This window comes from Ixodes scapularis, unplaced genomic scaffold (assembly GCF_016920785.2).
Source record: "Ixodes scapularis isolate PalLabHiFi unplaced genomic scaffold, ASM1692078v2 PGA_scaffold3__209_contigs__length_174095766, whole genome shotgun sequence".
NCBI classification, from domain to species: Eukaryota; Metazoa; Arthropoda; class Arachnida; order Ixodida; family Ixodidae; genus Ixodes; species Ixodes scapularis.
Window position 1 is genome coordinate 32,010,279 of NW_024609868.1, and position 71,813 is coordinate 32,082,091.

Below are 71,813 nucleotides of genomic sequence, written 5' to 3' on the forward strand. Positions count from 1 at the left end.
TAATAATTTACGAATACATGAAGCCGGGCCGAAAGAATACTACCTGTGACACGTGGTTAGGAATATGAGTTTTGCCTCGCACTTTCACTCTGCGGGCGCCCTGCTGTGAGGGCGCATTCCAAAACATATATGTTGCACCTGCAGGTACGCTTAGCTCATGTTCACTTTATTAAAAAACGAAAAATAGGTGATTTAATGAAAATTCGTGTACTGATATACTTTTAAGTAAATAGGAAAAAACGTTTGCGCTAAGGCATCAATAGTATAAATTTTCCTTCGTTGTATGCTACTTAAAATGTTTATTTCATAAAAAAAAAAGAACAGAGCGTGTATTTTTTTTTGACACGACATAATGCGACTTTTTTTAAAGAAGCTTTCTCTAGAATTTGATTTGACAAGATCCTGTGTGCTCGCGCAGCAATAACAACACAAACACACACGCCAACACACACACACACACACAGGAACAAGCGCGCACACGCGCATGCACGCATACGCAAGAAAAACGTATGAAAGAAAATAAACAACAACGCGCAGACACGCTACTACAACAAGCTATTACTCACATGCTGTGGCGTGCTTGTTGGCTTTTTTCTCTTGTATGACAGACTTGAAGCAGCCCAAGATAAACCAAAAGGGCACGGCGTCCCACGGCCCCGGTAGGGGCCTCAGAGCCTTCCACACTCGGAACCACTGAACGATCGGAACAAAAAATCCGGCGCACAAAAGTAGTCCTAAAATCCATGTCACGTTTCCGACGAACAGCGAGACGAAGTATGAAGATGTCGGCAGCACGTGTACACCCATCCTGTGGCCGCCGAATCGGGCAGTCCGGCTTCGTACCTCAAGCAGTTCCGTCCAGAAGGCAAAACACACCGAGTGCCTCCAACGATTGCACCTTCTTTAACCTAACTACACGCAGTTTTAAATAAGCGGTGACACGAGTGCGTGCGAAATAGAGTCTGAAGTAAAAGGCTTTTCCCGGACACGCTTAGCGGTTCTTCGACCGAGAACAAAAGGTTCATTGCCGCTTCTGTTCAACGCATTCCGCGAATTACCTCGCGCCGTTGGAAATTACCGGGTCGAATTATGAAAATTCCCCGTCGGATTGCGAGCGACGTCACGTTGTGTTGCTTTCCTCCGTCTCACACTCGTTTGAATACCTACACTATTTGTCAGGCAACCATACATTAATTCAGGCACGTAGCCAGGATTTTGTTTCGGGGGGGGGGGGGGGGGGGGGGGGGGGGGCCCGCCCATGACAAAATGCTGTATGAGGGGGAGGGGGAGAGGAGGTCCCAGCAAAATCGAAGATTTCGGGGGGGGGGGGGGGGCGGACCCCATGGGCCGCCCCCCTGGCTACGTGTCTGCATTAATTACTACCTGCGTGCGCAGCAGGTCAAGTAAGCGCCCCCGTGGCCGAATGGTTATCGTGTTTGGCTCCCACTCAAAGATCCGAAGTTCCATGACTAGTCGCGGAGGCACCTTTTTGTTATTTTTCTGATTGTCGCGTTCTGGTGAATTCGAGAACTTTGTTGCTTGTTCGAAGTCAGAACGTTCTACGCGCCGAATCGTCTACGCCGATTGTTCCAGAAGCCCACGCGTGCACAAAAGGGGCTCCGCGTGGCGATCCGGGTTCAGTCTCGCCCCAGGGTCATTACATGCCAAAGGAGACGGCAATTTTCGTCAAATTTTTAATATGCTTGAAAAAAATAATATGAATGACGGCAATTTTCGTCATATTTTGGATATGCTTGAAAAAAATAATATGAATAAAGACACATTTCAAAGTAAGGATGGCTAATTTTGACGGCTGAATTATGTTTATTTTTGCTGACGTCATGCTCCAAAGTGCAGAGAGTTTGAGAAAACCTCCTGTACTTCAAAATATTTCTGAAAAAAAAGCTATTCTTACCACATAATTTTACGTTTGCATGCAATCGAGCATAAATATATTCTATCTTACCCTGAAAAGAAAACACCTTACGCCGCCATTTTGTGTCCAGACAGGCACTCCAAACCGAGGCAAATTTTTAGTATTTCTTGACTTTTTTTTTGGTGAACTTGAAATTAAAATTTGACTAAGGAACTTCTTTACTTATTTTTATAAACCATATACTCGACTACGTTGCATTACAATAGTAACAAAATTATTCGGACAGTGTTTAATAAAATGGTGAATATGACACTTCCTTCAAAAACGTCTTTATAGAGGGTAAAAAAAAGAAAGCCATTTGGGCAACGGTGCTCGCATTTTCTGAAATAGCCGAAAGTTTAACCGACCCCATCTGTTCAACATATAAAAGAAAATAAAAAAGTACTTTTTGTTATTTTGAAGAAATTATTTTTTTTTAAATATGGGGCAGAACGGCATCACTTCCAGGCGTCCACCTCGTCGGCAACGCACGCCGTCGTCTGCTACGGTCGAGTTAAGCACTGCACGGGGAACTTAATTTCGTTAATTATATTTGTATAGCTAAAGCTGAGGATCTTGACATTATGGCATGCCTATTTATAGTGACTAGAGAGTGCATATTTTTCCCCCATAATTATATGTCCGGGTGCGCTTGCAAGTTGAATAGCGACAACTCGAAGTATTGTTTGGGATAGTTTTTATCAAAGCCGAAACAAAGCACATTTGCAGCTCACCGACGTTTTTGTTTCTTCTTATGTAGATAAATATAAAATATAGTCAAGAAACACTTTATCACATTTAGAATATCAGTTTTTTGTTAGCTTTCAGTTCATGTGATAGGCTAGAACACTGCTCACGTCTGTAACGTCCCCGGTGTAATCCGTCTACTGCGATGTCTTAAATTCGCATGGAAAACTCTTCCTGCACGATGGACGTGGGTGTTATTTTAGCTACCACGCAATAGCACTATTTTGGCACGCTAATTTGAGGCCATAAATTTCACTTTACATGTGCTCAGGTGACGGGAGGCAAAGTCGTCGTCAGCTAACGGAGTTTGTGAATGCAGACGGTTCGTCAGAATTGGTTAGCAGACGGCGCGTCTTCACTGTTTGGTCATACTGCGTTTGCTTGTAAAAGATGAAATAGTGAACGCGGGAGATCGTCAACGATGCCGAGCGATAACGGTGATTTTCTTCCTCTTCAACGAAAAAGTATTGGGGTGCTAATACATAGTACAACTGAAAAACAGAGAGTGAAACATTAAAAGAAGCAGAACACTAAAAGTGGATATTCAGACCAACGGGGGCATTCGAAGGTTATGACACAACAGAAACATGTTGAGTGTTTACCGCTTGCAAAATATATGTCTACCCCATATTAAAGGGATTGTCCGGTCGAAACCGGAAGTACTTAAGTTCTTGCGCTCGTTACGTCGAGGGAGCCTTCATATAGACAAACGTCATTTTTATTTTGATATATGATCTCCCGTTATTAATTAAACCTTTCATGATCCTACGTACGAAACTGCACCCCGAATTTTGCCAGCGTCAATGGCTGACATCCGTAGGTGCTGCGTGACGTCACAAAACGCAAAGGTTTGTCGGATGGTCGGGATAACAAGCATTGGTCGATGAATGTCTTGTATTTTGTTTCGAATTATATAGTCTCCTAGGTGGTACCCTACTGAAATACGGTTCTTTTAATGCAGTTCCCAAGCAGGTGCAAAAAAAATGCACGCCTTTTAGCAGGATATTACTCGCAGACAGCCATAAGCTTCGAGCAAACGTATGCCGTTTCCCGCAAACACAACTGCGACGGACGCTGATTGAACTAGGGGCGCTTGCAAAGCAAAGGATGCAAATTTTGCCTCTGAAGCGGCACTTAGGTACACGAAGCGGCATCTGGGTACACATTTCGGCGGATCCACTGGATCGGTGATGAGGCTGTGGGTCATTCCCTCAGAGGCGACGTCCGCGGGTCGAAGGCAAACGGCGAACCGTTCAAACGCATGTCGTCACTTGACTTGGACGAGTTTGGTGAATCGTAGCTACGCTCCATTTTCACACGCGAGTCAAACAGATATCGGGCTGCACGCGTGCTGAATACAACTTCTGGTATCATTTCGAGATGGCCAAGCTGTTGGTTTCGGTTTGCTGCATAATCAAGGTCTGTTCGATTCGGCCAGGAAGTTCTGAACTATAGTCGGTTAGAAGTCAAGAAGGTAGCGGCAAATGCCCCTCAAAGGGAATCTTTGCATTTCGAAGATAAGTTCGCGGCATCAGGATCATTTCGCGTCGGGGGAGTCACTGGCGGCAGCGCGCGGTCGGTATACCGGTCACCTCGACGATAGCGTCTTGGCCAAGACAATTATGGACCGTAACTTTGGCGTCAAGTTGAAGCGAGAATCGGCAAAAAAAAAAATGCCGATTCTCGGTGTTTTTCCCAGGCCCGTTAGTGGGCGTCCACAGATACCAGCGGACAAGGCATGCAGTATTATGCTCAGCTACGGCGACATGCAAGTGTCAACGCACTAAATCCCAGACCTCTGCAATGTATCGGAGTCGTCAATATGCATCCAAGAGCAACTGAAGGCGGAGACCATCAAGAAGGCAATACCTTTCCCGTGTCTGTAAGTAAGAATATCAACACTGTGGATCCCCGCATAGCATCAAAATGAAACAATTTACGTGAGCGAATATTTCAACACACACAGGGAGCCAAATCTACGCGAGCAGGTGCCTAAAACGCTTTTAGAATATCATAATCAAGCAAATTCCTACCCTCGCTTATGATCTCAATTCCGCGTACGCCGTGGGTACGTTATTATCATAAATGAAAGGAAATGCAACCTCCGTATCGGCGTTCTTGTTAAACATCGCAGACATTTGAGCAATCGCTCCGAAAAATGGCACCGCGAGCAGAGACGGACGAGGAGTTCTGCTATCGCCGTCTTCTCTTGTCGTCTGCTTCTGCACGGACGCCGAACCGAGTCCGGAGCCGGTGCAAGATTTTGAGGAACTGGGTCTGAACTCGTTCAGAACTGGGATGAATCGAACGCGCCAGTGCAGCGGTCGTGCAACTTCCGGTTGAATCGAACGCACCAGTTCCTGCACTGCCGAACTAGTTCAGCCAGTTCAGGCGAATCGAACAGACCTAAATTGGTTGATCCGATTTGGGCGAGGAGTGGGTGGACGTAGTTTAATATCGTTGGCACAGCATCACACCTCAGCTTACAAGCCTTCTGTCCGCTGAGAGCTCAGCTCGTAGCTTTCTTCTGTGAGATGATTGCTGCATAAGCAGGATCTCGATCTGGACGGGAACCCAGTCCCTACGCACGACGGCGATCCACTTTGCTCGTCACTGCACGTCTCGCGGAAAAGTGTGGAACGTCAGGTCTTAGCTCGCATGTGCTGCCCGGTGGTTGTGGCACCCAACCGCGCAACAAAAATCTCACCCAACCACGAAACAAGTCGCGCACAACAACAAAAACGAAGCACGCTCCGGCGTTCACTCGCAGGCAAACAACGAGACAAAAATGCTCGCTTTGTGTTTTGTGACGTCAGAGCTTCAATGTTGCCTACGAAAGCAGCGTTTACGCTAGAATGCGATTGGAGCAGTATAAATTCAATTACTCACGCAGAGGGGCATATAAAATTCGGATATTGCACGTACGATGCTTCTCGAGGCAATAACAATGATATTCAATTGTTTTCTCGAATACAAAATTTGACCGGACAATCCCTTTAAAGAAAGTTCTGTGTTGTGCTCCTATCGAAAACCCCTAAATATGAGTATTCGCTTGCCCTTTCTGGTATATTGATATCTTATCTGAGTGACATGTGTATATAGTATTTCTGGACTATATATTACATTCATGTACATAAGAAAAAAACAAATGTCGATGAACTACAATTGTGCTTTGTTTCGGCTTTGATAAAAAGTATCCCAACAGTATTTCGAGTTGTCGCCATTCAACTTGCAAGCGCACCCAAACATACTGTTTAAAGAAAAAAAAATAAAAAGATTATTTCCTTTTTAGCCACTATAAACAGACATGTCATAATGTCAAGATTCTTAGCGTTAGCTATACAGATATAATTAACGAAATTAAGTTCCCCATGCAGTGTTTCACTCGCCCGTACCAGACGACGGCGTGCGTTGCCGACGAGGTGGACACCTGGAGGCGATGCTGTTCTGCCTCATATTTAAAAAAAATAATTTCTCCAAAATATCAAAAATTACTTTTCTAATTTTTTGATATGTTGAACAGAGGGGGTTGGTTTGCCTTTCGGCTATTTCAGAAAATGCGAGCACCTTTGCCCACATGACTTTTTCTTACCCTTTATATGGCCGTTTTTGAAGAAAGTGACATATTTACTATTTATTTAAAAACTGTGCGAATATTTTTTATAATTGTAATGCAACCTAGTCGAGCATAAGGTTCAGAAAAATAAGTGAAAAAAAGTTTCTTACTCAAACTTTAATTTCAAGCTAACTAAAAAACTCAAGAAATCTGAAACAGTTGCTTCGGTTTGGAGTGCCTGTCTGGACTTAAGATGGCGGCAAAAGGTGTTTTACTTTCAAGGTAAGATAGAATATATTAGTGATCGATTGCATGCAAACTTAAAATTACCTGGTAAGAATAGCTTTTTTTCAGCAATTTTTCGAAATACAGGAGGTTTTCTCCGATTCCCCGCACTTTGGAGCATGACGTGAGCAAAAATAAACGTAATTAAGCTCTCAAACTTAACCACCCTTACTGTCAAACGTGCCTTTATTCATATTAGTTTTTTCAAGCATATCCAAAATATGACGAAAATTGCCGTCTCCTTTGGCATGGAATGACCCCCCAGCGTTCGATCCTGCTGCTACGCCGCCATCGACGCCTGCGACGCTAACCTTCTTTTATTTCGGTTTAGGCACAAGTTCGACCCATCAAATGTTTAGTTTGTTCAGTTATTCGTGCCTCATCATTTGTCATTTGTAGCATTTTAATGGAGTTGCGGGGTACAACCCATGCAGCTTACCCCTCCGAGGGCCTCCAGTGCTAGTCTCTGCTAGACCGCTCCCCAGCGAAAGAAGACTTTTTGATGAGGAAGCCCACGCACGATCTAGCCGTCGCATCAGAGGTCAGCTCACGAATTCGGTCTCTTAGCCGAGAACCGAATAAAGAAGATCCCGACGATGACCACACCGGCCGTCGTCGTCCTGCCGTCGCCTTACGAACACCTAGTCCCTTTCTCGGCGAAACCTACGTAGATGTCAAAGACTGGACGAACCAGTACGATCGCGTGGCCCGCCACAACAGATGGAGTGACGAGCAGAGCCTCCAGAACCTCTATTTCTCATCTGAAGGAACTGCGAGGCGCTCGTTTGAAAACCACGAAGCATCCTTGACTTCGTGGGACCTTTACAAGAACGAGCTGACGAGTACGTTCGTCAGTCAACAGCGAAGAGAGAAGGCCGAAGATCTGCTTCAATCGAGGATCCAGGGCCCCGATAAGACCGTCTCGAGCTTCGTGGAAGACGTCCTGTGCCTGAGGTCCCGCGCCGACCCTCAGGCCACCGAGAAAAATAAGCTGCGTATTCTGATACATGGCGTGAAGGACGACATCTTCGGTGGACTCGTACTCAACCCACCGACGACCATTCAAGGATTCGTCACCGAGGCGACAAACATGGAGCGTGCCATCCTTGCAAGGGCAGTCCCAGCGGCCCTCTAGTGTAGCTGCACCCTCGACATCGGGATTGGACCACGGCTCCATGCCTGACTGGAATTCGGGTGATTACTCGCGACATTGTACGGGAAGAGCGAAAGAAGCTGCAGCTCACTGCTGGACGCCCCGCCTCGCTCTCCATCGCCGAGGTGGTTTGGGAAGAAGTACAGCGAGCCTTCGAACTAAAGGCTTCAGACAATGTGGCAACCACTGAGGAGCCAACGTTGTCGTACGCCGCAATGGCCCGACGGCCACAGTCACCGCCTCACCCATATGCCGCTCTGCCTCAACATCAGTCTTCAGCGCGGCAGTATGCCCGACGCCACGACGACCAAGTCTTATACGCCCGCGGGGGCCCCGTGCGCCCCAGAAGACCGACGCTTAGCGAACGAGCGACCGACGCCCTCTTTGCAACCGCTGTAAAGAGGCCGGTTACGTCTACCAAGAGTGCAGCTTCCGCCAGATATGGGCCTGCGAGGGTTCGCACCGAACGACCCTTGGCCCCGCCTTGGTGAGCAGCCGAGAGACATCGAGGCGCACCTACGCCGATCGCCGTCCCCGGTACCGGCTGCGCCCCAAAGATCTCGTTCGCCGTCCCCCGACGTCCAGAGTCAACACTTCATTTTTCCCGCCGACAAAGCCTGTCCTCCATGCCACGCAGGGAAAACTAAGCGCGGCAACCCAGTAAGGCGGAGCTGCCGTTCACCAACGAAGTAAACATACTCCCCAAATATTGGAGGACTCCCACTCTAACGACGATACGCCACGGAAGAACGCTTTTGCGATGGTGCCGAACAACCTCAACATAATTATCGACGGCTACTACGCGACGGCACTCAACGAAACCGGAGCGAACTACTCGGTTCTGAGTAGGAAGCTCTTTCGCCGCCTTCGGAAGGTGAACGACACTGTGGGATGGCCCACAAATACGAACCGTTGGAGGACACCTTATCACGCCCGTCGGAAGCGCACACTCGCGTCAAGATTCACGGCGAAACCTGTCCGGTGAAGTTCGTCGTTCTTCAGGACTGTGCGCGGGATGTTATCCTGGGAATGAACTCCTTGTGCAAGTACGGCGCTGTCATTGATCTTGGAACGAACGGGTTGACGTTACCGAAACCTGTACTACCACCGGAGGGAACAAAAACGACGACATCCGTGGTCCGTGTCCTTGCCGACCATGTAAGCCTGCCGCTGCTGTCACGTGTCTTTGTACCTGTCGGGAACAATGAAGCTTCTTGCGTAGAATTTCTCCTCGAGGGCAGCGTCCAGTTGCTTCTAGGAAGCGGACTCGGAGTCGCAAGTGGTTTAACCGAGCTTCGAGACAAGCGCGCCACAATCCTGGTTACGAACTTCCGACAAGAGCCATAGAACCTCACTAAAGGGACCGCCTTGGGCCACATTGAGGAACTTCAGGACACAGCCGGCATCACTGCACTTTTGGAAAAATTGTTTTCTCCCACCAACCTCAGAAAACGCCACCCTCAGAACTGGACATCAATCCCAAGCTTCCTTCTACAGAACGATGGCACCTACTTGACCTCCTCGGCGAGTTAACCCAGTGTTTTGCCAATTCCTCAATGGTAAATGGCGGTAGCAAAGCACCGCATTGCTACCGACGACGACGCGCTCCCTGTCCACAGTCGCCATACCTAAGTTTCTTAAAAGATAGGAAGGTAACCAAAGAACAAGTACAAGAATTGCTCAATGACGACGTCATGCACCCTTCAAGTAGACCGTGAGCGTCGCCAGTCGTCCTGGTAAAGGAGGAAGATGGGACTCTGAGGTTTTTGCGTAGACTATCGTCGACTAAACGCCGTGTCGAAGAAGGGCGTCTACCCGTTGCGCCGAGTGGACGACAGCCTGGACCGGCTGCGCCCCACCCGATATTTAGCGTTGATGGACCTGAAGAGTGGCTATTGGCAGATCGAAATCGAAGAACGAGACCACGAGAAGACGGTCTTCGTCACCCCGGACAGATTGTACGAGTTTAAAGTGATGCCTTTTAGACTTTGTACGGCACCCGCCACCTCTCAGCGTGTCATGGACGACGTAATAGCAGGTATGAAAGGGCAGAGCAGCGTTGTCTACCTAGACAACGTTGTTGTGTTTTCACAAAATCACGAAGAGCACCTGAGACGTTTTCGAGACGTACTACATCCTTAGAAAAAAGAGTATCAATAGTTCTCCCTAAGGGGAGGAACGGTCTTGTAACCAATGTTCCAGAAAGGGAGAAACTTTCGTCCCTGAAGCAGGGGAGCACATAGTTCCTCCGTCGCCTTCATCTCATTACGGCGGCCCTGAATCAAGCGAATCGAGCTCAATAAGGCTTAAGGAGGACGCTACGTCTCTTGTACGGGACGAGAGGAGCAGTAAATAAAGGCGTAACACGAGCTTTCCGCGAACTGTGCTTATTTTTGAAGCCAGATTCCCCCCGCAGGTACAGAAACTTGCGTTTCCAAAGCAGTTACTCAGTCTTCTCGTCGTCAGCACTGCGATGTTAAACGGAGACAACCGATACCCAGTTACTTCGCGTACTCTACGTCTTACCTTTGCTGCTCCTCGAGTCACACTTCCTTCGTCAACCGCACATTACGGAGGAATGGCAAACCAATCCGTGAAACCAAAAGCCGCTCTCAAAAAAACAAACTCGAAGCCGCTGTTTATCGCGTAGTGTGAAAGAAGATTAACTCACTTGCCACCAGATGGCAGGGTCAAGCAGAGTAATGTAGTGTTTTGTAAGAGAAGTAAATGCTGAAACTAGACAACATAATACAAAGCAAAATTTCTGCAGCGATAAAGAGTTGGAAATAGCTTCTGAAAGAATAGAGGAAGCAGTTTCAGGGAAACGGTATACATATTGGACCTATGAGAGCCAAACTACGCTTTTTGCTCTGGAACTAGACGAAGTTCAGAGTAAACGAAAGTGGAAGCAAGAACATAGACCAAAAAGCTGGTGGGACAAAGAAGTGAAGCAAGCGATACAAAAACGTCAAGAAGCCTTTAGAGAACACAGGTATTTCAAGCGTAGTGGGGAGTCAGAAACGTTAGTAAAATGAAAATGGGACACTTTTATAACATGTCGCCGAGAGGCATCCAGTTTGATCGATGCGAAAATTCGGAGAAAGGGTGAGGAATGGATGAGTAATGTAAGCAAGAAAGATAGAAACGCAGCCAAGAAGTTTTGGTAGCACTTGAACTCACTCGGTGAAACGACGCAAGCTAGACACAGGTTCATACTCTCGCATCAGGGAGATCAACTCGAGGGAGATGATGCGAAACGACATACAGCAGCAGTGATGGAAGAGAAATTTCAGGAACGGGTACATGTGGAAGATAGGAGAACCGAAGGAAGTAGCAGTTTTGGACTTTGGACAAAGAGAATGGGAAAAGGCGGAACGAAGAGTCCCTAATGGCACTTCGACAGGCACGGATTGTATCCCAATCAAGCTGGTGAAGAATTTGGGTCCTAAAACTAAGGCAAAACTAAGGTAGGTAGTGAGCACTATGATAACAAAAGGAAATATTCCAGATGAATGGAGGCTTAGTAGGATGAGTATGATATTTAAGGGAAAGGGAGAAAAGTCTGATATTAGGAATTATCGTCCCATAACCGTGACTCCAGTTATTTACAGGTTGGTAATGCAGATTATAAAGAACAGACTGGAGGAATGGGTAGATTGCGATGGCATACTGGGCGAGTTACAGAACGGGTTTCGAAAACAAAGGTTGGAGGACAATGTATATTCTTCAACACAGTGTATAGAAATAGCGCAAAAAGAAAAGAGACAGCTCTGGCTGGCATTTCTGGATATCAAGGGTGCCTATGGCAATGTGAACCATAGGAACCTGTGGGACATAGGGGAGAGCTTAAACCTAGATGAAGGAAAAACAGCAATATTAGAACATTTACAAAGATAATGAGGTGATTATAACATGGGAAGGAAAGACAACGAGGAAGATAGAGATAAGACGAGGCCTTAGGCAGGGGTGACTGTTATCGCCTTTGCTGTTTATGTTGTATCGGAGAGGATTGGAGGATAGACTAGAGAAGAGTGGGCTTGGATTCGACCTTTCGTACAGTAAGCTAGCTAGGCCAAACAATTCAGCAATCCTTACCGGGATTGATGTATGCGGATGATATCGTTCTAATGGCTAGCAACAGGGCAGAGTTGCAGGAATTAAAGAGCATCTGTGGTAGGGAAGGAGAGGAATTAGGTTTAGAATTCAGTAGTGAAAAATCAGCAGTCATGATTTTTAACGATTATGAAGTTGAGAGGCTGAAGATTGTGGGGATTCCTTTGATCTCCCTTCCCCCATGGCTGCGATAACGGCCGCGGGTCGGAACACTCGGCCTCCTTCGCCGTGAGCTCCGACTCGTTTGTGAGGCGGAGGGCCGCCTGGCTTGGGGGGCTCTCCTGGGGGGAACGATTTCCGTTCCCCCGCTCGGATGCGGATCACTGCTGACAGGAGAGGAGCCTTTCGCCTCGACTTTTCCCGCTTTCGGTAGGGGACTCGTCCGGGTGACCGCGAAAGAGATAGGACGTGTGTCGGCGACTTCTCCGATGCTTTCCCGGTTTTGGCTCTCCGGAACCCCGCGTCTGGCCAGGTAAGGACCTTTTCTTACCTTGCCGGCGCGGGGAGCATTTTGGATGGGGACATTGCAGTTCGTTTTAAGAGTGTTCTAATAAATGTTCTTGGACTCTGTCCTTACTCTGGTACGTGTGTCTTCTCTTTCGCTATACTCGAGAGGGTGAGACAAGGTAGACGATCATTGGCACCGACGGAAGTAATTAATCGAACCGACCCGCGGTAATGTAGCCCTAAACGTCTAAGCGGTAATATAGACATATTACCGCTTAGATGTGGGATCCGCGGGCTACAAGGTTTGACGGCTTCTTTGAGATCGCCGCCGCTGTTGAGATAACCTTTGGTTACTCTATCGGTACCCGTGTTAGTTGGTAGCTAGCAAATCCCGCAAGACACCAGATATTACAGTTGAGAGAGCTAGTAAATACAATTACCTAGAAATGTGAATATGTGATTGTGCAGAATATCTAAGTAAGCATCAAAAGTACATAAGAGGTAAGGGCAACAGAAATGCAGTTGTAAAGAAAAATAGAGCACTTTGGAATTACAACTGATATAAGGTGGCGAGAGAGATCTGAAAAGGGCTTGACTTTTAGAAACACGGTGCTATGCATAAAATCCGAAGTGCATGTCAGACTAGAAATAAAACAGGGCGGAGTAGGTAGACTGGCTTTGGGGGCACATTAGAAAACGCCAAACCAGGGAGTACAAGGAGACATAGGATGGGCGTCATCTGAGAGCAGGGAAGCTGTGAGCAAGATAGAATTTGAGGACCGGTTGAGGCAAATGAATGGGGAGCAATGGACACGAAAGGTTTTCAGCTATTTATACATGAGGAGTGTAGACACAAAGTGGAGACAGCGCTCTAGGAAATTAAGAGGAAAGTTTTTATGCTATAGAGGAGTTACGGAAGAGCATGTCTCAGTAAAGAAGAAAGTTAAGGCCACAGAAACAGATCGGTGGCTAGAGAGATTGCAAACAAAGACGGCTCTGGAAAGCTATAGATTAAATAAAACAGTTATTGCCAAAGAAAGCATTTATGACAATTCTAGGGGAAGCTCATTGTTGTTTCAGGCGAGGACGGGTGTTCTGCGAACCAGAACATACAGGGCGAAGTACCAGGAAATGGATACAGTGTGCACTGCTTTTGGAAAGGAAGACGAGACGGCTGAGCACGTGATACTTTACTGTAAAGGGCTTCACCCTATGCCTACCGAAGACAACATAAATTTAATAAGGTCATTGGGTTTTACAGACAGCGAAGGAAGAGGGGATTTCAAGACAGTAGAGATTACCAAGCAAAGATTAAGTGAATGGTGGCAGAAAGCGAGAAAAAACTAGGTATTTTCGTATTAACTGATGGCAAGGGGGTTTTATAGCCGCACTTTGTTTCAGTGCGGAGTGAATATAGTTTTCACATTTAAATATTCTAAGCTTAAATGGTAAAAGAAAATGGCTAGGTGGCGTAAGCTACCGCCCGATCAAAAGCGCTCAGCCGGATTCATTCATCCATGATCCATCCATCCATCCATCCACTGCAAGTAGCTAGGCTAGGTGGGGCTAGGTATCGCCCAATTCATGTTCTACAAAAAAAGATATTTTTATTTCCTCAGTCACCATTGCGCTTCGGAACCTTCGGGAATTTCTACTGTACACGCACACATGTAAACACATTACGCATGCTACAAGGATCACGTGAACATACATCGCACACACATACATGTCACACACAAACATCAATACAACGGCACGCTAACCAGAACACTATAACCGAGCTCTGCGTTTCCGTCTTTTAGACTGGTCGTTTTTGAACGTACGGAATTTGGCGGTGACTGCCTAAGCAATAAAAAATATTCCCAGCATGTTGATTACCTTCCAGCATTGGCATACCTCTGAGAGTATTTCGAATGGCTCCGGGGATGAATCTTTTATTAAAAGATAAACGCTGCATTATGCCGCAATTATTTGAAAGCCAATATATCAAGCCACTCCAATGCGGTTCGAAGCCATGAGTTTGCTTCCCCGCACGGCACGTCATAGCCTGTATTTTTGTTGTAGTGTTTGTTTTTCTATTTGTGGTGTTCGCGCACGGCTGCAATTGCCGTCTTGAAATAATCTCTGTAGAGCGGATCAGCGGCGTGGACTTTCCATTTTCCCGGAGGGGAGGGGGGGGGGGGGGGGGGGGGGGGGGGGGGGGGTGGCAGTTGCTTTTACGCGCAATTTTTTTTACACCGGCAATTACCAGTAGGTTATTTAGGGGGTGCATTTTACAGCGTCTGTATGTCGCCATGTGTCCGTCGCTGTGTGCGTAATTTTGTTTACATGTCATTACTAGAAGCTCGTTACATGGCATGTAATCAGCGTCTCGGTACGAATCATGGTGCGGAAGGGGCTCTGCCCCCCTCCCCCCCCTTCGTATCTCACCAGGGAGTGCACGAGCCCCGATGCCGCCCCCCCCCCCCCCCCCCCCGTAGTCTACGCCTATGGAGCGGATATTCACTCAACTGGAAGGGATGCTTCACGGGCTGAGAAATCGCTTTTCGATCAACTTGAATGCAGTCCAAGCCACGACTTGCGGCAGGTGTTAAGTGTACGGAGCTACGCCGTGGCGAGCTCGAAAACTCCAGCGCGCCACTTGGAGGGCAGTTTCTCCATGAACCGGGGAATATTTAAACAGCAAAACAAAGGGTAGCTTCTTTTTTTTCGATTTTACCTACTATACTTCGTTTCAGCTTCGGTCCAGACGCAGCCGATGCTACAAGCGCGGGTATGTGGCCCAGAACAGTGCTTGCACTGCACGAGCGCGCGTGTTTGGCAGGGATGTTAAAAGCCCGGAGCTCGCGCTTGTAGCTTTGGTTGCGTCTGGACCGAAGCTAAAACGAAGTATAGTCTTTTTTAATGCTGAACTTCCACACTGTAAATATACGTACCTTCCGTCATAATTTCGTACTGTTCAGTCCTTTCCCTCAGAGCGAAAATCGCTCTGGGGGAGGAGACAACCGACAGTCACATTGGCCACTGATAGGAGCTTATTGTTCAGACCAGCGTTCCAACATGACTATCCGCACGTCGATCGATTGGACCTAATCCCTCAAGTGGTGTTAAACTTTTTAATGTAAAGCGGCATGTCAATTGGCGACACCCCGCCACCTCCGATCACGGCCCGACCAGCGGCATCAATGCCCGACAGTTTACGTCATCTAATCTTGTTGTCACACCACTGATACGCGAACACACGGTCCCATCGGCGACAATTCCATTCATCTGTTCAGAACCCACAACACTGCCATCACGATGTTGCTGCTATGTTACTGACACGCAGAAATACAGAACGACATTGAACGCTGGTTGGAAACTCGGCATCGGAAAACAGAACCGAACATAGCACGGAAGGCACCCAGGCAGCCGGCAGCGAAACCTGCCTGTCTTGAACGCAGTTCCTGCGATTTCCATAAAGTTGAAAACGTCCACACGATTCGGCGTGGTTCCACTACTGTAGTTCCGCGTAGGTCCTGTAATCCGGAGACGGCCATCTCACCCAGTGTACTTAGCGCTACTGGCACTTCTCCGGAATTTCGCTGTTTCCAGCGGCTTCGTTTGCTCGTTTGATAAACTTAGTGATAAAAACATCAATGCAACCGAAATGTTCTCACGTTTGGACTAGAAGACGGAATTATAGGCTGCCTTCGCTGCCTCTGAAGCTCAATCAACTCGACATTTGTTAAACAACGTGCGCGGCGAGCTCGAAAAAGCGAAACTGAAAGAAGATGAGTCGGGAGGGCGAAAGCTTTCTCCCGTCTGCCTGAAGAAGGAGAAAAACGCTTCGTTCCTCCCTTTTTCTCGTGTCCCCTTGGGAGCGCGTCAGTAGAAGGGAGGAAGATGAGCCGTTGCTACCTTTTTCCTCCATTTTTCCTTAGAGTGTAAAAGCGATCAAGACCGCTGGAGTCGCCCTCAAGCCGACGAAGTGCCGTATCGCCTATGACGAACTGAAGTTCTTAAGCCACGTCGTGAACAACGAACGTGTTCGCTGTGAACCCGAGAAGACGCGCGCCGAAGCCGCATTTTCACCGCCATCGAACAAGAAGGCCTTTAGAAGATTTCTGGGACTCTGTGCCTGGTATCGGCGCTTCGTTCAAGATTTCGCCAAGCTGTTTGCGGCGCTCGCGCATCTCACAAAAGACGCAGTGAAGTTCTAATAGGGAGAAGAACAACAGCGGACATTCGATGAGCTCAAGCAAAGACTCCAGACACCACCGATCCTCGGCCTTTTGGACCAGTTCGCATAAACGGAAATCCACACTGACGCAAGTAAGACCAGACTTGGCGCGGTACTGCTCTGACGGCAGGATGATACAGAACGAGTGATTGCATACGTAAGTCGGACGTTGCCTAAAGCAGAGTGCAACACCTTAACGACAGAAAAAGAATGTCTTGCTGTGGTCTGGGCGATAACGAAGTTTCGCCCGTGCTTGTATGATAGTCCATTCCGTGTGGTCAGAGATCACCACTCGCTGTGCTGGCTCGCGAACCTAAAATATACCTCTGAACGCCTCGCCCGTTGGCGTCTCCGACCGCAAAAATTTGACATAACCATTGCATACTAATCTGGTCGCCAACACAGTGACGCCAACTGTCCGTCAAAAGTCCCCGTCGAGTCTCCACCTGCCAAAACCGACGACGAGGAAGACGAAGGTTTTCTAGGAGCAGTCAAGGTAGTCGAATGGCAGGACTTCAACGTGACGACTGCGAACTCCGTGCCGTGATTGAGCACCGGAAAGGTCAACTATGTGCTGTCCCCCGCATTTTCTCCCGAAGCTTGTCAAGCTTCGCCATTCAACGGGATGTTCTCTTTAAAAAGAACTTCGGGAGCAGCAACCCAGAATGGCTACTGGTAATACCTACCAGTCTTCGGGCAGAAATCTTCCAAGCCTGCCATGACGACCCAACGGCTGGGCACCCTGGCTACAGCAGAACGCTTGCCAGGATTCGGAAGTACTTCCGGCCATCGAGTCATATATTCGTCCTCCGCCACGGCGGTCACGAAGTTCTGATTACAAATCGCTGGTCATCGTTCATGGCACAGCTGATGCAAGAGATCCTCCGTCTCAGCCACACCAATAACCGGCAAACCAAAGCGTACCATCCTCAAACCAATGGGCAGACGGAACGACAAAACAAGACCGTTGCCGACATCGTGTCGATGTACGTCGACGTAGAACACAAGACGTGGGGCGAGGTCCTGCTGTATGTCACGTTCGTCCACAACACAGCGGTTGAAGAGACAACTGGTGTTACTCCATTCTAGCGGGTGCATGGTCGCAAAGTGACCACGATGCTTGACGCTATGCTACCGCTCGAGCCAGCTGACGACGGAAGTGACGACGCCTAGGTGGTTGTGTAACAAGCAGAAGTCCGCTAGCTCGCCCGAGTCCAGATCCAAGATCAGCAACGTGTTGACGCTGGCCGATTCGCTACTGCCGACGTATAGCGGCCGACGGCCGAGCGCGCGCTGTCGTGGACTGGTCGCGCCGCACTGAGCTCCGCCGTGCAGCCTCTCCGGAGTTTGCCCATTCGGGCTCTCCGGCCGGGTGCCCCCTCTTACCTGCGGCCGGGCCTTAGCGTGCGCTGCGCCGCCAGGGAGAGGGGCTCTCTGGTATCGCTTTTTGGATTATATTGCCAATTTAACAGCCCACAAAAAACTTTTTGTATAATATCTTTTTATAACGATTTTTTTAATTACGCTGAATTTCGAATTTCTAACTTTCCTTCTCAAGCTTAGTGTGCTGTTTCTTCTATATAAACTATATTTAAATGAACGCTAATAATTTTAAAGGGGCTCAACTCTAATCTTTCATTCTACGGTTCTTATGCCTTAAATTATATTACATAAAAAAGCTAGCTCGATCAAAACTTGATCTATTTTTAATAATTAAAAATCGCAACATGACGACGGAACAGAAGGAGGCACGGACACAGCGCTACTTACAACTCAACTTTATTTCCGTTGCAGCTCGGTATGTATTACCGGCAACAACACAAACCAGTTAAGAAAGATATCCAGATACACATCGTAAAAATCATAAAAAGGCTAAACGTCCTGCATCACTCATCGGCACCCACCCAAAACTAGTCATCTTTGGTCAAGTAACCGCAATTCTTTATCGGACAAAGATAAAGAGGGTGCGCTGACACAATGAAGCCCTAATCTAGCAATTTCTCGAGCCTCGAGTATTTCCCGTGTGGTTTTGTTTCTGTTTCTGTTTAGTACAGCACAGTCTGTGAAAATTTGAGTACAAACAGAATCCCGGTAATGCACACCGAGGTGTCCTGATATGACGGAATCTACGTTGTACCGGTGTTCCCTCAATCTTTCATTCAGGCAAACACCAGTCTGCCCCACATAATGGCGCCCGCACGATAACGAGAATGGGACGGAGTAGACAACCGCTTTTGTACACTCAACAAAGCAAGTGTTTTGCTTTTTCGTGCAGCCGGGTCCGCTTATGATGTTGGAAGTGGAGTTTACCTTGTTACATAAACTAGCCAACTTGACAGGTGCTGAAAAAAACAACGTTAACCCCATGCGTGCAAGCCTTCTCTTTTAAGGTTACGGGACAGTTTATGTAGATATGGTATGACCACTAGATTCTCTTTTTTCGTCCTCTGCACTTCCGTTCCCTGCCCATTTTTATTCTTTAACGTCTTGAGAGCGTTCTCTGCCACGGCTGACAGAAAAGACACTGGATGCCCCGTGGACTTGAGTCTTGACACCAGATTTTTAAAACTTTCGTTGATGTTGTGAGTGCATGACTTCTATAGAGCGTTACCGAAGCGGAGACTAATTATCCCCCTCTTCAAGGGTTCTGAGTGCGCCAACGCGAATAGGAGGATTGGCTCGTTCCCCCTTGGTTCAAACGTTTTGGGCTGGTGCCCATCAGTGGTGCAGGACTTTTAGCCTTTTCATGACTTTTACGATGTGTATCTTTCCTAACTTGTTTGTGTTGTTGCCGGTAATTTATACCGAGCTGCAACGGAAATAAAGTTCGGTTGTAGGTAGCGCTGTGTCTGTGTCTTCTTCTGTGTCCATCGACTTGTTGCGCGTTTTAATACCAACTTGCCCAGTTTTCTACCCTCGACCTGTTGGTGTCGAAGATACAAGATTCAAAACGATTTATTTCATAAAATAAAATGAAAGTCACACTTTTTGATAACTTTAACCCTTCTATTTTAAGTGTTAACGCAGTAAATAAAGTTATAATTAATGCGAAAAAGATTATATGATCATGAAGAGACCCGAAAATCTGCAACTCGTGAAAGCTGCAAAAATCGCAAGACCTACCTTCCGCCCTTTCGAAACCCAAAACCCAAGGACAAAAACGTTTCCATGGTTCTAATTTGCAGTTTAATTCCCGTCACATACTTTCCGCCAAGATATATATTTTGGCGGAAAGTTATTAAAGGCATTATTTGTTTTTGCACGATTTAAAATCAAATTATAGCAAAATAACAAAACAAAAAAACAAAACACAAACTTAAAAAAAAAGAAAAAAAAGAGAAGAATCGGAGTTGCTTTTCTAGCAAAACGTTGGACGGCACGTTATGCAATTTTCCTGGACATAAAAGGCTGTACTTAGACGTTGCTAGATTTTATTTATTGTTGTCCTTTTTTTGTGAAGCAAACAATGAAAATTACCACTCTCGCTTTTCTTCAAAGCATTACACGTTCTTTTGCGCGTGCGAGGAATACCGGGGTTATTCCCGAATTAGCTGAGGCTTTCCCGTCATATCGCAAGCCACGTCACGTGGTGCTCTTTTTCTTTCGTCTGACACGTGGTAGAAACATTATGTTTTAGAAACGTTTGATGCGTAAAAGGTAGGAATTGTATTTAAAGAGCCCATGAAAAAACTGTTCTTTTTTAAAACAGTCTAACTGGGACACGCGCGTAAAAAAAAACATTTTACGCGAAAAAAAAAAAAAGAAATTAGAACAATACTGACGGCGAGGAATCTATTTGAAATCCTGCGCGCAAAGTCCATGACGTCACGGGATGGCCATTTGCTCTACGAGATGGTAATTCGCTCTTTCCACCTCAACGTGAAGGCGAAGCCAATCCACCTCGCCTCCACGCGCCGGAAATGCCAGGAGAGAAAACAAGTGGAAAAGGCGTGACTACCGACTAAATCACGTCTCGCGCCGTCAATATTGCTCTAATTTTTTTCTTGTGTGTGAAATTAATTTTTTGTTGCGCGTGTCCCAACGTCACGGTTTAAAAAAAGCTATTTTCTTTTCTTCTTTTCAGAGGCTCTTTAAATGAAACAATACAAAGAGGTTTGGGAAGTTTTTGTATCGGCGGCACCTTTACTTCGTCTCCCTTTTGGACTAACGGCGTCGGCTGTTCAAGCGCGAGTGGCTAGACTTTACAGCCTTGACTGGAGCTTTCGCTGCACGAGCCCTTGTGTAGCCGCCGATGTTTCATGCATAACAACTAGCTCGCGCTTTTAGCATGCGCTGCTGACAATAGTCCATGCTAAGGTTGAACGAAGTATCGCTTTATATTTCGCAATTTGCGGCGAGATGTTTTGGTGGCGCCCTCCTATGGTTCCCCCTTGTGACGTCATTACCTTGCGAACAACTAGTTCGATGGTGTTTGTAAATAACATGGTGGAAGCCTGAAATCAATGCGCTCTCAAAGCAACACTGCCAACATCGTCGAAATTAAAGTTCTTTCATTCCTCTTATTTCCGTCGATTGTATACCCCTTCCGACGTCATAGTCAGCTTTTGGGCCAATTGTGGAAGGCCGACCACAGCGACACTTCCGATCGCTCACGTCGCCACGGTACTTTTCGACAGTGGTTCCGGTACAGACCAGGAATTAAAATATATCACTGCACGTGTCATTCATATTGTCGTCGTTGACAATCTATGACTTGCACCGACGTCACGTCAGCGGGCATCGTGGTAGCCTGGTGGTCGCCCGCTACGGAGGCCAGTGTCGCTTCCGGGGGTTGGCGAATGCGTATACAGGTGCCATTTGTCACGCCTACACGGATGCTGGCTCTGGAGATTTGCTCGCTGGCTTACGGCCCTAGCGGAACGGACGCCATTCTCATTGCGTTGTGTTTCTGCTCGCGGATTTGTGTGCTACGCAGACCGACGCTTTTAGCGCTCCACCACGCGGTGTTGGGTTTCTTCTGCCGTCAGAACTACTCTTGTTTACCGCCAAAATGTCGTCATCCGACACCTTGACGCCGCCGTCCTCGGTGGTTGTCAACAAGGTACGTCACCGTCAGCGTTGCTCTGTTGACTGTCGCGAGCTGTCTTATATCTCATTCAACAAACGACGACCGCGAAAGGGCCACCGTCGTCTCCTGCTTGCGAAAGAGCGAGACGTTCAAATCGGCCAAAAAGGGCCCTAGATTTTCTCCATGAGGAAGTTTCAATAGGCTTCCAGGTTGCTCTTCGCGAGATGTCTTGCACCCTGGTTTTGGTATTTTACTTTGTATGGGGCTTAATGTTCCAAGAGAATAAATAGCGCAAAACGTATTTTGTTGTCGGAGTTCAAACATCAGAAATGACATATGTTTACAATGGGTAAAAAATTTACCATCCTAAAATTCTGCCAAAGGCGAGTATCCTTAACGTTAATTACACAATTTCAGGTAATTAATTTGCTAAAAATTACTTTAGTCTCAACACCTGAATTTGGCCACGGTTGAGACCGTTCTACAAAAACACATAGTCGTATATATATATATATATATATATATATATATATATATATATATATATTTGTACGGCAGAAAACGTACCAGACGGTTGTTTGGAGTATTATAACATATTGTTCGTAATGTTTGTCGACGTTTCAGCCTGAAACAGACTTTCTTCAAGACTGGTTACTTGAGTCGAATTATTGACACTCCCTAGCTACAACACGTGGCCCATGACGTTAATGGATTATGCTAGTTCAAAACACTTGGCTCCTTCAAAAGCCCCACGATAGAGTCTTCCTCTCTCTCTCCCTTCCTCTCTCTCTCTCTCTCTATATATATATATACACCGGGTGTCCCGAGTAGCGGCCGGCTCTTTAAATCGACTGCGAAATTCGGTTTCTTAATCTATCGCGCTACAATTTCGTGCAGCATAGCCCACAAATTCTTTTTTTTTTTTGTAAAATTTGCAAAGAGCGAATTTACCTGAGGAAAAAGTAAAGGAAGAAAAAAAGCTGAGCTTCTAGGGAGACGCAGCGAAGCCACCGCTCTCCAAACAACACGGCGCCGTTTCGCACTGGAGACAAGAGATGGCGCAAGCGGTCGCGACACCAACTACCGCCAATGAACGAGCATACGACGCCGAGAGCCGGCGTCTTTAGCAGACAATCTTTTCGACTCAAAAGCGGCGCGAGCCTTTTTCATATCACTTGCCAATGCATGATTTTATCATCCTTACCAATAAAACACAATGAATGGACACATAATCGATTAAAAATAGTTTGTCGGGTTATTTTAACTGTTTTTTCGTGGTACTTATGTCTTCTGCTCTGCAGTTCCTTGTTCTTATTGCGCCTGTTTTTGCTTCTGCGACTGTCACCACCTGCGGAATGCGCGCCGCGTTTGAGTCGAAAAGATCGTCTGCTAATGACGCCGGTTCTCGGCGCCGCATGCTCGTTCGTTGGCAGCAGTTGGCGTCGCGACGGCTTGCGCCATCTCTTGTCTCCCGTACGAAACGGCGCCGTATGGTTTAAAAACCGTCAACGTCGCTCCGTTTTCTAAGGAGCTAAGCCTTATTCTTGCTTTACTTCTTCCCCAGGTAAATTCGCCCTTTGCACATTTTACAAAATAAAAAAAGCAGCTTATGTAGGCAACACTGCACAAAATCGTAGCGCGATAGGTTAAGAAACCGAATTTTGCAGTCGATTTATAGATCTTGGCCTCTATTTCGGACACCCGGTATAAATACAGGGCGCCACAAAAGAAAATTCGCACGGTCCTTTTTACCGCAAAAATAAACTAGGCATCGCCGACCGCTCATTCTCCGCCCAAAGGTAGAGCTAGATGTCACAACCAGATGCCAAAGTCTCAGCCCGATCCGATAACTTAATAAAAAGTTATAAGTAATTTTCTGGAAATTTCAATGAGAAAATGGAGCCAATTTTTGTCCGTTTTCGGTTTTTGGTTCCATAGAGCCCCATGTGTTTGAAAACTCCGTCGGCCACCATTTTCCAATTGAAATTTTCAGAAAATCAGTTATAACTTTTGATTAAGTTATCGGAACGGGCTGAAAATTTGGCATCTGGTTGTGACTTCTAGCGCTATCTTTGGCGTTCGGCGATGCATAGTTTATTTTTGCGGTAAAAAGAACGTGTAAATTTTCTTTTCTGACACCCTGTATATGTTATTCTTTTAATACTGTTTATTTTTTGAAAAGCATATTTTCAGTTGGTGAAAAACAATGCATTTTATATATATATATTTGATAAAACACGACGAACAAAATATGATATTCCCTTGATGTCACAGGAATTCCGCTACGTCACGCTGTCCATGCATATTAACGTTCACTGATTGTGCAACTGAGTCATCTCCGATTTGAATCTTTTTTCCAACTTTTGCAGATGGACATGTCACGTGAATCATCTTTATAATAATTTTATTTTAGCATGGTTGCGCTACAATTTGTCTAAGACTGATTGTTTCATTCGCGTTCATCTGATGAACGATGTTATGCTTGAAGAAAATATTAACAGGACAATATTTATTATGGCGTAGGAAAAGAAAAAAGAGGGGGGTTATCGAGGAAAAGCTGTTGATCAAGAATCAATTGGAAATTATAAGTGTGGGGTTTTTATTTAAATATAATAAAAAAAGGTATCCCTGAAGAGGATTGCTTTGACAGTTGGCGAAGGATGGTATTTGAATGCGACTGGGCGTTCATCGCTCGGGTGAGTGTATTCATGTTCGTCTTTGTACCCACACTTTGTTACCTCCAATATCCTTCACAATAATTTCGTAGGCCACATCGAGACTCTCTAGGGGTTCCGAGGAGACAATTTTGCACTCGCGAAGCACCTTCGCCATCAGCAGCTTCATCTCCAACATGGCAAATTTCTGGCCTGAAAATAAACGAACGAGGGTTGAACATTCCGGCAACACAGTCCCACATTCAATAATGTTTAAAACTATTAAACAAGAATGAGGTGAAGTACTGTACTAACATAGCGAATTCGGCAAGTTGGTAATCGTTATACAGGAAAATAATAAAACAAAAACAGTTGAAACGACAAAGACGAGGTGAAGAAACACACGAACTTCTGATTTATCTAAATCCAAAATTGCAAGAGCTCAGGTGTGATAGGTTTGACTATAGCCCAATAAATAAAATATTGCTGGCTAGGTTAGACCGGGTTGAGTTAGGTTTAGATGAATTGGGTTCGATTAGGCTAGGTTAGGTTAGGTTAGGTTAGGTTAGGATAGGCTAGATTAATAAGCACAAGGTGTGTCGAATTCCGAGCATGACGCTGAGCATACACATGAACATAATAATCCACACACTGTGTTTCTTAATTTGTCAGCGACTATGGGATTGACTATTGGCCGTATCACTCAGCTATCTGAGGCCGTAGTCGCATATTAGCGTGTACAGAAGCCCCTATATGTTGAATATAACAGCGCACAAAGGACATGAACAAAAGAAAGGTAAACACAAGATACACTAGTGCTGTTCCTTCCATTTTGTGATTTGTCTTGTCCTTTGTGCGCTGTTATGTTCGACATGTCATCAGCATACCTAGCCTAGCTCACCACCCTTTTGAAGCCCGCATTTTTCAGTTGGCGCGTGCCCTAGCTTTTTTCTCCCCACTCCTGCATTGGTGACTAGTGGTTGATGACTCAGTGACTCCCCAGGACCTTCTGGTGGAACCGCTGTAATGCGGGAAGAGTAACTGCTGTCTTCGTCAATGCTGAATCCCACAAGCGTCTAGCGCTGACAAATGCACAGACGAGTCAGCCGAGCTCATTCACCTGTGGGTTTATAAAAACGCCACAGGTAAAAAGAAACATAGTTGAAAAAGCAAAAATAGAACACACAAACCTTTAAGAATAGGGTGAAAAACTGGAACAAACAGCACCGTTGACTTTAATATAAATGAATAAATTAGTTTTATTTGAAACTTTATTTTAATCTTCAAAAAGATTTTCAAACTTTCAATACATATCTTATATACTTTAAAAAAAGAAACAAAAAAGACGCACGAAATAATAGAGTCACTCACCCTTTCGTCACCATCGCAGGGTGTGCGATACATTTCCGTTTCAGTTAAAAGGCAGCAGTTCGTTTGATTAAACGTTTGTTTTCTGTTTTTATAAACACATTAAACCCCCTTTCCATTCGTGATAATTTTAATGTTATTGTTGATTATTTTACCAATTTTGGACTAAGTCTAACAATGTGACCAAGTGCCGACGAGGCAGCTTCGACCAAGCAGATGGACAGAAGCGTTTCCGTACCGATGCAGTTCTTGGAGCCTCCAGAGAAAGGAATGTAGCTGAACGGGTGTCGTGTCCTGATCTCGTCAGAAAGGAATCTCTCAGGCATGAACTTCTCGGGGTCTTTAAAATACTTCGGGTTTCTGTGAAGGCTATAAATACCTATGAAGCACATCACACCCTTTGGTATAACGTGGCCTTCTGAAAAAAAGAAGAAAAGGAAGAATGGGGTGCGACATAAAATGTATTTATAAAAGAAAAAAAGAACAGAAAAGGAACAAACAATGTAATTGCATGCATTTTCGTTAATATGTTGGCTGTGCCATTTAATATCAAATGCGTAGATCTACATGGCGTGCTTCGTTTTAATTGTAGCAAAAGTTTATTTTTAAAGAGGAAGCAATTTTTATAAAGACGGTCTTCGACGCATGTTTACGGAACCCAGTAGAGCTGCCATTAGAGGCAAAGCTAATTGAATTCTTAACTAATTAACTCAAATTAGATAACTGTCTTCAAGCGTCATGTGACAGTCTTAGTTGCCGTCGTCGCTTTTGTTCATATTTCTCCTCTCCAGTCCTGCCTTTCCTCTTGCGAGGCATCAGAAAGATGCGGTGCAACCAGCCAGGGCCCCATGCGCGCGATAAAGAGACGAGGACGATACTCTGCCTCACTCTCCAGCGAATTAGCATGTGTTTCGTAATGACGGCCGGAAGATTTGTGGGAAAAAGGAGGGTATGACCTACAGAAATTAGAATATGACACCTTGAATCGACTTTGCATTGCCTTCAGGTGCTTAGTTTGCTTACCCATTTCGAGTTCTTCATCAAGCACCCTTCCGATCATAGGAAACGACGGATATAACCGCAGAGCCTCCTGAAAGTTGTGATTGCAATTGTCATTGAAACGAAACTATGATATACGACTGCTTGTATGACAAAAGAGCAAAATGCTAATCAATAAACCAAAGAAGAAATCGCCCAAACCTTTAGACAACACTCCAAATACTTCAGTTGCGCAAGGTGACTTGCTGTGATTTCGCCCTCTCTGTCGTTCCCAAATACTTCATCGAGTTCCCGGTGCACTTTTGCCTGGACCTCGGAGTAAAGTCCGAGATAGTGCAGTGTCCAACACATGCATGTCGTGGTTGTGTCGTTGCCCTGAAATGGCAAGGGTCGCGTGTTGTCGACAATACGTATCTTGCACTCAGCGAGCCGTCGAACAATCAGATGACTCTATGGAGCACGCTCCTCCATTGGGAAGCCTATTTGGCTGCATATTACAGTCGTTGGAAGCTTTAGAAGAGCAAGACGAGCTTGTAGCGCTTACTTACTGCGGCAATGATTGTGTCGATGTCGTTTCTGACGTCACTCAACGTGTAACTACTGTCTTGAATATGTTTTTGCAGGAGCCTGTTCATCAGCGACGTCTCGCCTCCTGAATTGAATTCCTCCTCTTCAGATCCAGATTTCGGGATGATTTCAGTGGACTGCAGTTTCTCTTTTCGCCTCCGCATAACCTTGTTTTTAGAAAGAACCACGAACGTAATCACTCAAGTGTCCCTATGGAAGTTGTAGTCGTAACTGCTGATACGCAATTGTGGATGCAAGAATATCAGTTTAAATAACGCGCTTGTAAGATTAGTTTAAATAACGATTTTAACGCAATACCTGTTTAGGAGAGGCACTAGGAGTATACGTAATTTAATTTAAAACTCCAAACTAGATGTCACGCTACGGATGTGTCACATACCTCAGGTATAGTAGTACTTCGCACATATAATATCAAAATCCGTATTAGTTTAAGTAATATCTAAACTGTATCTGTATTTATCGTCTACAAAGTGGTGACTGTTAGAAAAAAAATGCCGAAACTAAATTTTATTTGTTATTAAACACGCTTGATTTGGCTAAGCTACGTCTGTAGTAGCACTTGTGGACTACAAATGAACGTACAGACACGCATTAGAAAATTGTTACATGAAGGCAACACTACGTTCTTCTTTTTTTGAGTTATCTTAATAAAAGTAACAGAAGTCAAAGTTTCTTACTGAGTAAGTGAGTTCCCTCATTTTTCCAAGGTCCGCCATGAATATTTTTCCCCCGCGCGAAATGTCATATATCTTTTGAATCCAGAGCCATGGTGTGCCAAATCTGACTGAAAGAAGGAACATCGCCCTAAAAAAATAGAAGAGAAAAACAAGAGAGCTTTTTTAAATCCTTAGATGCAAGTTCCGTACAGCAGAAACTCTATATACTCTGTTTCAGACTACTGTTAACCGCAGGGAGAGCTCCAAGCCAGGGAAGCCAATCAACCGACGTGGGTGTTTCACGTGACCTTTGTGAGGGGTGCAGCAATTCGAGGGGTGCATAATCACGTGATAGTTCAGAGTGCTGGATTGGCTTGGATGGTTTGTTTGGTGAACTTCCACTGCGATCCATCGAAAGGTGGATCAGTTTCTGTGGTATACCAAGAACATAAATGCAAGGTTGAATGCTACTCGTACCGATTGAAAGATTTCATGAAGAAGAGATTCTTGTTTTCTTGCAGCTGTAGTTTTGCTCCCATCGTAACTTCTGAAAGATAAAAGCAACCATTAACTAAGAAAGACAAAACAACCATTAACTAAGAAAGACAAAACAAAAAAAGGAAAGACGTTTACAAAACTAGAGCTCAACTCTTGAGGGGGAGGAGGGAGGGTACGAAGGCGAGGGTAGGCCCTTTCTCATCCTTGGTACCCTCCCCTCCTCCTCCTACATTCGTCCTCCTCTCCTCCTACCGCTTAATTTGTTCATGGGTAACGTGACACGAAGTCGCGACGTTATTTTCCCCACTATATTTAGCGGGGGAACTGAATTAGGGTTGAGGTAATGGTCTCACTGGGGTCATAGCCTTCGCCGTTTGCCAAGTTATGGTGAGTTGTAGGGACCACGTAGGTCCGGTTATCAAAAAGCGCCCGTCAGTGCTCTCCTGTTTTTCGTGCAAGCAGGGTCTGACTTGGGTGCCTACATGTTTCCGCCGCTCCGTAGTTTAGGGTGGCGACAACGTTTGTGATACCTGTTGCCGAGAAACCAGCGTTGCCTACCTCGTCACCATGGCGACCTCCGCGGTTTTCGTCGAACATTTTGTCACACTGGCCGGTCGTGTGCTCGCACGACCGGCCAGTGTGACAGTGTGAAGGTTAGCTCGCACTTCACCGGCTAATCCTCGTTAGGGCTAGGTAGCGCTCACCGCTCTCGTTCCGACGGCGAGGTTTCGGCGTTCAATGCCGGTCTGTTGCGTTCCATATTGTCGCGAAAACTCGCGTTTTCTTTAAGAGCAACGCACATTTCCTACTTGCAACTTCAAGATATGAAAAGCCCAATAAAGAGAGCGACAGCCCCGACCACCGCCATCCCGCAGAGCCTCCGACTCCTCTATATGAACGGAAATGGAAGTATCTTCACAGTGTTGCCGGTGTTTCGAGACTACAGAAACTCAACGTTTTTTACGTTTAGCGACATAAAAAGTGGGAAAAAATGGCGCTGGCAGAGGATCTGGGAAGGTGTAACAAGAGGTTGGCGCCACCCTAAAGCAGAGGGGAAACATGTAGACACCCTAGTCCTGACGAGTCTCATTTCGCGACCGTGGTTTTTTCGTGTAGAAGGCCGTGGTTTTTCGTCGTGAACGGCCGGAATACCTATATGCCAAATTTTTTGTAATCGCCGTTTATTTAGTCGGAGTTTATGAAATTATTGTGCTGTGTTTGTTGGACGCGTTTCGAAAAAGAAGTGCTGATCGGCGGCCACGAGACTTCCGTTGAATATAATCGACCACCTTCATCCTCGACATTATGTTTGCGAATTGTTCTGTGCTGCCCGAATCGGGGATTATGCGTTTATCACGGATCACATGAGATCGCTGTTTTATTTGTAAGTACCCTGCAAGCAAGCTTCTGAGTCCTGCCTCCGTCTCTAAAGACCATTTTACTGTTTACAAACATGAACTGCAGCTTGCGTCCCAAGCAACTCCCTGTTGTTCCGTCTTTGCAAGCCTGTTGAGTTTTGTTTACGTAACCAGTGCTAGAAAGCATAAATGCTGCACGAAAAGTAAAGTTGGAGATTGAACTAGTGCCTTCGGTTGTACAATTTAAAGGGGTCGTGAAACAATATCAGGTTGTAATGTTCATGATCTTACAGAGGCGTAATGGTTCTAGTCTGGCCCATGTATAACCCGCACGGACCACCACTGACTAAGAAGCGTTTTGGTCGTGGTGAAATTGCGAGGACAAAACGCAAGTATTTCTTTTAGTTGATTCTTGGCCAAGCTAGATGACGTGCGCGCAAACGTAGTTTGACCATTTGGAAAGCTTGAGATTGCATCCACTTGCCCGCACAAGCAGAGACATGGCTGCGGCCAGCTGACCCGCTTGTAATCGTCTATAGAAAATTTAGTAAAACCTGGTAGAATTTCGATCGAAAATAAAAAGTGAACAAGGTATGTTTCTACTCATTTGCAGTCATTTCTTCGTGCAATATTTTGGGTTATTACACCTTATGTTATGGGTGTTGGTCATTGCACCTTTGTTAATTCCCTTTCTGGCGGTGGTAGACCCAATTTAGAGGGCGTACAGTGCAGTGATAACAGCCTAATAAAAGGATGTACTGTGGAATCACACCTTAATTTTAGGGTTTTCGGTTGAACTCCTTCCTTTAGGGGTGTTAGGAATAAGGCCCTTCTCTTAGGGCGTTTTGCTATACCATGGAGGGTGTTAGAGGACAATCCATTTACACCCTCAAGGGTGTAAGGATGATAATTGTGTAGGATGACCGCCTGGACGAGGGTCGTTTTTGAGCATACGATTGAGCGGCGAGTGCCGCTCAATTGCATTTTTGTGGTCAGTTACTCCGATCTGTCGTTTAATGGGGCAAGTAAGGCATTCGCATTAAGAAAAATGTCCCTGAGCAATTTCAGCCGGAACAACGAGCACGACGTGGTCACGAGCTCGATGTTACTCCGCAGATCGCATTTAGGAGTAGAGCAGTTTTCAGCTCCTACTCATGCTCGCCATGCTCCGCTTCCTAAATAAGAGCTGTTGACTAACCACTTGAGCGGCGAGAAAGCAGGCGTCTGGAAATTTTTTTTAATGTGTATAATATTTTACATTGAACTAAAGAAAGCGAACTCCTGTCGTGTGCAGGTGTTGACGACGTCGCAGCTGCGCATTGTGTTCGAGCGGCATGAGACTCGGCCGAGCTACAAGCTCAGGCAGAACCGTTTGAGATACCAGGACGCACTTCGTTTCACCTTGTGGGATTCGCCCTTTTTGGGGGTTACCACTTAGAAACACAAAGAAGGTTCCTCGGGTTCGGATAAAGACGTGTTTATTGGTTGCAATGCCAACACGCTTCGCTCTTAGACAATCAAAAGTCTGGGCGCTGGCTCAATTGCCAGTATCACCCGGTCGGTTTCCCGCGCTGCCGCATTAGACAGATTCACGGGAAGTCGGAGGCCCACAAAGAAAAACCGAGCTCCGTAGAGCCAGGGCCTCCGCCGACGAGAGCCCCCTGGCCCACCTTCGGGGCCAGCTTACGTAGCCTCGGAGAATGGACGCGCCCGGGGAGGCCACTAGCAGTCGCGTCCATTATAACTCTGAAGGGTGTGCCGAAGGCGCGTTCACCCAAAAGGGCAAGGGAGAGCCGGCCCCTTCGGGGAATTCGGCCTCGTGGTTCCTTGTATCCGGGAGGCCGACGCCATTGGTGACGACGACTCCCACGGCCTGCTTGAAGCTAGGCCTGGATAGGGATAGAGGGAACCCAATGGTTCCCACACTCCCCCCTTCTCAAGGCTAAGGTAGGCCTAAAAATAAAATGGCCTACCGGCTCTCAAAAACAAAATAAAAAAAAACGAAACGCTAGAGCGAAAGAGCATGCCGCGAAGAAAAGTAAAGAAATAAAAAAACGATCAGCGCGGTACATGCTGAAAACTCTAGCTCGCTGCTTGACAGTGGACCCCGGGTGCAGCCGAACTCTGCAGCCCACGCTTCTTGGCAGGCTTACCGGGAGTAGCGTTGCAATGTCCGTGTAGTGGCCTGGCTTGTGCAGGAAGGACGGCCCGGACACTCCATGACGAAATGTTCGAAGAATCACAGAAAGTACGGCGGCTGGGCATCTCTCCTGGGGGACGCACTAAGTGGCACGGGCACTGTCACTGGGTGCGTGACGGGATGCGAGCTGCTTGCTGTCGGCACGGGTCCACAGCCTGGGTCCGCGACTGGATGCCACGTGTTGCTGGGCTGAGGACGAGTCCGGGCAGCGGGAGGATGGCTGCCGCCATCTTGGCCAGCAGCCGACGAGCCGGATCTGGACACGCAGGCCGCCGACCCTGCGGCGACGATGACGCTCCCTGGCGTCGATGCCACCTCGATGTGGCCCCATGAGTCAGGAAACGCCGGCCACTGGAATGCAGCCTGCACTCTGCCCCCTCTCCCGTTTCGTTCCCCAAGAAGGAAGCTTCGGACATTCCGAGCAAGGTGGAGCCGTCCAACTGAGGACACTCGACCAATCTCTGGGTGCACAAGGCCCCAGAGATAAAAAAGAGGCAGAGACAAAGATGTCTTTTCTGCCGTGAGTCACGTGCATCGCACTGGCTCGGCTCGCGAAGTTATTGTGAAAATAGTTCCACGACTCCGCTTAATGTGAACACGGATGTCCACATACCAAGCTGACTCGTATCACCCCGGACAATGGATTTGTTGGTGACAGTTCGACGAGGCAAAGTCCTTTGTAGCTGCTTTTGCTAACGATGCCTAATCGCTTCGATTTGCGGGCGCAATGAAATGTCAAATGCACCACCCTGTCCTTTCTTGTGATATTGAAACGATGCAGGGCTGCAATCGGGCAGGCTCGCCAACATTGTTATTTTTCAAACATGTTAGCTTTTACCTTTGGCTAAAACACAAATGCCTGTGGCCAGGTATAGCACAGCGACCTAACTTCGAAAAGTCTTGGAGCCGCGTGCTGCCCTGGCCAACGCGAACAAAGGAGAGCACCAAATGCAACTCCCAGCCGCGCAGGACAGCCACCGTGAACTGCAGTGTTCGTAGAGGCCAAGCGACGTAGCACGAGTTTATCCGCAACAGCAAGAACAGAAACCGATCCCAAATAAAAAAAAGAAACCCCGTGCCAATAGCAATACCAGACTATTTACGGCACCGATCGGCTACAACACGAGTTGCTCGACCCGGCGAGTACGCTGCCCGGCTGCCAAAGCCCGTCTGCAACAATACGAGTTGCTTAGCGACGTTAGTGGCGAGCGTACCGCCCGGCGGACGCACCGCCCGACTCCGCAGAGTCCGCGAAAATATTTACAACTATTCACATATTTACACCCCGGATCGTTCTGCTGGGCATCAAAAACTCATCGGTGCTACCGTCGATTCCCAACGAACACTTCGAGTTCCGCGGCTCACGATCTCGTCCAGTGACCGCGTGGCGGTCACCTTAGTCGGACACGCAATCATCCCGGGACGCTGTTCAACCTGTTGCACTGTCCGGTAGCACGATTGAACTGCTCCCGGACCCCGCGGCGTTTTCACATTTAACGTCGCTTTTACGGGGTTGCAACTTGATAGGTGGCCCTCAAGGGTTCCTAACGTTATTGTTGCGTGCGACGCTCACTGACTTTTGGCCCGAGTCGATCGCGGGTAAACGGAACATACTACATTCTAGTAGCCGAAAGCCATGCTCACGCCAGTCCTCTGTCCCTTGATAGCGGGAAGGAAAGACGGAGTAAAAAGGAAATCATTTTGACTCACTCAGTTTTTCCGGGGGGCCTTTGTTCCGGGGTCGCTTGGTCAACCTGATGGCTACTGGTCCGTCGACGCGGCGACGAAGGGCACCATCGGCGGTCTCCGCAACCTCGCTAGACTGGGACCGGTGTTGCAGGCACAGCGCATTTTCTCGCTCCGAGATACGCTTTTAGTTTGTGCGCTGACGGGGTGTCCACTCTGTGTGGGCCCCGCGAGCCGTCTCGAAGGCAAAAAGCTGCACTTGCTTCGTGTTGCGTCACCGTGCTTTGTTCGAGAACGGGCTTGACCTCGAAAAGCGCAGGTGCGCCTCCCCAGCGAAGTAGGCTGGCGTCGTCCCGAAAGGGAATCCCTCGGACGTATTCCGGGTGTTGAGTCACCTCCGTTTGGGAAGGCGTTCGGCCGAGACACTTGTTCATTGTGCCTGTGTGGCTGACGTGGCGTGGCTACTGAGCCGTTGAGTGGCAGGGGGTGTCGGGCGTTCGCCTCTCCCTTTGTCCACCTGTTTGATCCTTGGCCGGAAATTGACCTGGTTCGCTATCTTAGCGAAAGGAGATGAATGCTGCTGTCATTGCAGTCCACGGAAAGCCGCACGTTGGGGCGCCAGATGTGGGATTCTCCTCTTTGAGGGTACCACTTAGAAACACAAAGAAGGTTCCTCGGGTCCGCATAACGACGTGTTTATTGACTGCAATGTCAGCACGCTTCGCTCTTAGACAATGAAAAGTCTGGGCGCTGGCTTAATTGCCAGTATCACCCGGTCGGTTTCCCGCGCTGCCGCATTAGGCAGATTCACGGGAAGTCGGAGGCCCACAAACAAAAACCGAGCTCCGTAGAGCCAGGGCCTCCGCCGACGAGAGCCCCCTGGCCCACCTTCGGGGCCAGCTTACGTAGCCTCGGAGAATGGACGCGCCCGGGGAGGCCACTAGCAGTCGCGTCCATTATAACTCTGAAGGGTGTGCCGAAGGCGCGTTCACCCAAAAGGGCAAGGGAGAGCCGGCCCCTTCGGGGAATTCGGCCTCGTGGTTCCTTGTATCCGGGAGGCCGACGCCATTGGTGACGACGACTCCCACGGCCTGCTTGAAGCTAGGCCTGGATAGGGATAGAGGGAACCCAATGGTTCCCACAACCTTAGCATGGACTGTTGTTAGTCGTGCATGCTTGAAGTGCGAGATAGTTTCTTTGGACAAAGCCTCGGCGGCTGCACGAGCGCTGGTGCAGCGAGCGCTCCAGTCAAGGCAGTCAATGCTAGCCGCTCGCGCTTGCACAGCCTTCTGGGTTAGTCCACACTAAGGTGAGACGGAGTATAAACCATTATACTGTTTACAAACATGAAGAGCTGCTTGCGTCCCAAGTGACTTCCGGTCTTTCCGTTTCTACAATCCTCTCGAGTTTGCTTATGTCAGCTGTACTAGAAACCATAAATGCCACACGGACTACAAAGTTAGAAATTTGGCGAGGGCTTTCGGATGTATCTAATTAATTTCTTGGAGAAGACAAGTTGGTTCACAGTTTTATTAGAAAAACAATTAACAGGTCTCGCGTTTCTTGGTTCGTTCGATGTTCGCCTGGAGAATTTGTGGTTATATGTTTCATCGACGTTTCTAGCGGCGGTGTTTAAGTGGGCTTTGTTCATTATTTTTTATGAACAGAAAGGTCGCAGTTCGCTGGGACGTGAAAGACTGGAACACTTTAGGTATCGCCGCCAGGTCGAATTTTTCCACAACCCAGAGTGAGGATACTTCAACTTCCTCTGGTGACGCAAGCACGTGCAATGACAAGCTTGTATGTACTGTGAAAATTAAAACATAACCACGAGCGTAGCAGGTGAACTTTTCATATAGTGAGGAAAACACAAGCGCCCCTAACGAGTTTTTCACCGCGAATATCGCGGTGATATATAACAGGTGGCAGAAAGGATCACCGCATGCCCGGTGGCAATCGCTGTGCATAGTCTTATAATAAATGCGGTTTACGTTTTACTTCGGCCCAAGGGAAGTGCGATAACTGAACTCACACGACAAACGCTATAGAAGTGTGCTCCAAACTCAGACTTTTCCGAAAGCTTCCCTTCAACATGCAACAGGCTAGGGAAGGCGCATTCCAGATAACAGAACGGTTCTGTCAAAACGCTCACTAAGGGCTTAGGAATGCCGGGCATCGCCCACGCATATCATTATGGTTCTACAGTCAGAGGGATTAGGGTAGGCAATAAAAACGCCTCAGAGCGGATCACGACGCGTGTAATTATAGCAAGTCACACCCTGTGTTTCTTAAGTTGTCAGTGAACATCCGTTGTTTCCCGCATGCACCGTGCTCACCTCCAATGATGTCCATGGCGCACTTCTGCGTTATCTTGAAGAGGCGTATGGGCTCATTGGGCGTCTCATCGACGAGCGAGCAGATGCGCCTCACCAATAAGTCGCCGCTCTCGTTGAAAATGCGCAAGTAGTTGTGCAGGACACGAAAATGAAAGGCTGGCGTCAACAGCTTCCTCTTGAAGCGCCAAGGCTCACCCGTTCTGTACAAACGATAAAACGAGGTTAAATTTATACTTCGTTAACACGATCATAAATGTGCCGTTAGCTGAGGGTTCCTTTGTGGACTACGGTGAATCAGTTCGCGTTTCTCCGCAGGTTGCATGGCCTTTTGACTCACCGACGGCAAAGGAATCTATGTTATGGGATCCTCTTTTTTTTTTTCTTTAAGCCGGCCATGTGAGGAAGGCATTATAGTGACAGGCATTATAAGCTTCTTATTGCCTTTGTGCGGTGGTACCCCCTATGGATCGTTCGTGGATCCGAGGTACAATGAAACGCAAAAGCGTGTTACTTTTGAGATACGAATGGCTCTGAATTCCAACAGCATGCATTTAATTCGCTTTCCTTCGTTACACCTTGCAGCTGCCAGACCGCGCCACGTTTCTCTGTCCACTTGGTTAGGCGGCACTTTCCCTTTTCCCTTCTTTGCGTTTTTCGCGCTTGGTGGAGCCGTCTCCTCCTGAGTTGTGAATAGTGCTGGTTTTAGAGGAATGCACCGCACGAAAAAAACTTAGGACACCTTGCTTGCTTCTGAACAGGAATACATTGACAAAAGGAAATAAAAAGTTATAGTGCAATCCATTGGCGGATCCCTAGGGAATGCTTTAACATGGTCCTTGGGAAACGCTAACGCTGGCTACTTCACTTTTCTCTTTTGACTTTCTTTTTTCAATTTTCTTTTTGCTTCCTCTATATTTTGATACCTCTTTTCGTCTTCGTTACGGGGTCAGTGTTTGCCTTCTCCATGTGGTTACATGTGTGGCGTTTCCCAGGGGTCATGCTAACGCATTCCTTAATGTTTTACCAATGAATCTCCCTTTAATTTTTGAAGCGCAAACCGAAGCATACCCGCTCTGCACAACTGCAAGTTCAGACTTGCCCCAGACCCCGCGCGCGCATTGGCTGCCGCCCAGTGACGTTGCCTCCCTCTCGCCCTTGTCCTTCATTACTTTCTTCCTCACTAAGCGGAGCACTTCCCTATCGACTGTTTTGTCCGCAGACGGACGCCGTCAGGTTTTTTTCTGTCATACGGGTACTAATGGAAGAACAGATCTGTCTGAATACAAGGCATAAGAAGCTGCATACGCGAGCCGTCTTTGTAGCGTTGTGTACATGTGAAAATGTATTTTTAAACATGCAAAAAAAAAAAAAGGAAAAATCCGAAGATTTAGTGCGGTTTTGGTTACACTTTGCAAATCCTTGCGGGGACATATAGACTGGTTATATAACGTCATATTTTCTTCTATGTTTTGGTGATGAGAATGTTTGTGAGCCTGCAGTTCCCGAAGGAAAAATCCATCAATGTAACCCTGCTTGGCAGTCAATGTTTTCTAGTGGACCGCTGACTGCGCCTGACTGTACGTCAAGCATGTCTGATTGGCCAACAAGTTACTCTGACCGACAGTCAAACTCCAGTCAGACTCCGCTTATCGGCTTTCTGATGGTTTCTTGGTGGCAGTCGGCCGCCGCGAAATGCCATTAGGATGTCTTGGTGGCGTTTCTGACTGTACATCGATTCTCTCTGACTGTACGTCAAAAAGCTTTGACGTACAGACAGACGTACGGTCAAAGGACGTAAAGTTCGTTCGAATACCACTATTTCGTCAAATCTATAAATACGAAAAGTAATCTATGCACGAGAAAACGATTTCGGGACGTGAGCCCATAAAACCGCTGACGTTAGAGGTATGACACGCAACCGACCGACAACCTTGATCAGAAGCCCGCCGAAGCGCCGAACACGACACTTCGCTTCGCCCATAGAGACTTCGCCGAGCTTTCATGAACGATCGCTCTCGACTCGTTTTGTTTTCCCGCTTGCTTCAACCTGTCGATCCTGCCCGGGCTCTACAATGTCTTATGTTTTAGTAGAATTTCTACTCGACAAGACCCAGCCTGTTGTAAGTTCCGACGATGTAAGGTACTTAACGGTGTAGTTGAAGACGATAAGGTGTACCAGATCTACTGGGCCGGTGACGCGCGAACAAAAGGATCGTTCTACGACGCGAAAGTACTCTACATGGCAGGTGAGTAGAACTGAAGTACGGCGAGTGATGTACGAGTGCTTTGCATAACATGCTGACGGCTCAACTGCATTTGCAGCCGAAGTGTCTTGTTTAAAACGAATGGTCACATCGTGTTTCCTAAACGTTGGCATCCGATTTGTACTCAAGTGGTCGCGGGTTCAATCCGCGGTAGCCGTGCTTTTTTTTTTCTTTTTTTTTTCTCGAACATTTTGTTTTATCGAGGCATTTGGCGATATTTATGAGTGCGTATAGCTTTACTCTTATATAAATGCGGTTCTTGTTGATGAAAATCCCTTGGCAGTGGCAGTCAGACGTCATCTGATGGACCATCAGATGACGTCTGATGGTCCATCACTTTCCACCAAGGCTGCTGACTGGCAGTCAGTGTCCCAAATTACGTACCTTGATGGAATTTTCAGTAGGGTTTATAAGTTCTATAATAAGCTGGTCGGTGCGTTTAAGTTTTCTATCTTTCCCGTGGTTCGCGTCTTTCCTTTATTCTCAGGGGTTTATCTCGTCTCGGAGAATACGGTGATGTGTCTGAATAATGTACAGATGTATGCAGATAGCGCAACATGAAATAAAGAATGCCCCTTATAAATCGTAGATGGTGATTGTTTTTTTTTTTTTTTTTAACTAAGAGACTCTGATATGAGGGGTCTGAAGAAAGTTTGAATTAGAGAACGCCAGCTTATGTACTGAGCACAGATCAGCATTAATGGTTGGACTTACAGGCAGCTCAAAAGAAAAAAAGTGAAAACTCGCTCACCCTCACTGTCACGACCGCACTCTACTTCAAGTCCTCACTCACAAACTCATAAACTCATCGGACTCATAAACCTATAGAACTCACGCGCCTCACCCAACTCATGAACTCACCGAACTCGAAAACGCGCGCCCCTCACCGAACTGGCTCGTTAAATAATATCAACCCACATGGCCCGCCCGTACATGACGCCTCGCTGCGCCCCGCCGGCTGCCGAAGCCCCGCTGTGCCCCATATTGCACCTCCGGAAAGGGAGTCCCCGGGTCGCGCGACTTTTAAAACACCGCCACAATTGCTGCCGTGTTCTGCCGCTCCGGAGCCAGCCGTCACGTTTCAGAGTGAGAAAAATTTTTGGTCCCTTTCGACCATCAGGTCCCTTCTTAGTGCCGGACAGGGCGTCAGCTTATTATTAAAGTTTGGCACTACCATCTTTGGTTTGTTTCGCTTCGACTCCTTTCGCGCGGTGGCCGAGCGCTTGAGGAAGCCGCGCTTTGTTGGGATACAGCGTTGCGTCATCTCGTGTGCATAGTTCGTTTTAGACAGTAGCGAAAAATTTGTGTAAGTATGGAGGAAACGTCTGCATCGTTGTTTTTTCAGGCGTGAAATATTAATATTTTTACATGCACCACCGTTTGTGTCTGTTTGGTTTCTGGAAAGGCCATTGCGAATTTCTCCTTAAAGACGGTTTGCACGGATATTCGTTGTCGACTAGAACTATTTCGGTGCGGCCTGTTCTTATATTTATCGCCGTTTACACAAATTTTTTCGCCTAAAATAACTGCCGAGTTAATGTTTATTTTCTCGAGGAGTGTTCGATTAAAGAACTTTGTGCGTACCATAGTATTGCATATTTTGTTTATTTACCGCGTCTCTTATTTTATGTTGCACCGCCTATACCAATTAAACATGGAATGTTCTAATCGGCCGACTCCGTGCCTCGTAGAATTTTATAGTTTATGGAGACCAGACTTGTGCCTATCTCAAATACTCTACGCAAGATACTGTATTTCAAATACTTTTAAAGTGCTTGGTATCTTGCAAATACCTTTGATTGAGAGTACTTAATACTCTATTTCAATTACAATTCCGAGTACCTTGTACTCATTATCTTAAATACATTTTTGACGTTCCGCCATTTTCCGAGTTCTTCGGTATGAAGTGGCGTGGGTGTGGCACGAGCAAACGTGAACATTCTTTCGAGCATCCAAATCCTTTTGCTAGCTCCACTTAGCTACGGTGACTTTGCTTGAGCGCGTGAAAACATCGCTTTTTTTGCCGATGGTGACTCATATTTAAGCCCAAAGTTGGTACAATAAAGGTTCTTCGCTCGCCTTTCCAAAGGCGCCTTTTGTTTTCATAGAGTTTCCCCCCCAAAAAATCGCAAACATAAGGTGTGGTTTTAAAGGGTAACTGCAAAGAAAAAAAGTTTTTTTTTAAACAGCCTAATTGGGACAAGCATGTCACAAAACAAATGTTCCGCGAAAAAAATGATTTTTTTTTATCAATATTTACGCCACAGGACGTAATTTAGTAGAGTCAGAACCTCTCCACATTTGAAACTCCCGCTCTTTCGACCCCCGCGGAAGAGGAGTACGCCCCGCCCCTCACTCTCCTTGCGTTGCGGAGTTGAACGACGCAGCGTCTCGACTTCCGGCAAGATCTGGCAACGACGCCAGGCCGCGGTATTGTTTTGGTTGTTATGGTTTGACGCGGTTTGCGAGCACATGTAGCGAAGACGTGACCCTAGAAGTGCCCCTGTGATGATCCCGGAAGACGAAAAGTATCGTTCGTAATCGTCGTGCGCGCTTTGAAAGCGAAGGGAGTCACAGAATCCACGAGTGCGCAACCACAAGCCAAGGTTCACGACAGCGCTGCTTTGGTTTCGGCGATCTCGTTCTGTTTGGTGCAACACGGCGATGCGACAGAGCTGAAACGTTCGTGGTGTGTGTAATGCGGTGCTAACCCGGAGCGCAAATTGGTTGTTGTGGGGTTGACGTTCAACCAGATAAGTCCCGTCGTCGTCAGCTGATCCAGTCAAACTGGTCCGGGAGGACGCTGGGAGCGTTTTTAAAAGTAAATCTGCCTCGTTCTGTTTCAAAATGTGGAGGTTTTCCGACGCATACCGTGAGTAAAAAGCTGCGGGCGTTTTCAACAAAATTACGTCGTTTTAATTGAACAATGGACTCCGAATTGTTGTTCTAAATCTGCCGTTTTTATGCTTCGTGTTGGACTGCGTTTGCACAGCGACGTGTTGCATCGTGCGGTGTGAATAAAGTTGGGCACGATTTCGTACCTGCCTACAGATGCATGAACTGAGACCATTTTTACATAGTGGACATAGTGCTTTTTTATTTTCTGTCTAGTCGCGGACGTTAGGTGCACACGGGGCGAATCTCGACGGCCTCCGGAGCGATATGACGAGAACGTAACTGGACACGTTTGTCGCTACGCGAACGCCCGATTGCCTCCAGCCAAATAGCATTCCTTTCGGGGCGACATGGCTGCTGGAAGGCTCACTGTCGGGGTCACGCATCTGACATCTCCGAAAAGTCAGCATTTGCACGCGCAAACAAGCAAAACAAACAAACAAACAAACAAACAAAAAAAAAGCACGCTAAGCAAGCAAAAAGGAAGACGAAAGAACCGCGCAATGAAAGCCAAAACCCCGCGTTGCTTCCTATCACTAACACCTGCGACAGCTGCTAAACACACACTAGTTCACTTCAAGAAGTACCTGGGTCAGTACGAAACGACGAAACACTGATCACTTCGGCTAAACGATTAGTCGAGGTAGGCGAGACAGGCGGGAGCAGAGACTTCGGCGGCCATGAAAGAATGGCGAAGTATGTGGCGAAGCTTCTGTTTGTATGAATCCAAACGGAAGTGCCCGTCCTGTAAACCTTTTGCAAAAAATGATGACTCTCATTACACGGGTTGATCTTTAAACGTAAAAATATGCCGCTCAAAAGGAAATTGCAGCATACAACAAAGGTTTAACAACCAACACCAAAGCTGTCAATCAAACTCTTAGCCAATGAGAACCTGTTGGGATTGACGTCACATAATCACAACTTCGTGGCGCGCGATTTAAAACGGACGAAATAGCCGCAAACTAAAATGAGTCTCACGCAATAAATATTGCTGTAAAAATTTTTTTTTCTCGCGGAAAAATTGTTTTTTGACATGCTTGTCCCAATTAGGCTATTCAAAAAAAAACTTTTTTTTCTTTGCAGTTACCCTTTAAGGAAGTAACGATGCCACCCTGAGGCGCAACGCAGACCGGGAAACGACCTATGACAACAATGCAGACTTAAGGGTCAAGGAAATAACAAATAGAAGAAAATAAAAAGTGGACACACACAGAAAAAAAGAAGACATTTTTGTTTTGATTTTTGTATATTTGACCCCCCTATAACAAAACAAAACTACGATATATATATTTTTTTTTTTTACAGCGGAGCTGTCAAGGGCTAGGTTCCCCAGGATCGTGTCCGGTATGTCGACACAAACCTACCTGGACAGCTACCGCCATCTATAAGCGACGGCGGCAAGCACGCAAACAGTATGGTTTCCGCCGTCGCTCGTAGATGGCGCCAACCTTTCCACCTATAATAGAAGAATAAATATTTGGGTGCGTTGGTGGGAATTCATCGTAGGAAACAGCGCGAAAAACAGACGACGACGAAGAAGAAGCACACAGTGTATCGAGTACAGCTCCGCTGGTCTTCCTTCTTCATGGGAGTGGAAAGGCTAAACGTTTTTTTTTCTTTACTTTGTGTCGTCAGTCCAGCACTTATTTCTCTGGCGAACACTCTCTGTAAGCAAACATTGATAAGCAGAAAACAATACAGCAAACGAACGTTGAGTGCCTTTCTGAACGCAACCTACTTGAAGAAGGTGCGACCACTGCCGTGGCTATTATGTGGGTTCGCTTTATTATTCATTCACTCTTATCCGTATCCCAAGTTCGTTTATAATGAACTCCCCATGTAGAAAATATGGATTGTAGATAAACGATGCGTCTAAGGTGCGCCGCAGGATGTGATATTCAGGGCTGTAGGACTATTTGTCGAAAAAACATTCGAAACGGAATCTCGTAGCAGGGCAATTTGTCGCATGGGGCAATTCTTCATAGGGCAATTGGTAATAGGGCAATTGGTCCAGATGAAGATTCGTCACCCTATTAAAAGCTTCGTATGTGTTTAATTTTTTCAGTTTATCAAGTATATTGCTTCAAAATTATTAATTACGAATGAAGGTTCTCCCTCATTTGGTACTTTGCTTTATAGCAGAATGTTTAAGATTTGGCTTAAATGCTCCACTTTCGCAGTCAGTTTGTGGCAGAATATTTTTGAGGGTGATGAAGATACCGTGTTTGCGCTTTGCTTGGCCATGAGTGTTCTAAAAAGTAAACCGCGCACGGTGACCGTCAAGCTTTGAAAGAGCAGCGTTGTCACAGGCTCGCAACTCGTTGCAAAACGCGTGATCAAACTTCTCTCTGGTTATTGATACGAAGTTTGTAGCTGCAGGATACCGTGAGGCGTAGCGTCACAAACGGAAGCTCGCGCTGCTCCTTTGAAGCAGAATTTTCATCGCGCGCCAGGAGCGTTGCCGTGCTTGCGGTAGCCTACGGTAGCCTGCGGTAACGGTATGCTAAAACTGCCTATTAACAGAATCGGCGCGTTTAGGGGTTTTATTAACTGCTCTATAAGAAATAAATATTTTTACATACCGTACATTTTTTGTACCCTGTTATTTGCAAGTTGCGGCCCCTTTCGCCAAAAGTGCCCGTTCTAACCTCTCGTCACGAACGGCTGGCTAACAGAGACGCGCTTAAACTGCTCGAGTATTTCTTTATTTACTTTGTAATTACCTGAAAGCAATTATGCGTAAGCTATTTCTTAAACGTGCTTGGTATAAATGGTCATGTTCCTTTTAACGACCCATTCCCGATGTGTATTGCTCGACATATCATTGCACGACCACTTTTCTCCTACCTAAGGCTCAGAATAGACTTTTCGTATACCGTACGCTAGAGCTCTACATTAGTACCGGGAGCGTTTGCCGTCACGTTGAGCACAGATTGAGCTGGTGGCCATGCACATGAGCAGAAATTCGCAGAGTATGCAATATACGATGAGTACCTAATGAAATTAGACTTCCCAGTTCTTCGTCCAAGGCTCTTGCAAGGCGGAGTACAAGAATTATTATTTTAATGCGCTCAATTTTCTTCGTTAAAATGGCTTCACGCATCAAGGCCGACAATCCCTGTCACCGTTTCCGCACCGCCGCTGCCGCTGCCGTTCCCGTTCCTCTGTTTCTCCGGTCGTCCGCCAGAGGGCGGCGAGCGGTGGGCTGGAGTTGCGAACAGAAACCGGACAAAGGATCGTGAAGTATCCAGACAAGATACAACACAGAATGCATGTTTAGAAGAAAAGCCTTCCACCTTTCCGAAATTTCAAAAGAACGTGGACAACAAGGCGGTGGTTGAACTTTTCTGAGAAGCCTTTTAACTTTATCTTTTATACATACACGTTCCATTCCCCCTCCCTCCCCTCCCCTTCCCGAATTCCGGTAAGCTGTAATGGTTGAAAAGTTTGTTCTAAACTTTCCTAAAAAAAGATAAACAAAGGAAAAAAAACAGTTGTCGACTAGATGCCCTAGTCACGAATAGCCCTATGAAGAATTGCCCTACGCGACCAATTGCCCTGCTAAGAATTGCCCTGTTACAAATCGTCTTTCGACGAACCGTCCGTAGCCCGATATTAAGCAATTTCACTATTGGCGAGGCGCTCTGACCCGTTTGTCACCCGCACACCTCGGCGTTTACCCAACACAAGGACTGTGCACATGCCCACAGGCCTTGTGGGCATGTTCATGTCATCTTTTTTAATAGAGCGAGGGCACCGTGTAATGAAAAAAATACCAACAATTAGTGAAGTGACGTTAAGTGCCGGATCTCTCCCGAAAGCATGTCGTCAGACGATGCGAGCTTGACCCACTTGGGCTTTTGTGCTGACCTGGGCAGGATGCATGCTGCATTGTTCATGCAGGCCGGAGTGGTCACAAAAGAGCCCCTCCTCTCCCTCACCGGAGAATACGAACTCCAGCCGAACGCTGACGCCGCTTTCGGTTAAGTCAGCCGATCTCTGAGCCATTGTATTTGTTGTCCCCATCCAATGTCCATGTAGTTCTAAAGTTAACCGCTTGGGGCGCTACGGTCTGATCTCCTCCCCAATAACTAAAGCGCCCTCTTTCTTGTTATCTAAGAAATGTTTTGTAACATCTATCAGTGGTATTGCCACGCGCGTTACCCGGCGAGCGGGTGGCCGCATATTTACCGCGCTTGACTCTGGCGCGTATGCTCCAGGTTCCATACTAGGGAGTGGACTCCTCTTTTATTTATTCTTTCAACCTGACATTCACGTAAGTTGGAGAACCTTGACGTCTAATCGAGTTACGAATGTTCTACACGCCGAACTTTCTACGCCGAATGTTTCAGAAGCACACGCGGTTACGAAAGGTGCTCCGAGTGGCGGTCCGGAGTCAGTATCGCCCCAGCGCTTCATCTTGCCGTTTTGTTTTGTTTTGGGCACAAGTTCGCCCCATTAAACTTTTAGTTTCTTCAGTCATTCGCCGCCTCACCATTTGTCATTCCAATATTTTGCCCCTTATAGTTGGACTCCATTAAATTGCCCTATGATACTTTTTTTTTTTGTATTGTGCAGTTGCGTACTATAAACCATTCTGGAAACCCAGATTTCGCAGCTGTATAATTGTTGTCACTGACGTCGATACAAATTACACAATACGGAAGTATCTTAGAAGTAATTGATTTACATTTCTAATTATTTCTATTCTACTCAAGATACTTTACATTGAAAGTAACTTGAGTAGTATTTGTAAATACTTTATGAAGAAGGTATTTATTACCTTAACTTCAATAATTTTATCGAGTATTTTGTCCAACACCGATGCAGATTGACAATATCGTTATCGGTGTCAGATGCCTTCGGTATTCTTGTTCCTCAGACAATGTGTGTTTGCATTGGCACTTGTCAATATGCTAAGCATAAATATTTATAAACTAGATGTACAAAGTTGTAATTTCCTTAAAATCAGTTTATTAATTTTTGACAGATGGGAATTTCTTTTTATATTCCCCAGTCTTAAATGAATATACCAGGGCCTAGTGGTGTAAGAGCAAGCTATTTTACCTTCGATATTTAAATTACTTTCATTCTTAATACCAAGACCATAACTCGGATATCCACGGGATATTTGAGGAGGGGGATTGTTTTGCTAGTTACGAAAAATTGAGGCGCTTAATTTCTTTTTGCCAGGTGAGGTTGCTTCCGTGCACGCACGCGCATGCGTGCTTGCCTGCATGTCGAATACATTTCAATGATTGAGGTGCTGAATCTTATCCCCTCTTTCCAGATTTTTAGTCTTATAAATATATTTTTGCTAAGAAAAGAAAAAAAGCGCTCCCCTTAAATGACCGAGACGGCCACCGGCGTGAGCTGTGCCGGTTAATAAATAATAGGGTGGTTTAATTTGAAATCGAACACGCTTGTCGGGATGGGTCTGTTGATTTTTTTTAAATATATCTAATTGCCCCATTTCTGGAAAGAACAAAACCGCTTTCCAAAATTTTTTAAAAAATATTTCGCTTCACAAAAAATATTGAGTGGAGCAGGGTGAAAATCTGTTTTTTACACCGTGATTTTTCTACCCAGTTCCGTACGCTGATATGAATACGGGAAGCATACGAAACTCACAGTAATTTTTTATGTTCTTGTATGTTATTTGGAATATTTTTTAGTTTTAAGGAAAATACTTTTGTAGTTTTGTTTATTGAGGTAAAAAATGCCAAACATCGTCTCTTTGACGATCTGGTGACATCTTCAGAGCCTTGTACCTCATGAGTTATTATATTTGTCACTTACTAAATACTATGCGGGTGTAGCCCTGTACATGGGCTATCGACGGGCATAAGTTTTGTTTATTTTATTTTCACAGAATTTTTTATATAAAATTTGAAACATCGTCGAAAATGAAATTAACCGATATTTTGATCTCACTTTATCAAAAAAGGCCATTTTATATTTCGTTCAATTTTTTTATTATTGCTGCCGATCATATGAACTTTCGATTGGTGTGATGCGATTTCCCCCTTTTCTGTTGTATCTTCTCTAGAAGTGATCGAAATCGCTCCCACGAGACAATGCGGTGACAACTTCAGAGCCTTGTAACTCATGAGTTATTATATTTGTCGCTTACCAAATACCATGCGGGTGTAGCCCTACACATGTAATATCGACGGGCGTAAGTTTAGTTTATTTTATTTTCACTGAATTTTTAATATAAAATTTGAAATATTGTCGAAAATGAAATTAATCGATATTTTGAACCCACTTTATCGAAAAAGGACATTTAATATTTCGTTCAATTTTTTTATTATTGCTGCCGATCATATTAAATTTCAATTTGCTTGATGCGATTTCCCCCTTTTTTGTTGTATCTTCTGTAGAAGTGATCGAAATCGCTCCCACGTTCTCAGAACAGCCAAACGCAGTTTCCGCAGGTCGCCTTCGCTGCAAAGACTATACTGCTTATTTGTGTGTTCAAATGCAGCCGTTAAATTCATTTTGATTGAGAACACTCGTGCTTGGCTACATTGTCTTTTATTAATTTTTAATGATGGCAATTGACATTCCTTAGTCTGATATTTAGCGGTGCATTGGCTGTTCCATTATCCGATTATTAAAGCCAGGGCACAAAAGGCGGAGAGAACGGAACGAGCTCTTCATGTAGCCAGACCGGGGTCATATATCTGGTAGTGCTATACACAGCTTGTAAGGCACGTACAGCACGCCCGGCCCTTCGCGCTATAGGCCCATCTTCGTTACACCCAGGAAGCATCCTGCACGGGCGCCAATCTATGATTTGTCTTGTCGCGTGCGATCAAATAACCATGTAATCGCCTGTTCTTTATTGTCAGCGTGTATATCAAAAATATGTAATATCACATGCCTCTCTTTAAGAAGAAAAAGCAGTTTGCAGAAAAAAAGCGAGGAAAACGGACTGAGTTTACTAGAAGCGAAGACAATTTTTTACAGAACACAAACACCAATTGGCGATAAATAGTCACTTTTATTAATTAACGCTAATATACTATATAGGATGCACTTGTAAAAGAATATGTTGTTGTGCTTTAAATAGTCCAGTTCACGAGCAACGCAATATTGGAACTTTTTGACAATGGCATTGGCTTGCCTGTGGAGACAATCGAGCGCGGGGGCGAGCTGAACTTTGTACCGCAGCGGTCGGATGCACCCGAGAAGTTCAACAGCGTGGTAAGTCGAGACGAACAGAACGAAAACTGGAGCCAAAGCGAGAACCTGACACGGTGGCCCTTCTGTTTGAACGAGTGTGTGCAGTTAAAAATAAAAGTGTTGGGTTTTGTTCAAGACTGATCTATATCTCTGATGCCAAGAAGCAAGGATTCCCACATGCACAGAAGGAAGCGAAAGCAGTCACTTAATGTCTCTGTAGACTTTAAGTTTCTCCACTTTGTCGCACCGAGCTTAATGCAAAGATTGTGCAGGTATATGACCCCGGTCTGGCTACATGAAGAGCTCGTTCCTTTTTCTCCGCCCTTTGTGCCCTGGCTTTAAACATCGGATAATGGAACATCCGCTGCACCGCTAAATATCAGACTAAGGAATGTCAATTGCCATCATTAAAAATTATTAAAATGCAATGTAGCCAAGCACGAGTGTTCTCAATCAATGAATTTAACCGCTGCATTTGAACACACAAATAAGCAGTATAGTCTTTGCAGCGAAGCCGACCTGCGGAAACTGCGTTTGGCCGTTCAGAGAACGTGGGAGCGACTTCGATCACTTCTTGAGAAGATACAACAAAAAAGGGGGAAATCGCATCAAGCCAATTGAAAGTTCATATGATCGGCAGCAATAATAAAAAAAAAATTGAACGAAATAATAAATGGCCTTTTTGAATAAAGTGGGTTCAAAATATCAATTAACTTCATTTTCGACGACATTTCAAATTTTATATAAAAAATTCAGTGAAAATAAAATAAACTAAACTTATGCCCGTCAATATTTCATTTATAGGGCTACACCCGCATAGTATTTGCTAAGCGACAAATATAATAACTCATGAGTTACAAGGCTCTGAAATTGTCACCGCATTGTCACGTGGGAGCGATTTCGATCACTTCTAGAGAAGATACAACAAAAAAAGGGGAAAATCGCATCAAGCCAATTGAAAGTTTATATGATCGTCAGCAATAATGAAAAAAGTGAACGAAATTAAAAATGGCCTTTTTTGATAAAGTGAGTTCAAAGTTTCGGTTAATTTCATTTTCGACGATATTTCAAATTTAAATAAAAAATTCAGTGAAACTAAAATAAACAAAACTTATGCCCGTCGATAGCCCATGTATAGGGCTACACCCGCATAGTGTTTAATAAGTGACAAATATAATAACTCATGAGTTACAAGGCTCTGAAGATGTCACCGGATTGTCAAAGAGACGATGTTTGGCATTTTGTACCTCAATAAAGAAAACTACAAAAGTATTGTTTAACCCGAGACTGGGGTATTTCGGAAAAGGGACGAGAAGAAAAGAGGCCACAAGGAGGCGACGTCTCAAATTGAGACGTCGCCTCCTTGTGGCCTCTTTTCTTCTCGTCCCTTTTCCGAAATACCCCAGTCTCGGGTTAAACAAAACTATGGTTAACTTCCACCAGCTCGCCTGCACCCTTACAATTTTTTCACTACAAAAGTATTTTCCTTTGAACTAAGAAATAGTCCAAATAACATACAAGAGCACAAAAAATTAATGTGAGTTTTGTATACTTCCCGTATTCATACCAGCGTACAGAACTGGGTAGAAAAATCACGGAGTAAAAAACAGATTTTCACCTTGCTCCACTCAATAATGTTTTGTGAAGCGAAATATATTTTAAAAATTTTTTTGGAAAGTGGTTTTGTTCTTTTCAGAAATGGAGCAATTACGTATATTTTTTCAAAAATAATCGAAAGACCCACCCCGACAAGCGGGTTCGATTTCAAATGAAACTACCCAATAATATATAAGAATCATAACCAATATCTAAATACTATTGGAGCTGGTAAGAAAACCCTATCTCCGGCGCGCGACACGTTTTCGGACGCAGCCTGTAATCTGACTTTAATAGCCCCCTCTTTTACATCTCAAATGGTGTCGGATATTTGTGTTATTAATCGTTACTTTTGGTAAATTCCGCGCTAAAACAATAATGAAAATATCCGCGCCTAATGTTTTGGAGAAAAATAATTATCCTGGCATGACAGAACGGAAGACTAAAAAAAAAAGCATCATGCCTGAAAAAAAAAATTCTCGTTTAGCAGGTAACAAAGGTCAAGAATTTGTTATAACCAATATTAAAATAAAACAAAAATAATATTTGATTGCACATCTCTTTGAATGTAATCTAAAAACTTATCTTCTGCATCTGTGCCACGACAACCAACAATCAAAGACGTGCATGCGCCCTTTTGTTTATAAAACTACAAGCTAAAACTTAACAAACAAGTATACAGGCGAATTCCGACAGTTTCCAGCGGGATATCGTTTTACCATTGGATTCAGAATTGACCTTTTTCAGAGTTTGGCAATGATCGTGGCGCGCCCTCGAGGGAATCGCTCGAAACAGTATTGGAGGCTCCGGTACCGTCGCTCCGTGGTTTGCGCCAGCGCCAGGCGTCGTCGCGTCGCGTGCATCTTGTCTTTGAAATGGCTGAGGACGACCCTGGATGTCTAACGAAAGCTCCTGTCTACGATGCGGACAACCTTGTTCGTTTTTATACCTTCAAAGATGGATAGACTGCCGAGGCCGCATTGGTTCCTAACTTCCAACCATCGACTCGGAGTTACTTAATAGCCACTTCGGTGTTGCGTTGTGCAGGCAACTAGAAGGGAGTCGGCTTTCAAAGCAGAGTGTTATGTAAGTAGAGTGATGGTGACCGTAATCCCGACTTAACTATCCACCTTGTGCGGAACTTGGGAGTTCCGTTTATGAGACGCGGCCACCACAAACAGCTGATTTCGCTCTCATATAGCGCCTCAGTTATTCAAGCTTATTGCGTTCCGTCACTTCGCAGTCCTGTGTACCGCGCGAGCGCACGGGACATCCCCGTACCCGGGATCGTATAATCAAAAGCGGGCGGGGTGAAATTCAGGTGGTCTTGATGTCGCAAAGGCTCGCCTGCACCATCAAAAGGTAAGGAACTGTATGTTAGTTAAAATGTCTCTCTGAATGCAGCACGTTTACCAACCTCCGACGAAGTGGGCCCTGCAAACAGGAGAGGTTTACGGTTGTTTGCCAAGGCGTTCCGTCAGGGTTTTGTCTCCGTAGGGCCTGAATCCATTTCGTACGCTTTTAATGTTTTGCCAGTGACAGATATTTTTTATCTCTTAAAACGTGGCAAGACGCGAATGTGTGTAGGGCACGCCTGAAAACGGGAAAGCTTTATCCAGTTATTGTTTACTTGAGAACCGGGTACGTCATGATTATATTGTACAATCTCTCGTGAACACTTACTGTCTTTTATTTCAAAGCTGAATGTCCCGCCGTCCCGTCGAGGACCTGGCCAGGTCACACGGAGGATTCGCGTTATAGGCTTCTGAGAAGGGGGGGGGGGGGGCGGTTCGAAAGAGGGCCAAAAAGGGCGGCGTGTTTGACATCACGTGCGTTCGAGCACCACGCGCAAACGGCTGCTGGAACTCCCTAAAATTTGCATTTGAACCATCTTTTTGCTGCAATTTGTACAACCCACAGCTGCTTAGTAGTCAGGCATGGGGACTGTGATGCCAAGCATGCAGCAAGAATAGCGGAGGGAGTCGAGCCGAACCAGCACTGTCTGAACAACTGAGCGGACGAGAGAGCCTCCAAAAATGACGCATTTTCCTTTCCTCCGCTTTCTCAGAGTTGGTGCTTGCGCCCAGCGATCTGTGAAAAAGGACAATTAGCGACCATGCCTAGGACAAACGCACTGGGAATCGAAACTCTGCCTTCGGGCGTACCGGCGTAGAGCCCGTTTTCCTCCTTCCCAAAACAACAAAACGCCGCTCGTATATTGGTGCCTCGCACTCTACAGTCCACGGGAGTGGGCGAGGAGGGCAGAGCCCTGCTCTGCCTTCCTCGCACGCCAAGCCTCTGCAAATCGAACCGGAGCCGAAGAGCGCAGATAAACCTACCTGCGCCTTTTCTTACTATGCCATCATTCGAAAAGAACCAATCGTACGAGATAACAGCCCCATTGCGAAGCGAACGTACACTCAACTTGCCCGCAAATGTCGATATCACTCCGCGAACCCTCATCCAACCCATCGCTCCTCAGGGACTCGATGCCTCGCCAAACTCATAAACTTACCAACCTCATTAACTCACGACGCTCACCGAGCTCGTGAACTCACCGAGCTCGTGAAATCACTGAACTCAAGAATTCACCCAACTCACAGCGTCACCGAACTGACGAAGTCACGCCCCTCACTCAACCTCAAACTCACGAGTTCTTGAGGCTTACGAACTCACTCACCCTCACCTCACGCCTGATCGGTGATGTGATTGAGTGCTCTCATCAGTGAGTTTTGTCGAGGTATGATATTGGGGCATCTGCGTTCGTGCTTCGTTGCTGTTTTATCTCTGCCATCCTTCGTGTTTTTAATTTTCAGAATGATAAATTAACTGCCGTTGAGGCGCTCATTTTTAATTTGAGGCGTCGACGTTGTCTGGAGGCGAAAATAGAACAATACTTCAATTGACGTAGGAAAACCAAAATTCAATTACTCAATCACTACTTGAATGTCCTGCTACAATCTCTTGTTACACCAAGGTTTGGAGATCAACCCGATAAAACAGCCGTTGTTCAACAGGCTAAAAAGAAGAAGAAGGGAAGCAAGCCGTAACACAAAGAGAGCATGTCTGCAGTGCCGGCCGTTTTTTTTTCTTCCCCAGTCGCATTGCTTTGAACCATACCAATACCAGACAAGCAGACCGGCACTTTGTACTTGCTTTGAACAAATTCACAAGATTCCTTTGCAAAAATAGAAGCCAGAGATACAAAAGAAAGTGATCTATTACATACCTTTTGTGTGGTGCTTCCCGTTAGCAGACAGCGCTTTATCCATCTTATTCTTTCTGTGAACTAGCAGCTCAAAACCAAAGCGTTGCTTAAACCCGGAGTGTTCCAAGTTGGTTGAAACTTGTTATTGTGGTTTTACCGTTATATTGATATGAAAGAGATACGCTGAATCTGAGGTTTTTCTCTTTGTGTAATTTACGATTTTTTTTTCAGTTAATAAACGCTATTGTAATTATACTCACGCCAACAGAAGGTTGTTTGGTCCCAACCACGGTGCAACGAAATGATACAGGAACGGCTTGTTTTGGTTGACGGTGCTCGTCAGTAATGCCTGCAGAATAGGTTACATTAACGTTGAGAAAAGATTAAACTACACAGCTAAACACCATATAATAAGACGGAAAAAAATATATCTACCTCTACTGCATCAGGGGTGTGCACAAAGACGACGGGAGTCATTCCAAGATAAAATTTGAAAATTTGGTTTGGGTACTGCTTCCACAAGGTGCAAAATGTGCTGAATATCCCTAGCAAAGAAAACGTAAACAGACGTAAAGGTTCATTTAATAAGATTTAATTCAGTGACGTTGTGTTGTTCAATGGTTGTGCAGAATTCCGTGTTCACGTGGGCGTGCAATATGGTTTTCCTTCTCGCTTGACAAGTATGGTATAAAATGTGTTATTACAAATTAACAGCGTGTTCAGGAATGCGAATGAACTCAAGATGCCAATGGAAATGCACCTTATGCATGCTCAAAAATAATCCATCAGTGACAGTGATACAGTAGTTTAATGATATGAAGCGGTTGGCGGAAGCGATCAATAACAAAGTTTTGGGATGCGTGTATCGATAAAATAAAGAGGAAACTCTTGTTGTATGAATATGTGAAATTGAGCTAAACGAAGGCTACTTGGGGTATGCGGTGGAAAACACAACAAGAGCGTTGCCTCACTCTCTTCCTCTCGTGTGATCTCTAGTTGGAGCCCCCTCCATGACTTTGAGCTTATATCTGTAGCATCGTGTTGTACGTGTTTTTGTAAACAAGAAAGGAACAGGTAAGAATCGATGAAGTCCGTTATGGTGAAATGGGAGGCCAAATTTGTGTAAAGGCCAGGATTACACAGGACATCCATAAACATAACACTATACTGTACGTCACTTTGTGTGGCGAGCCTATTTTTTAGCTTTTATTATTTTTCCGTTTTTTGGCTGAGCTTGATCAACTATTCCAAGTCATCATTGCACTGTGAATCAGGCAATGCTCGTCTTTGAATCCTCATTTCATTATAGATACCATAGTAACAATTTTCCTCTGTGTGTGTTTAGACAACGGGGAGTTAGTCATACCCAACTGGCGTTTCATGTCTTCTGTGTAGATGAGAAATATAATCAGTGCAGTGTGACTGATAGCCTGGAATCTTTAACGTGAATCACGCAGTAGTCATGCATGATCTCTCGCCTGTACGATAATCATCCGTATTGGAACGGGCAGGGCTGAGGACTGAGCCCAAGATACTTGAGTTCTGCAGTGCGAGCTTTCGATACGTGCTCCGAGCTATACTAAATGTTTCCGTTTTTAAAACACATAAACTGCGAACTTTTTTTTTTTTTTTTTTTGAAGTACGATTTTCAAGATACCGTACTCTTACTCAACAACGAAAAAGAGAACACACGCAACAAAAGCGCACACACGTAAAAAAAGTACTTGATGTTAATGCAAATAATGCAAAGGTGCAGGCATGCTGGACATAAAAACGATAATCATCTCCGGAGAAGGGTAAAAAAGCACAAATTTCCCAACAGAGCTAGGTGACTGGTGCGCGCTGAAAGGAATCCGCCTGGTCCTGGTATCAAACCAGGCACTAGCTACAACTTATATACTCACATGCTGTACGGTACTTGTATGCTCTGTGCTTTCGGGCTCTGTCCCTGAGGTTGTCGAAAAGGAACCAGAAGGGCACGGTGTCCCACGGTCCTGGTAAGGGCCTTAGTGCCTTCCACACTCGAAACCACCGAACGAACGGAACGGCTAATAAGACACTCAGAGACAGTCCTAAAATCCATGACACGTTTCCTGCGAACAGCGAGAAGTACGAGGACGTCGACAGCAAGTGTACAGCCATTGTCCGAGAGAACGGAACAACCCGACCTCACAACCTAAATGATTGCGCCTTCCTGGCGAGACTTGAACTGCTTTCAGCATTTATATTCTCCCAAAAACAGCGGGGACAGCAAGAAGTAAGCGTACCGACAACAAGGTAAATTTTCCCGATATCTCGATGTTGGCATTATGCGTGTGCTAGAGGTTTTCGGTGGCACGTGTTGTTGTTATATTGGAAATTGTAGGAAGCTTTCCCCCCATATTTCTGTTTCGTGACGGACAACAAGGAAATCACCCCCGTAATATTTGTGCCAAAACTTTAAGAGTTGAGGGTGGTCTGCGCGTGCCAATAATAACCCGGAAACATTCCTGAACTAGGTGTATTATCCACCATCGAGTGTCCATCGACGTCACGTGTGTTTTATGAGTGTGCCTCACACTCATTAAAATGTTCCGGCTACGTCATTCAAGATCAACCCAAGTGGCACGGTTTTCGATGACACTCCACTAAGCTCAAACCAGGATAATGTGCCGCAATAATGAAGCATCCGCCTCCTGATGACGTCAACCATCTCGAGATATATCTAGTAATTGGTCCTTTTTATAGGGATTGTTTTACCGTACGTACCGAGATAACGAAGCTCCTATAGCCAACTGCTTGCCAAAAACTATAACAAAACCCACCACCACCAAGTACAAAAAAAAGTGTTGTTGGGGACAAAAGCAAACCGCCCTCAATCATCTCCCTACTACCTTTTAAACGAACGACAGCGATAACGGGTTAGATTCAGTTTTGCTGCGGGAACTTAACAGCGTTCTTCAGCAGGTGGCTTTTGGCAGTCATAAGGTTAAGGCCCGTTTCCACGGCACCGTTTGCTTACGTTTTGTTTCGCCATGACTTTAAAAGTGCCCCAACTACACAAGGACAATAAGAAAAGGTACGAAACCAGGGCACCCTTGGAACTAACATTTGTTGAAAACTTATCTCCTTTATACTCGTGGTAAAATAAGCCACACCTGCATTTAATGTGACCCACTTTCAAAAAAAGCAAAAAAAAAAAAAAAAACGTATTTTTGGTTTATAATTTCGGAGGTGTGTCGCTAATACAGTCTGACTTTTTATTTTATTTAATCTGCCTCGTGTAGCTCCCTAGATGACTGCGCCAAATGCATGGAAATAATTGTGATGAGCTTAAAGACACAGGCCTTACTTTTGCCCTTAAATGTTTCCAAAAAACTTATTACTTTCGAATAAGATGACAAGTTCTGATATATTGGAATCTGGTCAGGACTGCTGGCGCTTCATTTGAATGGAGATTGAGAGTCTGGCAGCACATAGTTGATTTTTGCGGAGAAAAAAAAAAAAAAACGCTGAATATGTTTAAGGGACACGCTGTGTCATTGGACAGGTTTCGTAGGTCAATTCTGCAACATGTACCATTTCGTGAAGGTATTTGTATGCTCCAGTTGTGTCACATATTCATGCAGATATAGCTGACGAAGTCAAAGTTTCTCATCGTGTGGATGCCGCATCTTTTGTGCAAGGAACTTTGCTGGTTGCCTGCAATATGAGTATTTACCAAGCGGAAAGTGTACCTTAAAATTCATAAAGATTCGAAGAAAAATTAGATATACATTATTGTGTCCTGATGGTATTCAACCATTTCAGTGAACACGTTGGGGAAGAAAGTCAAGTGTTTATTGTCTCAAAATTCGTAAAATATTTTTCAAAAATGAATAGTACCAGCTAGCTTTATAGGGGGATCTATTTTCAAATCTTTTTTTGGAAAATAAATTGTGAACAAAAAATGTCATAATTGATGAAGAAAACCTCCTGCCTCAATACTAAAATCTACATATGTGAATAAGTAGTGATAAAAAAAAATCAATGTACTCTGTTCTCACCATTATTAGTGGTATCATAGTTTCATGCATACTTAGAAAGTCGGGCTGTACGGCGACGGAGCCGTATAGTGCCCGATCGCAGATTTTGAGCGCGAGGATCTGGTAGCACAGAGCATCAAAGATTTATTTCCCGAGGAACCTGGTCGTCAGCGCACAGCTATTGCAACGGCGAGGACCCGAAACACATTTGTTCGCTCGGGAGAGGTGTGTTTCGGCGTCTCGCCACAGCGGGGCGCCAGTCACCTGGCTCTCCTCTCATCCGTTGTCTGCCGCTTCACCTTTTTCGTTTCGGCGGCAGCTTCTCATGGCGATCTGCCAGGCTTTGTCAAATATAAAACGCTACGGTGGTATCCTCCTTTCCACTCTCCTCGTCTCCAGCGTTCGCTACTCTCAAGCGGAAAGAGTGGAAGGCTTTGTGGGAGGTGCTTATCTTGCAAACTATAGTGCTAAACAATCCCGCAAGAAATGTAATGTTAAAATGTGAGATGAGTTTAGTCGCAGGAAAACTTATAACATCTTGAATAATGCCTCTTTAGTTAGTACTTCCTACTCGGACAAACTTATACAGTATTTGTTTATTTATTCAGTACACCTTTAAATATTGCAAATATATTCCTCTGGATTCGTCTGTTCGATCCTCTGCCAATCTAAATACAGTGAATCCCCCGATGTCAAAAACCAACCAAGTCAAACATCTCCTGAAGTTGGTCAGGCTCCGCGAGTACCGACGTAGCAAATGCCCTGCGACCAACATATCTCAAAACTCAAACACCGCTTTAAGTTAGACACTCCGAGTGCATACCATAAGTTGCACTACTAATTTCATTGTTCAGAAAGCTCAGAAATCAGCGGAAATAATTTTCTGGCATAAAACTCTGCCTTTCTGGTTGAATTGATTAATGTTTTATGGTAAAGTTTTAAGTAATGTGATTTGATTTAACCGTTTTGAAGCACCCTTCATAGCGAACAATTTTTTTAAGCCTAGGCAAAAACAAAACATTTGTAGCACAAGTTAATGTTTCATTCTATTTCGTTGCACTGCATATAATATGAGATTAGAGGGACCATAAAATGATTTTCCAGCCTTTTCCTATTGGAGACACCAATTAATCTTCAATGACCTGGAGCAGGAATCCGTATTCGTTCTTTCTCAGGTCTGCTTTCTCCAGGACTCAACTGAACTCGGCCACCAACATGTAAAATCACGTGGCCGTGACGCAAGGTACGCCTTTCTACCGGAAACGGAAGTTCTCCCAGCCGAGAGAGGGAGCCGCGCTGGATACGAGCTCTGCGTCGCACGGACGTATGGGCTGGTCAACAGTCAATCCGTCGACTAATGTTTGAATTGGCGTTCGTGGCCGATGGTGCCGTGATGGCACCCATCATCGCTTGCGAAGGACAAGTTTCATGTCGTGCATAAGAAGGACGGTGCAAGCTTGGAGTCATCGTACCGGTGCCCAAGCACTTCTCGACCACGTGATTTCTCCTTTCGCTTTTGAGTTGTCGAGGAAAGCTAAGGAGGAAGAAGTTGAAAAATCACTCCGTCGTCCCTTTGACTATTGCCCTATTCAACTAAAATGCAATGCATTCCTCTATTTTCTACTCGTCTGAAACAACTCATGAGCTTTTATTGCAGGGCAGAGAGTTTATTTCCCCCTACTGTCAACTAGCTGTTAAATAATGCTTGAAAGCACTAGACATATCAGCACGAATGTTGTAACAAGCACCATTTTACTCGCGACGTTTCATTTTTAATGCGAAAGCATCAACTGCCCCATGGAGCGAGCTGACGTCATTAGTTTGAAGAGCGAAAACGACACCTAGTTTCCCTGATCCGAAAGGAGCGAAGTAAAGCTGATGTATTTTGCCTTCAATTCCATTGGCTGGCGCACGTCGACGGGGCTCCCATTGGCCGCTGCGCTCGTGAGTTTCCACGACCGCTCACCGCATGGCGCTGCGTGTCCATCAGCGCGCCGTTAACACGGAGCGTCCAAGGTCAGCGTGCCCAGGGGAGCACACGCGCTGACCGCCGACGAAAAGCACGCAGCAAAAAACGAGCGGACGAGCGGTTTGCATGCAGTTCGCATTCACAACTCCTAAGAAGTGCTTAAGTGTACCACGAAATTTTTTTTCTTCTGTTTCACTCTAGAGCGCGTGAAAGAGCGTCTTCAGGCGCGAGCTCTTGGTATTGGCAGTCGTACGGCCTTTCGTTTTTAAGTTTTCTTGCTCATAATAATCCAAGTGACAGCTTTTTTAATCCGATCGAGCGATGCTGAATTCAATTAACTGTACTCTTATTTAATCCCAGTGGTCATCAATTTAATCCAAGCGCTAATACATTTAATTCAAGTTATGTCCAATTGAATCCCAACGTCACCATTTTCATCGAATAGCGACCCGATTTAATGAATTTTATCTGTGACTTAACGATGACCGATGCTCCTCCGTCAGAACTGTTTTACTGGTTTGAGGTGCTTGCAAACCGTGAATGCAATTTAAATGTTCGAGGAAAAATCAGAGAGTCTTTGTCCCTATTTTTGTTTTAGCAAAATTGCGGCTGTGAATGCGATGTCAACATATCCATTCGCAGCGGTGGACCTTAAGATTCCTGGACCGGCCCGACCTTATCTGCCGGTAGCACCGCGGCGCGGCGTTATTGTCAGTTGTTCAAAATGGCGGCTGTGCTTCCGACGTCCACGGTGCTTGAGCGACAAAGTGGGATTCGTTCTCTATGAAGCAAGGGACGATCACCCATCGATATCCACAGGAAAATGCAGCCTACGTATGGGGAAAGGTGTCTCGCTTTGAGAGGTCTGAGGTGGTGGTGCTGTGAGTTCGCAAAAGGCCGTGAAGACTTGGAAGACAATGAGCGTTCGCGAGGACCGCGTTCCTCTCTGACTAGCGACTTTTCCCGCGTGGATGCAATGGTTAAAGTGGATCGGCGTGTGCTCATCAGGGACATTTCCCGGGAGCTTGGTATTTCGTATGGGAGTGTTTACGACATCGTTCACGGGTCGTTAGGCTACCCGAAGGTTTCATGTCGGTGGGTGCCTAAGCAGTTGGATTACATGATGAAAGGCAAGCGAATGATTGCTCTACTTAATCATTTTCGACGGTATGCCGAGGAGGGTGAGTGTTTCCTGGACCAAATTGTTACTGGCGATGAAAAGAGGATACCGCATTTCACGCCGGAATCGAAGCAGCAGAGCATGTGTGGAAACATCCGGGTTTGCCTGTGACAAAAAAATTTCGATCAGTGCCATCTGTTGGGAAAGTGATGGTAACGGTCTTCTGGGATCAAAGTAGACCGCTCTTGCTGGATTTCATGCCACAAGGTGCTACCATCAATGCCGACAGTTATTTACGACAAAGCGAGGACTCATGTGACAGTCAGAACCGCCGTCAAGCTCCGATCATTTCACTGTGAGACTCTGGACCACCCGGACCTTGGGATTTTTACGTTTTCGGTCGGGTGAAGAAGTTCCTGGCAGGACAGTGATTCACATGCAGCGATGAAGCCAAGACAGCAGTCCGACGGTGGTTCCACAGTCAGCCGGACGAATTTTACCACAGGGGCATATCAAATTTTGTGCTGGGATGGGAACAATGTCTGAAACGGTGTGGAGACTACGTGGAAAAATAGTATAAGGTACGGAGAATAGTACGTATATTTGTAATTACCTGTATGTACTTTATTTTGGCTAATAAAAAAAAAGCGGCAAAGACTTTCTGATTCGCCCTCATATTTGCGCGTTTCAAGTGTATATTCCAAAACCATGCATTGCCGGTATGCTTGAGCCGTTCCCCGGTTTCATGATCGGGCGTTGACGTCTTTTGCGCCGTCAGCAGTTTCATCAACGGGCGTTAATTGCTTCTTTATATTTGTAAAAAAAAAAGAAGAAAAAAAGAATAGCGGTGTGTTTGTTTTGTGGCGTGGTTGCAGACGTCGCATGTCGACTAAGCGATCTTTCGATGAAACTTCGTTCGACGGTTTGATTGCCACCGGAGTTTTCGTACCTTTGGTACACGCAAACAACGAGGAAATACATCCGGTGACTGTACATTGAGCCGTGGCACAGAGTGAGGGTAACTTGAGGTCGTTAGTCACCGGGCTGTTTCTTTGGTTGAAGCCACTTGGTAGGCCGAGAAGGGGTTCGGGCGTCTCTGAGGTGACCGTAGATCATGCCGAATTACCCTCGGGAGTGCTGTCGCCGGGATAAAAACGCAAGAAGCTTCACCCCCCCCCCCCTCCCCCCCTCCTCCTTCCAAATCCAGCCGATTGCCGATTGCCTGTGGCTTTAAAGTTTTTGCAACACCCCCGGCGAGCACAATATAATATTTTAGCTCACGTTTTGTTTGCGTGCCATTATGCTTCTCTAAGTTGCTGACGGCATAGAGTTGTTATAATGTACGCTAGATGTCCAACTGGACCTCTAGCGTACATTATAACAACTAACATTATAACATTATAACAAAAGCATTTCTATGGAGACAAGTGAGTGTATATTCACCGCGCGCTTGGTTATAAGATAATACCTCGAATATTTCGTCCGTACTATATAGCTTGAAACATTTCCCAGTCGCTTAGACGAAAATAGTGGTCAGTTACGGCTTTTCTTTTTTTCTTCAAATTTATGGCATTTCTATGGAGACAAGTGAGTGCATATTCACCCCGCGCTTGGTTATAAGACCAAATACCTCGAATATTTCGTCCGTACTATATAGCTTGAAACATTTCCCATTCGCTTAGACGAAAATAGTGGTCAGTTACGGCTTTTCTTTTTTTCTTCAAATTTATGGCATTTGAAACTGTGCTATAATGGCTTCTTATGCCAAAGCAACAAAACGCAGCCTTAATAGCAAGAGAGACGTCAAAAACTACGCGCTAACACAGGATCAGTACTGAGCTGTTCATGTAGATGATCAAAATAAAGCCAAGTAATGAGCGCGATTTGCAATAAATAACATTCCATGTATTCACTCTGCTTGTCATGTGAGGGTACAAAGGTAAGTTTGTTATAGCGTTCAAAACTATCATATGCGTTACTCGAAAACGTTTAAAATGGGGAAAGGCCATAAAACACTTATCGCTCGATAAATGCAGCACACCATTAAAAAGATAAACACCTCTTATAGTGCGCGTATTTTCACTTTTTTGCGCTTTACAAGCGCTCGTAGACGGAGTAAACTTAGTGGCAAATAAATCTCGAAAATAATCTATAATGGCGTTTTCGGGATGTTGGCGCTCCTTGAACAAGTCCTACGTTTTTTTCGACTGTTATTCTCGCTTAGATACATTTCTCGCAGGCTTATATAGCCTGCGAGAAGTGGACATGGCCGGGGTAGGTGGTGTGGCTTAAATCAGAAAGGGGTGTCGCCCATAATCACTCCCAAGGGTGTGCCACTGGCAGATTCACCCGAACCTGCGAGGGACACCCCCTCTTAGAGAAATGCGGCCTCGCCTCTCATCCGGGAGAGGCTGCAGCCATAGCGGTCCCCACGGTCTGCATGTGCTTGGCCTAAATAAAAAGGCGGGGAACATGTGTTCCCACAAGATGAACATCACTACGCACTGTAACACCTGAGATATCTCAAACTGTAATAGCGTGTGTGACAAAATCAACGGCACCCTCCGCCAAAAATCTACATTGATCCTTCTAAGAATAAATTATGGGCCTCCCCCCCCCCCCCCCCCCACACACACACACACACTTCCCAAACCCACCATAGCTCTTCTTCAGGGCTCCACGCAGCTGACTCGGACACTACAGGATTTGTACACCCCGACAACACCTGCGTCAAACTGCCACCCCCATACAGACACCGATAATTCCGATTTGAACCGCACCCTCACCTTAGGAGAACTGGAATGAGCGTGAACACAAAACCAAAAGAAATCAGCTTCCGGAGAAGATGGCGTCCCGTATACACGTTTGCAAGTGGCTCTCCGGCTTAACCTCGGACCGCGCGCGCCTTGTTGAAGCGAACTCACTCTCCAACCAGCCGTTCTCTGCATCTCCTACAATGTTGCCAGGTGAAATAACGTCCCCCGCTAGTCGTGCTCATATCAGACCGAGCGTGCACGGCAGGCACGGCCGGTTTGCCATTACTAGCCGGGACATCACATTCACCTGGCAACATTGTAAGTCTCACGGTGTTGGCGTTGTTGGGTCGTGGTTTTGGTTCGTGTCTCGGCTTTCTTGCCGCTTTCCGAGTTCGCGCATGGAAAGAAATAAGCGTTCTCAGTCCTCCGGAAAGCATTGTGCGGTGTTCGGCTGTATAAACAACAGCCGCAAGCGAACCCTCGAGCGAACGTCAACGGCTAACGGGGTGGAACTCAAGTTTCACCGCTTTCCTGTGGACACGGATGAGAAGAGAAAGTGGCTCTCCGCGGTGAATCGGGCGAATTTCACGCCAACAGCGAATTCGCGTGTAAGTTGAGCGTTCCTGTTGCCTTGGCGACATCTGACATGTTCCCAACTGCACAGGTGTGTTCGGCACACTTCGTAGGCGGCAGGAAGACGGACGAAAATAGCGTCCCGCAGTTAGACCTGGGGTATGCGAGAAAGGTAAATATTCGCACCATCGCGATAGAATATCATTTGATTCACGGCAAGCTAATGGCTTGGGTCTGACAGGTCGTCTTTGGGAGGCGCCGTTTGGCGCGTGGTGCCAGTGACCAGGTGCCGACTACCAAGGTGGGTATATTTACAAAGAAACACGCAGATTTCCTTGATTTTCTGTGACATTCTTAATCGAACTCACTCTGGTGGTCTCTGTTACAGAAGAAAAAGTTGCCCTCCAAAGCCACTAACTCTGCTTCCGTGAGTTGGTTTCGCGCAAACAAAAAATTCTGTTTTGGTCTGCAATGGCATTGCACTTGTACACTGAATAAGCTACGTGACTTGGTTTGCTGTTTCCAGCACTGTTTTATTGGCTCAGTCCTTGAATTTATTTCAGGCCGTACACTCCGTGCAGTCCACTAACAACACAGACTTGGGTGCCGCGTTGCGGCAGCCTGTGTCCGAGCACATGGTAAGTTTGTAGAGAACGAGGGGTGCTGTGACAAGCTTTGTGACCTGACCTGATCTTTTGGGCATTGGTTTATTGGCTCAGTCTTTGAATTTATTTCAGAGTACACACTCCGTGCAGTCCACCGACGACACAGACTTGCGTGCCACGTCGTGGCAGCCTGCGTTTGTGCATGTGGTAAGTTTGTTGAGAATGCAGGTGTTTTGCGACCTGTGTGACTGGGTCTGATGTTTCGAGCATTATCTCAGTCATTGAATTTATTTCAGACCATACAGTCCACTGACGACACAGATTTGGGTGCCGCGTCGTGGCAGCCTGCGTCTGAGCATGTGGTAAGTTCGTTGAGAATGGGGGTGCTTTGGGCGACCTGTGTGACTGGGTTTGATATTTCGAGCATTGTCTCAGTCTTTGAATTTATTTCAGACCATACAGTCCACTGACGACACAGATTTGTGTGCCGTGTCGTGGCAGCCTGCGTCTGAGCATGTGGTAAGTTAGTTGCGAATGGGGGTGCCTTGGCGACCTGTGTTACTGGGTCTGATGTTTCGAGCATTGTCTCAGCCGTTGAATTTATTTCAGACCATACAGTCCACGGACGACACTGACTTGGGTGCCACGTCGTGGCAGCCTGCGTCTGAGCATGTGGTAAGTTAGTTGAGAATGAGGGTGCTTTGGCTACCTGTGTGACTGGGTCTGATGTTTTGAGCATTGTCTCAGCCGTTGAATTTATTTCAGACCACGCAGCCCACTGACGACACTGACTTAGGTGCCACGTCGTGGCAGCCTGCGTCTGAGCATGTGGTAAGTTAGTTGAGAAGGAGGGTGCTTTGGCGACCTGTGTGACTGGGTCTGATGTTTTGAGCATTGCCTCTATCGTTGAATTTATTTCAGACCACGCAGCCCACTGACGACACTGACTTGGGTGCCACGTCGTGGCAGCCTGCGTCTGAGCATGTGGTAAGTTAGTTGAGAAGGAGGGTGCTTTGGCGACTTGTGTGACTGGGTCTGATGTTTTGAGCATTGCCTCTATCGTTGAATTTATTTCAGACCACGCAGCCCACTGACGACACTGACTTGGGTGCCACGTCGTGGCAGCCTGCGTCTGAGCATGTGGTAAGTTAGTTGAGAATGAGGGTGCTTTGGCGACTTGTGTGACTGGGTCTGATGTTTTGAGCATTGCCTCTATCGTTGAATTTATTTCAGACCACGCAGCCCACTGACGACACTGACTTGGGTGCCACGTCGTGGCAGCCTGCGTCTGAGCATGTGGTAAGTTAGTTGAGAATGAGGGTGCTTTGGCGACTTGTGTGACTGGGTCTGATGTTTCGAGCATTGTCTCTATCGTTGAATTTATTTCAGACCACGCAGCCCACTGACGACACTGACTTGGGTGCCACGTCGTGGCAGCCTGCGTCTGAGCATGTGGTAAGTTAGTTGAGAATGAGGGTGCTTTGGCGACCTGTGTGACTGGGTCTGATGTTTCGAGCATTGTCTCTATCGTTGAATTTATTTCAGACCACGCAGCCCACTGACGACACTGACTTGGGTGCCACGTCGTGGCAGCCTGCTTCTGAGCATGTGGTAAGTTAGTTGAGAATGAGGGTGCTTTGGCGACTTGTGTGACTGGGTCTGATGTTTCGAGCATTGTCTCTATCGTTGAATTTATTTCAGACCACGCAGCCCACTGACGACACTGACTTGGGTGCCACGTCGTGGCAGCCTGCGTCTGAGCATGTGGTAAGTTAGTTGAGAATGAGGGTGCTTTGGCGACTTGTGTGACTGGGTCTGATGTTTTGAGCATTGTCTCTATCGTTGAATTTATTTCAGACCACGCAGCCCACTGACGACACTGACTTGGGTGCCACGTCGTGGCAGCCTGCTTCTGAGCATGTGGTAAGTTAGTTGAGAATGAGGGTGCTTTGGCGACTTGTGTGACTGGGTCTGATGTTTCGAGCATTGTCTCTATCGTTGAATTTATTTCAGACCACGCAGCCCACTGACGACACTGACTTGGGTGCCACGTCGTGGCAGCCTGCGTCTGAGCATGTGGTAAGTTAGTTGAGAAGGAGGGTGCTTTGGCGACCTGTGTGACTGGGTCTGATGTTTTGAGCATTGTCTCTATCGTTGAATTTATTTCAGACCACGCAGCCCACTGACGACACTGACTTGGGTGCCACGTCGTGGCAGCCTGCGTCTGAGCATGTGGTAAGTTAGTTGAGAATGAGGGTGCTTTGGCGACCTGTGTGACTGGGTCTGATGTTTCGAGCATTGTCTCTATCGTTGAATTTATTTCAGACCACGCAGCCCACTGACGACACTGACTTGGGTGCCACGTCGTGGCAGCCTGCTTCTGAGCATGTGGTAAGTTAGTTGAGAATGAGGGTGCTTTGGCGACCTGTGTGACTGGGTCTGATGTTTCGAGCATTGTCTCTATCGTTGAATTTATTTCAGACCACGCAGCCCACTGACGACACTGACTTGGGTGCCACGTCGTGGCAGCCTGCGTCTGAGCATGTGGTAAGTTAGTTGAGAATGAGGGGTGCTGTGACAAGCCGTATGACTTGGTCTGATGTTTGAAGCATTGTTTCATTGGCTCGGTCTTTGAACAACCGCAAACATCAGTTTTGGTCTGCGTGCAGTTGTGCAGCGAATAATATCACATTTGTTCCAGAGCACAAATGTGGCACTCATGGGCACTATTACTCTTTCGCACAACGACCTCCTTCTCCTGAGCACACAGTAAGTTCTAATGAAGGTGTTTAGACAGGCAGTATAAACTGGTCATGAAAATGCACGTGATGTTTCTAGCACAATTACATTACCCAGTCTTGAAACAGTCCGAGTGTTTTTTTTTTTTCAGACTATGTTTTCCATGCATGACATCGAGTTAGGCACCATGCCGTGGCTGCCCGTGTCCGAACACGTGGTAAGTTGTGCTGTGACAAGTGTGTGACAAGCTGTGTGACTTGTCACACACTTGAATCACAAGTGTGTGACATGCTGTGACAAGCTGTGTGACTTGACCTGATGTTTCGAGCACTGTTTCACTGGCTCAGTCTTTGTATTGATTTCAGACCGCACACCCCACACAGTTCACTGACGACACAGACTTGGGTGCCACAACGTGGCTGCCTGCGTTTGAGCATGTGGCAAGTTTGTTGAGAATGGGGCTGCTTTAGGGGGGGGGGCGACCTGTGTGACTGGGTCTGATCTTTCGATCATTGTCTCTATCGTTGAATTTATTTCAGACCACGCAGCCCACTGATGACACAGACTTGGGTGCCGTGTCGTGGCAGCCTGTGTCTAAGCACATGGAAAGCTTTTTGAGAATGAGGGGTGCTGTGGCGAGCCGTATGACTTGGTCTGATGTTTGAAGCATTGCTTCATTGGCTCGGTCTTTAAAACACCACAAACATCAGTTTTGGTCTGCGTGCGGTTGTGCAGCGAATAATATCACATTTGTTCCAGAGCACAAATGTGGCACTCATGGGGCACAATTACTCTTTGGCACAACGACCTCCTTCTCCTGAGCACACAGTAAGTTCTAATAAAGGTGTTTAGAGAGGCAGTATAAATTGGTCATGAAAATGCATGTGCTGTTTCGAGCACATTACATTTACCCAGTCTTAAAACAATGATTTCTTTTTTTTTCAGACTATGTTTTCTATGCTGGCTGCTGATGACGCGGAGTTAGGCGCCACGCCGTGGCTGCCCATGTCCGAGCACGTGGTAAGTTAGTTGAGAATGAGGAACGCTGTGACAAGCTGTGTGACTTGGCCTGATGTTTCGCTCTGTTTCATTGGCTCAGTCTTTGTATTGAATTCAGACCACACACTCCACGCAGTCCACAGACGACACAGACTTGAAGGCCACAACGTGGCTGCCTGCGTCTGAGCATGTGGTAAGTTCGTTGAGAATGGTGTTGCTTTGACGACTTTTGTGACTGGACCTGATGTTTTGAGCATTGTTTCATTGTCTCAGCCGTTAAATTGATTTCTGACCACACACTTTACGCAGTCCACTGACGACACAGACTTGCTTGCTGCGTCGTGGCTTCCTGCATCCGAACATGTGGTAAGTGTCAGAATTGAGGGGCACTATGACGATCTGCATGACTTTGCCTGATGTTTAGAGCACTGTTCCATTGGCTTAGTCTTTGAATTTATTTGAAACCACACACTCCATGCAGACCACTGACGACACGGAGTTGGGCGTCTCATCATTGCAACCTGTGTCCAATCGCATGGTAAGTTTCTTTAGAATGAAGGGTGCTGTGGCCGGCTGTATGAAAAGGTGTTTGCCTTGCTTTCAACATATAGTGTCCATACATGTTAGTGGCTACAATGACCCTGCTTTAACATCACGGTTAATCGTTCCTGTGCTTATGGTAAGGTTTTTTGCAAACTACCGCTATCTCAGTATTTCGAAATTGAAGTGAACTTGCAGCCAACCAGGGGTGACTAGGTGGTGCAAATGCTCGTACACAGATGTCACTGCGCTCCTGCAAAACATTTCATCCTTTGCAGGGGTGGTGGAGTGCTGTAATCTTCTGACCCCTGCCCTTTCTTTTAAACAGTACTCTATTTCATTTTGCTGTAGGAGTGGTTAACTCTCAGGTTAATATATTGTAAATGTTTCTTACAGGACAGTGAGCGACGTCGCATGGCTCCAGATGTGTGCCACCAGGGCGTCCAGTGGGAGGACCCATGCCTCAGCGACCATCTGTACACAACATTCGCTGCTCCATCTGTGCCCACTGTTCCTCATGGGACTTATAGCCTGGAGGAGCGGGACATTTTGTTTTACACCGGTGCGCGAGCCGACGTGTTTATGGAGCTCGTAAAGGTTGTGCCCCAGTTTGCGTCGAGCAACTTTAGAATGCCAGTTGAGCAGCAGCTGTTGCTCACGCTCATGAAGCTGCGGCTTGGCCTTGTGTATGGCGACCTCTCCAGAAGGTTCGGTGTTTCTATCTCCATTGCAGGGAACATTTTCCGTGCAATGCTTGCAACACCCAGCCGAATTCTAAGGAGTGTTGTCGTGTGGCTTGCCCGGGATACAATTGCAAGGAATGCTCCAAAGTCCTTTGAGGAGAATGGTTTTGCAGGCACTACTTGCATCTTGGATTGCACTGAAGTGTTCTTGCAGCGACCAAAAAAATTGCTCGCGCGAGCACAGACATATAGCGCATACAAAGGCCACAATACAGTGAAGTTTTTGGTTGATATTGCTCCCCACGGAACAGTGATGTTCGTGTCTAAGGTCTATAGTAGGCGAGCGTCTGACAAGCACATTGTGAGGGACTCCGGGATTATTTCCCTCTTTAGACGTGGGGACGAGGTCATGGCTGACCGAGGTTTCTCTCTCGATCCCGAGATGGAAGCCAAGGGAGTCACGCACAATGTGCCTGCGTTCACTCGAGGTAAACTCCAGTTGAGCGAGAAGGAAGTTACTAAAACAAGAAGGATTGCGTCGGTTCGAATCCATGTTGAACGCGCAATCAATCGCATTAAGACTTACAGAATTTTGAAGCAGGCTCTTCCAATCCAACATCGTAAGATAGCAGATCAAATTGTCTTTGTATGTACAGGGCTCTGCAACCTGAAGGGACCTTTGATTAAGCCTTAAGATTGTCTCAGTCTGAGCAAACGCCTAGCCGGTGCCAAACTTGTATGTAGAGTCATGCAGATACTAAAAGGCTCCTCACAAGTGGGTGTTTTTCTTTTTTTTGAGTGCTTGACTGGTGGCTTATGTTCGAGCTAGGACTGACCTCATTACTTGTTCATTTAAAGCAGACAGGGGGGAGCCCACCAACACAGACTATCGTTATTTTCCGTGTCTGTCACTGTGATCCGAGTGAAAAGAGGGAGAGAATTCAGGAAAACAGTCGAGCGTAATATAAAATAAACCAAAATAAATTATGAGTTTCTTTCAGTGCTTTGATCCTATTTTGTTTTATTGCTATCTATTCCTTTTTTGTAAGTGCCTACTGTTCACGACAATGCAACATGATAACGGCCGTTTGTTTGCATTGATGAGCACCCCTCTGTCTGCTTCACGTGGACAAGTCCTGACGTCGGCACTAGTTCCAACAAAAGCTACCAATCAAGCACACATCAGAAAAAGAATGCCTGCTGGTGTGGAGTTAATTAGTATCTGCGTGCCTACCTTATTCATCTTAAGTTACTTTGTGGGGACCCTCTCCCTGGCTCCTCCGCGCTCCGTGACCTCGCCGGTCCCTGCCACCGTGCTGCCCGGCGCTCCTTCGTTCCCCGTGACCTTCCCGTTTTCCGTCGCCGTCCTGTCGCGGAACGTCCGAGCTCTCCGGGAGTAATGGGGCAAGCGCCCCCTCACCCAGCGCTGACGTCGGAGGGTCGGTCGCAGCAAGGTTCCCGATTGGACGGTCGGCGGGACAAGGACTTGGAAAGGTCTTAAAAGGGGAACGGAGACAAAGGAAGGGGTCTTGGGCTGCCGACTTCGAAAGGGACCGGTCAGGGAGGTCATTGGGACGACAGCGACGAGCGGCTCGCAGACGACGTGAGTTTGAGTAAACTCTTTTGAACACGCACTGTGTGGGTGACTTCTTGGGGAGCGAGCGAGGCACGTCCCGATCGGGCGTCGATCAGGTAGCGACCCACAACTTGTAAACTAAAGAGTATCATACAATTAATTTGAAAGCAATTTTAACATACCAAGTCCCTTGCAATCACTTCCAAATGTCACTATTTTGTACTCTTCATTCTTGCAAGTAAGTTGTACTTTTTTTTTTACTTGTCAATTACTTGGACCTTATTTTTTCAGAGTTTTGACTTATGTCATTGTTTCTCTTTGCTTCTTTGAGGTTGCATAGAAGGAACATTCTGGAAGCCTCAAGGTGGCAGCTGTCGTTTTGCTAAGGTAGCTGAGAGATTTTCAGGGGTCTCGTTTTCAAACACTATGCACCAGATTTGGCTAAAATTGTGCTTGTGTACCTATGCTCTTGTCATCCTTTTCACACTTTTTAGATGTGCTTAAAGGGGCGGTGCAACGATATTCAGTTGGACTGCTTTTCACTTTACACGAGCTTACTGGCACTACTGGGACTCAAGGATACTCGCACGCAACGCCACTGACCAAGAAACTCCTTTGTTGCACTGTAATTTCGAGGACAAAACTGAGTGTTTTCATTCAATCTCTCCATCGCGAAACCTGATGACGTAGCTGGGCAGTACCTCTACCGCCCAGTGGCGATATTTGAACGCGGCTCATTGATTGGACCCGAGCATGGCGTGGACACTCCATTTGGGCTCGTGATAATCGACAGCTCGAGAAGCATTCGGGTGGTGTCTTGTGTCCAATTGCTGCAATGACGACAACAGCCGAACCATAAAAATGTCTGTAACTCAGCGCGTGTCCTGTGCCTTGCCAACCCCAGCGCGTGGCTATGATCAACATTGGCGGCATATTGTCACGAATTAAGGCGACGAGAAAGAAAAGTGTAAACTGAAAATAAAGGTTTAATGGGCGAACTTGTGCCAAACAAAACGAATTAACGGAAGAGCGTCGAGGCAGCAGAAAAGCGGGCGGCGATTCGGCGGCACTACAGAGCGCTAGCGAGACTGAGACTGACTCGACAAGATCGCGGGCAGCTGCTTATCTACCGTGCGTCACTATCTCGAAAGTTCGGCAAGGAAGGTTCGAGCGTCGCGCGCTCGGGGCGAGGATGAACTGGCACTTTCGAGAATAACAAAGCAGAGGGAAAGTTACGTCTGCTGCGAGAATGACCGGGAATCTTCTAGAAGACCGTGACCAAGCG

At 46.2% G+C, this 71,813-nt stretch overlaps 2 protein-coding genes and 2 long non-coding RNA genes across 5 annotated transcripts in view; 2 read left to right on the forward strand and 2 right to left on the reverse strand.

Annotated features, from left to right (window-relative positions):
- Window positions 1-807, reverse strand: part of LOC8037828 (cytochrome P450 4C1) — a 17,881-nt gene extending 17,074 nt beyond the window's left edge. Inside the window, exon 1 of the mRNA XM_040221776.3 lies at window positions 567-807. Coding sequence (XP_040077710.1) covers window positions 567-807 — 241 coding nt within the window. The remainder of the gene's footprint in view (window positions 1-566) is intronic.
- A 23,257-nt stretch (window positions 808-24,064) lies between these two features.
- LOC115317042 (cytochrome P450 4C1) lies at window positions 24,065-55,106 on the reverse strand. Its single transcript, XM_029976587.4, has 11 exons — window positions 54,869-55,106; window positions 53,400-53,509; window positions 53,225-53,313; window positions 35,811-36,010; window positions 28,210-28,279; window positions 27,754-27,880; window positions 27,037-27,222; window positions 26,690-26,863; window positions 26,513-26,579; window positions 25,728-25,907; window positions 24,065-24,334 (listed from the first exon to the last, which is right to left on the reverse strand). Exons 1-11 carry the CDS (start codon window positions 55,104-55,106, stop codon window positions 24,174-24,176), a joined length of 1,602 nt encoding a protein of 533 aa, XP_029832447.2. The 3' UTR covers window positions 24,065-24,173.
- A 9,977-nt stretch (window positions 55,107-65,083) lies between these two features.
- Window positions 65,084-65,578, forward strand: LOC121837045. 2 transcript variants are annotated; one of them, XR_006078074.1, is made up of 4 exons: window positions 65,084-65,134; window positions 65,225-65,290; window positions 65,390-65,446; window positions 65,537-65,578. It is a non-coding gene; the product is annotated as an uncharacterized LOC121837045 (long non-coding RNA). The 2 variants fall into 2 exon arrangements; XR_006078073.1 differs by having other exon boundaries at window positions 65,087-65,134; window positions 65,234-65,290.
- Window positions 65,579-66,734: 1,156 nt separating this feature from the next.
- LOC121837044 lies at window positions 66,735-67,165 on the forward strand. Its single transcript, XR_006078072.1, has 3 exons — window positions 66,735-66,760; window positions 66,882-66,944; window positions 67,096-67,165. It is a non-coding gene; the product is annotated as an uncharacterized LOC121837044 (long non-coding RNA).
- The last annotated feature ends 4,648 nt before the right edge of the window (window positions 67,166-71,813 follow it).

Coding starts and splice junctions, on each gene's coding strand:
- LOC115317042 (XM_029976587.4), bottom strand. CDS start 55,106: ATGGCTGTACACTTGCTGTCGACGTCCTCGTACTTCTCGCTGTTCGCA. Junction 28,280..35,810: donor CGCCATGGACATCATTGGAG/GTGAGCACGGTG, acceptor TTTATCTTTCAG/AAGTTACGATGGGAGCAAAA. Junction 26,580..26,689: donor ATTTGGAGTGTTGTCTAAAG/GTTTGGGCGATT, acceptor CACAACTTTCAG/GAGGCTCTGCGGTTATATCC.